General features: G+C 41.7%; 1 protein-coding gene across 2 annotated transcripts; it reads right to left on the reverse strand.

The window, feature by feature from the left end:
- Positions 1-13,575: 13,575 nt before the first annotated feature.
- SLC35B4 (solute carrier family 35 member B4) lies at positions 13,576-50,410 on the reverse strand. Of its 2 annotated transcripts, none has more exons than XM_035021138.1 (10): positions 50,094-50,410; positions 43,484-43,597; positions 29,144-29,246; positions 27,538-27,587; positions 25,026-25,107; positions 24,747-24,807; positions 23,155-23,264; positions 21,749-21,824; positions 19,033-19,108; positions 13,576-18,185 (listed from the first exon to the last, which is right to left on the reverse strand). In XM_035021138.1, exons 1-10 carry the CDS (start codon positions 50,168-50,170, stop codon positions 17,942-17,944), a joined length of 993 nt encoding a protein of 330 aa, XP_034877029.1. In that variant the 5' UTR covers positions 50,171-50,410; the 3' UTR covers positions 13,576-17,941. The 2 variants fall into 2 exon arrangements, with proteins under 2 accessions (XP_034877029.1, XP_034877030.1); XM_035021139.1 differs by lacking the exon at positions 50,094-50,410 and adding an exon at positions 43,920-44,267.
- Between the last annotated feature and the right edge of the window lie 21,679 nt (positions 50,411-72,089).

The raw sequence follows: 72,089 nt of genomic DNA on the forward strand, positions 1-72,089 counted from the left end.
CAACAGTGTAGGAGGGTTCCCCTTTCTCCGCATCCCCACCAACATCTGTCATTTCCTGACTTAATTTTAGCCATTCTGACTGGTGTGAGGTGGTATCTCATTGAGGTTTTGATTTGGATTTCCCTGATGCCAAGCGATGTTGAGCACTTTTTCACGTGTCTGCTGGCCTTTTGGATGTCTTCTTTGGAAAAATGTCTGTTCGTGTCTTCTGCCTATTTCTTGATTGGATCATTTGTTCTTTGGGTGTTGAGTTTGATAAGTTCTTTATAGATTTGAGATACTAGCCCTTTATCTGATATGTCATTTGCAAATATCTTCTCCCATTCTGCCGCTTGTCTTTTGGTTTTGTTGACTGTTTCTTTTGCTGTGCAAAAGCTTTTTATCTTGATGAAGTCCCAATAGTTCATTTTTGCCATTGCTTCCCTTGCCTTTGGCAATGTTTCTAGGAAGAAGTTGCTGCGGCTGAGGTCGAAGAGGTTGCTGCCTGTGTTCTCCTTTAGGATTTTGATAGACTCCTGTCTCACATTGAGGTCTTTCAACAATTTTGAGTCTATTTTTGTGTGTGGTGTAAGGAAATGGTCCAGTTTCATTCTTCTGCATGTGGCTGTCCAATTTTCCCACCACCATTTGTTGAAGAGACTGTCTTGTTTCCATTGGACATTCTTTCCTGCTTTGTCGAAGATTAGTTGACCATAGAGTTAAGGGTCTGTTTCTGGGCTCTCTATTCTGTTCCATTGATCTATATGTCTGTTTTTGCGCCAGTACCATACTGTCTTGATGATGACAGCTTTGTAATAGAGCTTGAAGTCTGGAATTGTGATGCCACCAGCTTTGCTTTTCTTCAACATTCCACTGGCTATTCGGGGTCTTTTCTGGTTCCATACAAATTTTAGGATTATTTGTTCCATTTCTTTGAAACAAGTGGATGGTATTTTGATGGGCATTGCATTGAATGTGTAGATTGCTCTAGGTAGCATTGACATCTTCACAATGTTTGTTCTTCCAATCCATGAGCACGGAACATTTTTCCATTTCTTTGTGTCTTCCTCAATTTCTTTCATGAGTATTTTATAGTTTTCAGAGTACAGATCCTTTGCCTCTTTGGTTAGATTTATTCCCAGGTATCTTATGGTTTCAGGTGCAATTGTAAATGGGATCGACTCCTTAATTTCTCTTTCTTCTATCTTGTTGTTGGTGTATAGGAATGCCACTGATTTCTGTGCATTCATTTTATATCCTGCCACTTTACTGAATTCCTTTTTGAGTTCTAGCAGTTTTGGGGTGGAGTCTTTTGGGTTTTCCACAAAGTATCATATCATCTGCAAAGAGTGAGAGTTTGATTTCTTTGCTGATTTGGATGCCTTTTATTTCTTTTTGTTGTCTGATTGCTGAGGCTAGGACTTCTAGTACTATGTTGAATAGCAGTGGTGATAGTGGACATCCCTGCCGTGTTCCTGACCTTAGGGGGAAAGCTCTGTTTTTCCCCATTGAGAATGATATTCGCTGTGGGTTTTTCATAGATGGCTTTTATGACATTGAGGTATGTACTCTCTATCCCTATACCCTGAAGAGTTTTGATCAAGAAACGATGCTGTACTTTGTCAAATGCTTTTTCTGCATCTATTGAGAGGATCATATGGTTCTTGTTCTTTCTTTTGTTAATGTATTGTATCGCATTGATTGATTTGCGGATGTTGAACCAACCTTGGAGCCCAGGGATAAATCCCACTTGGTAGTGGTGAATAATCCTTTTAAAGTACTGTTGGATCCTATTGGCTAGTATTTTGGTGAGAATTTTTGTATCCATGTTCATCAAGGATATTGGTCTGTAATTCTTTTTGATGGGGTCTTTGTCTGGTTTTGGGATCAAGGTAATGGTGGCCTCATAAAACGAGTTTGGAAGTTTCCCTTCCATTTCTATTTTTTGGAACAGTTTCAGAAGAATAGGTATTAATTCTTCTTTAAATGTTTGGTAGAATTCCCCTGGGAAGCCATCTGGCCCTGGGCATTTGTTTGTTGGGAGATTTTTGATTACTGCTTCAATTTCCTTAGTGGTTATAGGTCTGTTCAGGTTTTCTATTTCTTCCTGGTTCAGTTTTGGTACTTGATACATCTCTAGGAATGCATCCATTTCTTCCAGATTATCTGATTTGCTGGCATAGAGTTGCTCATAATATGTTCTTATAATTATTTGTATTTCTTTGGTGTTGGTTGTGATCTGTCCACTTTCATTCATGATTTTATTTATTTGGGTCCTTTCTCTTTTCTTTTTGATAAGTCTGGCCAGGGGTTTATCAATCTTGTTAATTCTTTCAAAGAACCAGCTCCTAGTTTTGTTGACCTGTTCTACTGTTCTTTTGGTTTCTATTTCATTGATTTCTGCTCTGATCTTTATTATTTCTCTTCTCCTGCTGGGTTTAGGCTTTATTTGCTGTTCTTTCTCCAGCTCCTTTAGGTGTAGGGTTAGGTTGTGTACTTGAGACCTTTCTTGTTTCTTGAGAAAGGACTGTATTGCTATATACTTTCCTCTTAGGACTGCCTTTGCTGCATCCCAAAGATTTTGAACAGTTGTGTTTTCATTTTCATTGGTTTCCATGAATTTTTTAAATTCTTCTTTAATTTCCTGGTTGACCCATTCATTCTTCAGTAGGATGCTCTTTAGCCTCCATGTATTTGAGTTCTTTCTGACTTTCCTCTTGTGATTGAGTTCTAGTTTCAAAGCATTGTGGTCTGAACATATGCAGGGAATGATCCCAATCTTTTGGTACCGGCTGAGACCTGATTTGTGACCTAGGATGTGATCTATTCTGGAGACTGTTCCATGGGGACTAGAGAAGAATGTGTATTCTGTTGCTTTGGGATGGAATGTTCTGAATATATCTGTGAAGTCCATTTGGTCCAGTGTGTCATTTAAAGTCTTTAGTTCTTTGTTGATCTTTTGCTTAGATGATCTATTTCAGTGAGGGGGGTGTTAAAGTCCCCCATTATTATTGTATTGTTCTCGATGTGTTTCTTTGCTTTTGTTATTAATTGGCTTATATAATTGGCTGCTCCCATGTTAGGGGCATAGATATTTACAATTGTTAGATCTTCTTGTTGGATAGGCCCTTTAAGTAGGATATTGTGTCCTTCCTCATCTATTACAGTCTTTGGTTTAAAATCTAATTTGTCTGATATAAGGATTGCCACCCCAGCTTTCTTTTGGTGCCCATTAGCATGGTAAATGGTTTTCCACCCCCTCGCTTTCAATCTGGGCGTGTCTAAAATGAGTCTCTTGCAGACAGCATATCGATGGGTCTTGTTTTTTTATCCAATCTGATACCCTGTATCTTTTGATTGGGGCATTTAGCCCATTTACATTCAGGGTAACTATTGAAAGATACAAATTTAGTGCCATTGTATTGCCTGTAAAGTGACAGTTACTGTATAGTGTCTGTGTTCCTTTCTGGTCTGTATTACTTTTAGGCTCTCTCTTTGCTTAAAGAACACCTGTCAATATTTCTTGTAGGGCTGGTTTCGTGTTTGCAAATTCCTTTCATTTTTGTTTGTCCTGGAAGCTTTTTATCTCTCCTTCTATTTTCAGTGACAGCCTAGCTGGATATAGTATTCTTGGCTGCATATTTTTCTCATTTAGTGCTCTGAATATATCCTGCCAGTCCTTTCTGGCCTGCCAGGTCTCTGTGGATAGGTCTGTTGCCAATCTAATGTTTCTACCATTGTAGGTTACAGATCTCTTCTCCCAAGCCATTTTCAGGATTTTCTCTTTGTCTCTGAGACTCGTTAAGTCTTACTATTAGATGTCAGGGTGTTGACCTATTTTTATTGATTTTGAGAGGGGTTCTCTGTGCCTCCTGGATTTTGATACCTGTTTCCTTCCCCAGATTAGGGAAGTTCTCTGCTATACTTTGCTCCAATATACCTTCTGCCCCTCTCTCTCTTCTTCTGGGATCCCAATTATTCTAATGTTGTTTCGTCTTATGGTATCACTTATCTCTTGAATTCTGCCCTCGTGATCCAGTAGTTATCTCTCTTTTTCTCAGCTTCTTTATTTTCCATCATTTGGTCTTCTATATCACTGATTCTCTCTTCTGCCTCATTTATCCTAGCAGTTAGAGCCTCCATTTTTGATTGCACCTCATTAATAGCCTTTTTGATTTCGACTTGGTTAGATTTTAGTTCTTTTATTTCTCCAGAAAGGGTTTCTCTAATAACTTCCATGCTTTTCTCAAGTCCAGATAGTATCTTTAAAATCATCATTCTGAAGTCTAGTTCCGACATCTTACTAATGTCCGTATTTATTAGGTCACTGGCAGGCAGTACTGCCTCTTGTTCTTTTTGTTGAGGTGATTTTTTCTGTCTTGTCATTTTGTCCAGAGGAGAATAGATGAATGAGAGAACAAAATGCTAACAGGGTAACAACGTCCCCAGAAAATATACACTAAACAAATCAGAAAAGACCTGAAACCAGGGGAAAAAAAAGGGAAAGAAAGGAAAAAGATAAAAACAAAAATGAAACAAAACAAACAATATGATCAAATATGATCAGGCTGGTGCATAGCTGAGTGCCACACACTAGATTTGGGGCGTATTTTGGTCTATTAGAAGAAAGTGCCTCCCAAAATTTTAAAGAAAGAAAAACTTATATATGTACAAAAATAAGGGTTAATACAATGAAGGGATGGAATATGACTGTAAAGATGAAAATTATAAAAGATTTTATAGGGGCACCTGGGTGGCTCAGTCGTTAAGCGTCTGCCTTTGGCTCAGGTCGTGATCTCAGGGTCCTGGGATCAAGCCCCGCATCGGGCTCCTGCTCGGCGGGAAGCCTGCTTCTCCCTCTCCCACTCCCCCTGCTTGTGTTCCCTCTCTGGCTGTCTCTATGTCAAATAAATAAAATCTTAAAAAAAAAAAGATTTTATAAAAGGAATTGATAAGAAGTTGGTTGAAAAAAGAACGAAGAGGATTTAAAAAAAAAAAAAGGGAGAGAATGTGATCAGGCAGGAGACTAAAATAAAGCCATACACTAGAGATTTAGGGTATATTTTGATCTGTTAGAAGAAACTATCCCTTAAAGAGAGAACAACTTATATATATATATACCAAAAATAAGGGTAACTACTATGAAGGGATAGAATATGACTCTAAAAATGAAAAATAAAGATTTTTTTTAAAGGGAATGATAAGATGTTGAAAAAGGGAAAAAGAAAAATTTTTTTAAAAAGTTAAAAAAATTAACTTTGAAAGACTACAGAATCATGGTAAAAAAAAGCCATGAATTCTATGTGCAGTGTTCCCCTAGCGCTGGAGTTCTGCCGTTCTCATTGATCGGTAAACTTGGTCTTGGCTGGCTGTTCTCACTGATCTTCTGGGGGAGGGGCCTGTTGCCATGGTTCCCAAATGTCTTTGCTGGAGGCGGAATTGCCCCGCCCTTGCTGGTCCGGCTAAATAATCTGCTCGGGTTTGCTTTCGGGAGCTTTTGTTCCCTGCAAGCTTTCCGTACAGCTTTGGAGGCGGAGAGTGAAAATGGTGGCCTCCCAATCTCTGCCTTGGAGGAGCCGAGAACTCGGGCCCACTCCTCAGTGAGCCCCCAGAGAAAAGCCACCAGTCACTCCCGTCTCCTTGGTCTCTGGCCACACTCCGTGCTCACCTGGCCTGTGACCGCGTGTTTCTATCTTTGGCACCCAACCCCGTGTGGAGTCTCCAAACCCAGCAGATCCCTGTGGTGTGCTCCCGCACCTCTCCTCCCAGGGCAAGAAGGTGAGTCTCCCCAGATCTGCCGCTTGTTGGGTCCCTGCTGGAGGAGCAGGGGCCCAACTGTGACACGGATCACGGTTTATGGCAACCCCGAGCTGAGAGCCCACGCCTCGGCTCCGTCTGTGCAGCCAGCTTCCCCACTCTGATACCTGGGAGCTCTGCTGCACTCAGGCACCCCCGGTCTTTCTGTGACCCCGAGGGTCCTGAGACCACACTGTCGCAGTGAGGGTTCCACCCCCGCTTAGCCACTGGAGCGACGTCCCTGAGCGGAGCCGACTTCTAAAAGTTCCGATTTTGTGCTCCGCGGCTCTATCACTTGCCAGAAGCGGCCAACAGAGGCCCCCTCCCCTGCCGTCTATCCTCCCGAATATTGCCTCGGATTCACTTCTCCGCACGTCCTACCTTCCAAAAAGTGGTCGCTTTTCTGTTCAGAGAGTTGTTGCTATTCTTTTCTTCGATCTCCTGTTGAGTTCGTAGGTGTTCAGAATGGTTTGATCCCTATCCAGCTAAATTCCTGGGACCAGATGAAATTCAGGTCTCCTACTCCTCTGCTATCTTGCTCCTCCCCCTCCTATGTTTTAAGGAGTTTTACTGCTTTGGGTCTCATAATTAAGGCTCCAAACCATTTTGAGTTTATTTTTGTGTATGGTATAAGAAAGTGGTCCAGTTTAATTCTTTTGTATGTAGCTGTCCAGTTTTCCCAACACCATTTATTAAAGAAACTGTCATTTCCCCATTGTATATCCTTGCCTTCTCTGTTCTAACTGACCATATAAGCATGGGTTTATTTCTGGCCTCTCTATTCTGTTCCAGTGATCTATGGGTCTCCTTTTGTGTCAGTAGCATACTGCTTTGATTACCACAGCTTTGTACTGTATCTTGAAATCTGGGATTGTGATACCACCAGCTTTAGTGTTCTTTCTCAAGATTGCTGTGGCTATTTGGGGTCTTGTGTGGTTCCATACAAATTCTTAGTATTATTTGTTCTAGTTCTGTGAAAAATGCTATTGGTATTTCGATGAGGATTGCATTAAATCAGTATATTGCTTTGGGTAGTATGGATATTTGAACAATATTGGTTCTTCCATTCTATGAGCATGGGATATCTTCCCATTTGTTGCATCATCTTTAATTTTTTTCATCAATATTTTATAGTTCTCAGAATACCAATCTTTCACCTCCTTGGTTAAGTTTAATCCTAGGTATTTTATTCCTTTTGGTACAATTATAAATAGGATTGTTTTCTTAATTTCTCTTTCTGCTATTTCATTATTAATGTACAGAAATGAAAGATTCACATTAATTCTATATCCTGAGACCATTACTGAATTCATTTATCAGTTCTAATAGTTCTTTGGTGGAGTCTTTAGGGTTTTTTAATACAATATTATGTCTTCTGCAAATAGTGAGTTTTACTTCTTCCTTACCAATTTGGATGTCTTTTATGTCTTTTTCTTACCTGACTGCTGTGGCTCGGACTTCCAGTACTATGTTGAGTAAAAGTAGCTAGAGTAGATGAACATCCTTGTCTTGTTTCAGATCTTAGAGGAAAAGCTGTTAACTGAAAGTTTTCCTCATTGAGTATAATGTTAGCTATGTGTTTATCATAATGCCCTTTGTTATGCTGAGATAGGTTTCCTCTAATAAATCTTGTCAAATGCTTTTTAAGCATCTCTGGAGATGGTCATATGCTTTTTATCCTTCTTTTTTTTTTTTTTAAGATTTGAGAGAGAGAGAATCCCCACACACACTCCCTGCTGAGCATGGAGCCCAACACAGTGCTTGATCCCAGGACCCTGACCATGACCTGAGCCAAAATCAAGAGTTGGACACTTAACCGACTGAGCTACCCAGGTGCCCCTAATCTTCATTTTGTTGATGTGATGTATCACGATGATCGATTTGCAGATATTGAACCATACTTGCATCCCTGGAATAAATCCCACATGATAACAAATGATTCTTTTAATGTATTGTTGGATTCAGTTTAATATTTTGTTGAGAATTTTTGAATCTGTGTTTATCAGGGACATTAGCCTGTAGTTTTCTTATACTGTCTTTGTCTGATTTGGGTATGAGGGTAATGCTGGCCTTGTTAAATGAATTTGGAAGCTTTCCTTCCTCTTCTATTTTTTGGAAGAGTTTGAGGAAAACAGGAATTAACTCTTATTTACGTCCCTTAAATCTTCTTTAAATGTCTGGCAGAATTCATCCGTGAAGCCATCAGTTCCTAGACTTCTGAGAACTTTTTGATTACCCATTCAATTTCATTACTGGTAATCAATCTGTTCAGATTTTTTATTTCTTCCTGAATCACTTTTGGAAGACTCTATACTTCCAGGAATTTATCCATTTCTTCTAGATTGCCCAATTTGTTGGCATATATTTTTTGTAGCCTCTTATAATCCTTTGTCATTTTGTGATGTCAGTGGTTACTTCATTTCTGATTTTAATTTCAGTCCTTTTTTTCTTATCAATTATGTTTATCTTTTCAAAGAACCAGCTCTTGGTTTCCTTGATCTTTTGTAATTTTTTTAGTTTGTTTCACTTATTTCCTTCATTCTACTAACTTTGGGCTTTGTTAAAGTTCTTTTTCAAGTTCCTTTACATGTTAAGTTAGATTATTTGAAATTTTTCTCATTTCTTAAGGTAGGCCTCTAATGCTATAAACTTCTTAGAAGTGTTTTCATTGTGTCCCAAAGATTTTTGGACTGTTAGGTTTTCATTTGTCTCCATTTTTTCATTTATTATTTCTTCATTGACCCACTGGTTAGGTAGTAACATGTTTAGGCTCCATGTGCGTATGTGTGTTTTTTTTCCCCCATTCTTGTAATTTCTAGTTTCGTACTATTGTGGTCAAAAAAGATGCTTGATAGGATTTCAGTCTTCTTAAATTAATTGAGACTTGTTTGGTGGCCTAACATGTGATCCATTCTGGAGAATGTTATATGTGTACTTAAAAAGAATGTGTTTCTGTTGTTTTTGGATGGAGTGTTCTATATATATCTGTAAAACCCATCAAAGCCACAGTTTTATTTTCTGTCTGGATGCTCTATCTATTGATCCAAGTGGGATGTTAAATTCCCTTCCTGTTATTGTCAATTTCTCCCTTTGTTAATATTTGCTTTATATATTTAGGTGCTCCAATGGTGGGTGAATATTTATAATTGTTATATCCTCTTGATTGATCCCCATTATCATTATATAATGCCTTTGTTTTAAAGTTTATTTTGTGTAAGTATTGCTACCCAGTTTTTTTTTCTCCCTTTCATTTGCATGAAATCTTTTTTTCCATCCTTTCACTTTCACTCTATAAGTGGTCTGAAGTAAGTCCCTTGTAGGCAGCATATAGATGGGTCTGGTTGTTTTATCCTGTTACCCTATGTCTTTTGTTTTTAGGATTTTATTCATTTATTTGAGAGAGAGAGAGAGAGCGTGCAAGTTGGGGGAGGAGCAGACGGGGAAGGAGAGAGACAAACAGCCTCTGTGTGGACCCCGAGACCATGACCTGAGCTGAAGGCAGTCGTGAAGGCAGATGCTTAAGTGACTCAGCCACCCAGGTGCCCCCTTTTTTAATTCATTTATGAGAGAGAGGGAGAGAGAACCCTATGTCTTTTGATTTGAGCATTTATAATTAAGGTAATTACTAATAAGTATGTATTTAGTGCCATTTTGTTGTTTTCTGGTTATAGTTTTGTTTCCTTGTAATTGAAGACTTTCTTTAGTGTTATCCTTTTTATTTTTGTGTCTCTATTATAGATTTCTGGTTTGTAATTACCATGAGGCTTATATATAAGATCCTAAGTATATAAGTCTGTATTGTTGATTGTTGCTTAAGTTCGAACACATTCTAAAAGAACTTCAATTTTACAGCCCCCTCCATATTTTATGTATATATTTTACATCTTATTTTTTGAGTCCCTATTTAGATATAATTTAACTATTAGATATAATTGATATTACTACCTTTGTCTTTTAATCATTAATTTTATAGTGACTGATATACTACTTTGTATATCTGCTTTTACTTGTGAAATTTTTTCCTTTTCCTAATTTTCTTCTAATTATGGGCTTTTCTTTTCCACTTAAAGAATTCTCTTTGGGGCGCCTGGGTGGCTCAGTCGTTGGGCGTCTGCCTTTGGCTCAGGTCATGATCCCAGGGTCATGGGATCAAGCCCTGCGTCGGGCTCCCTGCTCCGCCAGAGGCCTGCTTCTCCCTCTGCGTCTCTGTCAAATAAATAAAATCTTAAAAAAAAAAAAAAGGAATTCCCTTTAACATTTCTTGTAAGGCCAGTTGAGTGGTGATAAACTCCTTTACCTTAGGTTTGGGAAATTCCTTCTCTCCAATTCTGAATGACCATCTTGCTCAGTAAAGTACTCTTGGTTATAGGTTTTCTTTTCAGCACTTTGAATGTGTCATGCCTCTCCCTTCTGGCCTGCAAAATTTCTGCTGAAAAATCATATAGCCTTGGGTGGTGGTGGGGGGGTTCTTTGTACATACCTAGTTGCTTCTTGCTGGCTCCTTTTAAGATTATCTATCTTTAATCTTTGACATTTTAATTATGTGTCTGTCTTGTTTGGGGCTCTCTGTGCCCCCTAGACCTGGATGTCTCTTTCCTTCCCCCAGGTTAGTTCTCTCTTCTCTCTAGGAGCCCTATAATGTGAATATCCATATGCTTGATGTTGTCCCAGAGATCTCTTAACCTATCAGCATTAAAAATTTCTTTTGCTCTTCAGGTTGGGTGCTTTCCATTAGCCGGTCTTCCAGATCACTGATCCACTCCTCTGCATCCTCTAATTTGCTGTTGATTCTTTCTAGTGTATTTTTCATTTGTTACTGTATTCTTTCCCTCTGATTGGCTCTTTTTTATATTTTCTCTTTGTTGAAGTTCTGAATTCATCTACTCTTACGTCTATCAGGTAGATTGTGGATCTCCATTTCATTTATTTTCCTGAAGTTTTGTGCTTTTGGTTAGAGCACATTCTTCATTTTGTGTTTATTTCTATGAAACAGGTAGAAGAGCTACTTCCTTTCTAAACTTGAGGAAATTGCCTTGTGGAAGGCTGGCTGGTGTAGACTGTGTGCCTGGCCACTGGGCTGGCTGTAGCAGGTGTGTGGACTGGGGATCCCAGGGCTCTGCAGAGAGCACTCCAGCAGGACAGCTGAAGCTGAAGTAGGGACAAGCTGGGGGAACCCGGGGCTTTTTCTGCAAGGTACATAATGGTAAGACTGCTGGAGCCGCAGGAGGCCTGGGTGGAAAGCCCCAGCAATATGTGCAGGGGGGTGCCCAGGCAAGTCATCTGGACTATCCCAAGATGCTTTGCCCCTGTGTCACCTTGGTGATTCAGCTGGATCTGTAGTCTATGCTGTCCGGGTATACCCAGTATCTGCTGGGGCCCTGGGCTCACAGAAGCAGTAGGCCAGCCCGGGAGCCTGGATCCTATTTAAATCTGCATTATCAGGGTGAAGGAGTGTAAACAGGCACATGCTGCAGCCTCTCTGACCGGACAGTGTTCCGGCAGGCCCCCTACTGCTTGGTAGAGAGCTAGTTCCTTAAAAAGCCATGGTTTAAAAAGGCAACTAGAATATTATCTGCATTCCAGGGCAGATAAATCTGTTCAGTCCCTCAATTCCATCCCTCCCCACTGCAGTTTACAGTGTTGGGGTGGGGGTTCCCAGTTGTTACCATGTCGGTCTCTTTTGCTGTTCTCTATGGGAAGCTGTCCAGTCAGCCCTCAGAGAAGGGGAGATCGTTTTCCTACTTCACAAACTTCACCTAAGAATTCAAATTAAATGGATTAAAGCTACCCCAAATAAAAGAAACAACTCTTTATACAAGGAAGATGCTTTCACTAAGAGAAAGGTATGAGGAATGCAAAGACATTTTTGTTGAGGAAAAACTTAGAACAAAATCTGAATGTAAAAAAGGAATTTTATATATGGTCACTAATGGCTAAGATTAGAATAAATTTAAGTTTTAACATTAAATAGTTTTGTTTACAATTTATGCAAAGCAAACCAATAATCTAAGATTCTATGTCTTCATCAGATCTTTGATCATTCAGGAAAACCAAGTCTTCAATATTAAAAGAGCCAACTTTTGCTCACAATTATGTAACCTTGGGTATTTGCCTTTAAAATCTTTTGTCACTTCGGTTAAATATTTCAGAATGATCAGCAATCCTATTTAATAAAATGTTCAAACATTTTGAAGTTTAGAATTTGATTCTGGAAAGTTTGTCAATAAAGTCTTTTCATCACCATCTAACTGAAATATTCCAGAGGGCCCATAGATATTTGGTCTCCTTATAAAAAGATTACACTAATTAGGCTGGTTATGTTAAATGGGAAGCTCTGTCAACTGAGTGATACTGAACTCTCTCAGATTATAATTATATAGAAATGTTATTAAAAACTGTATGAAGCTCTTAGAAATCAGGTATGTCCTAGTATGTTGTTTGAAGTGTTGTGTGTCACAGAAATAACCGAATTTCCTTGTCAACTGCACTGTTATGAACTCTAATCAGATCTCTAGCCATGGCCACTTTTAAGTCTTTTGTTGTTTCCAGACTGTTATACTCAGATGCTTTTACAAGCCCTCCTGCAAATGTGTTTCGTCTGCACTGAGACTCATGGAAAGAAATTGGAGTACAGGTTTCTGATAATATTAAGATCATGCAACTGTACTCGGTAAGAATTTCCAGAACTAATGAAAGAATTAGATTTCTAGAGAAGAATTAAAGCAAAACAATAATAACATGGGACTGAATGGAGGATGATTGTAATTTTTATGACTTTCTTTGGTTGAAACATTGTTTATCCAGATTTAAAGAAATTAAGATAACTTACAGCAATTTGATAAAATATACCTTTGTGAATAAAACATTTATCTTCTCTCTACCTGATCCCTTAGGAATTCAAAAACTCTCAGTATTCTTATATTTTCATAATATATTCATTTGCATAAGTTCAATAAGTAACAGGACACAACTGGAAACCCTGGTTATATTACCAAGGCTTTGACTGGAATGTCATATTTGAGGGAGACCTGCATAAACTCAGATACTACCAGAGAGCTTAAGGAACTAAGGTTGACTATATGGAGCCAATAAAGCCCCCTGGAAAAACAGCCTGATATCTTGCTGACAGGGTTCCTAACAAACTTACCAGTTGAAGAGAGATGGTCACTTCCTGGCAGGAAAAAGAACCTCAGGGTACTTTGGAGACCTTGAGAAAGAATTAATCCAAATCTTACAGGTGAAATCTGTGGCAAGTATTTGGCTTGGCTTCCAACCTTGAGAGGCTGTAAAGTTCAGTCTGGAGAGTCCTTATAAAAAGAGCCTACACAATCAATCGCTATTCTTGCTGCACTTATATAAGGAATCAGACCAAGTTCTAAAAAACTAGACTTATTTTGCAAACCAATTAGTCTCAACTGGGCTATGTCTGGTAAAAATGAGTGTGCTTATAAAGAGAAAAACTGGGGCGCCTGGGTGGCTCAGTTGGTTAAGCGACTGCCTTCGGCTCAGGTCATGATCCTGGAGTCCCGGGATCGAGTCCCGCATCGGGCTCCCTGCTCGGCGGGGAGTCTGCTTCTCCCTCTGACCCTCCTCCCTCTCATGCTGTCTCTCATTCTCTCTCTCTCAAATAAATAAATAAAATCTTTAAAAAAAAATAATAAAGAGAAAAACTTCCAATAACATACCTTTGTGAATACTATAATACACTTCATTATAAACTGGACAAGATCCTGATTTCTTGTGGTTTTCTCCAGTGCCTGGCTACAACTCCCCCAACTAACATTTTTGTTTTTCTTCCCCATCCTTTTTACTTGGCTTGCTAACCAAAAACTGCACTTTTTCCTGAAGCCCTGCAAACTGCATATAAACAACTTAAGCTTCCAAGAAGTGGCACCAGCTCATATGTACACGATCTCCATGCCTGCTGCTCTACGGATGACTCAGAAAGATCACAGAAACTCCAATTACAAACCACAAAAATACATCAGACTGCCACTGCCAGTCATCCAGAAATCCACTCGACTGCTCCCCTCAGAAACTGGTTTATAATTCGATCCAATCATTAACCATTGCTTTTGTTTCCATAGAAATGGCTTACTCATTCCTGATTCGAACCATTGGACTAACTCTGAGAACACATCACCACCTCCTGAAATGAGTTTAACTAAACTGACGTTATCATCAGAACCCAGACTGGTTCATTGAAATGGAACAATCTGGAACTTTTAATGTGTGAAACTTCCAGGGAAATTTTGGTGGAGGGAACTGCAGGGGCCAAGGGCAGGCCCCATAATGTACCACAATGGCATACTCATTATTTTGAATTGAAACTATGCGGGAAACAGCATGTACAAGGACACTCAGACCCTCCTCTATCCTCCTGAAAGTAGAAAATAAGCCTCCCATGTGAAAGGTACCCTCCCTGCACTAAGAAAACTAAAAAAAAAAAAAAAAAAAAATCTTTAAAGCCAAGAAAGCTGCAGAAACAAACCTGGTTATATTTTTACTAATCTACTACCACAGCCCGAATTCCTTACTAAAGCTCTCAAACATCCGTTTTCTTTATCCTGTCAACTCCTGACAGGTTTACTGTCTAAAACGTGTATTTTAAAAATGCCTGCTTTGGTCTTCTATTTAGATTTCAGTTTCCTTATTGGGACTCCAGGTGCACAAAATAAAACTGATTTTTTTTTTCCTCCTGTTAATCTGTATCATGTAAATTTAATTCCTAGTCCAGCAGGAAGAACCTTGGACAGGAAATTTTCTTCCTCCCCTTCACTCTGACATGCCAACTGATCCACCAGCCCACAGCTAATTCACTGGCTCTGAATAATTCCTGAGGTTTTCCACCTCCCCTCTCCCTGGCATTTGGCACTGGTGAGTAAAGTGAGCTCAACGTGGGGTGAAAAGAGCAAACAAGAACATTATTTTCCAAATATAGAAGAACATGGTGGTTAAGATTTTCAGCCCCCATTTCAGGTAACAAAACATATAAACATTTTTACATTTACCCTCATGTTCATACTTATCTATACATATATTCACATATGGGCCAGATCTTCTCACACTCCAAGTATCAATGCTTAAAACAATGTCTAACAAAATACGTGCTACACAGATATAAATACCTTGTAAAAATCCAGAAAAACATCTGAGAGGCCCCAGAGAACAGAGGCATAAACAGATACAAGATTACAGGCATGGAAAACTATACAAATTTTCAGTGGAAAAGTACACAAGTGAACAGGGACTGCAGTGAGGACACTGGAGGTGGGGCTTAGGAGGGAAAAAAATAGGGCAGAAGGGAGGAAAGGTGCTCAAGAAATGACCTCAAGTTATTAGAATGCTTTAAAAATGTCAGGTAATCTTCCCACAAGAGTAAGGTACTGGAGCATTTCATAATTGGATAACTGGGCAGGAAGAAGGAGGAAAAACCAGATTGTGTCTAAATACTTTAAAACTTGATAGACACTTACCAAGTACATTAATGACTGTTTTAGGAAAAAGGAAAATAAAAAGGATCAAGAAAAAAAAAATGAAAAAGAGCATTTATAATGTGACAACAGCATTGTGTAAAATGATGTAGGTATTACATTAATTCAAATATCCACCATTTTCTCCTGTTACTTTATCTATGACAGTGGTCAAGTTGTTAAGTGGGTACCCCAGTATGTATACACATGTACACACACACACACACACACACACACTACTTTCTGGCTAGTACCATCTGCTATTTGATCTTTGCTCTAAGGGTAGAGTTTTGGCTGTCTTAAACACCAATCTCTCTTGTAAACAAACTCTAGCTCTAGGGTACACAGTTACATAGTCTTGACCCAGAGAAGAGGAGAAGCACTGTAATAGACATTTCTCCTTCAGTTGCATGGGTCTGGTCCTCTACAAAATGGTTTATTTGCCTCTTTAATAAAAGTTGAAATTAGTTTCAACCTGGATTGAAAAATCAGTTATCCTACGGAAATAAATGGTCCAAAAAAAGTTGTTAACGGAAGTATTAGTGTCCATTAGACATATTTTCTTACATCCGGCCACTAGAGAGAAAATCAACTCAGAGGGCACTTCAGACATTCTGTTCTTACATATGTTCGTTTTTTTGTTTAAGTGCCATAATCTATCCATATATAACCTCTTGTTAATAAAACCAGCAGAGGTGTTCAGACTAAGAGGGACATGTACTTTCTAAAACCAGAATCTAAAACCTAACAGACCCAGTTAAATGCTGTCTATGTACACCAACACATTTCAATAACTAAAAATTTTCATCAACATAAAAAGGATAACACTAAGTTATGAAAGCCTGTTAAGACTCCAGATACATAGCAACCCAATAGCCCCTAGGGACAGGTTCTTCTATTAAGTGATTTTTTAAAAAGTAGCTTTTATTAATTGTTTTTAAGAGGATATTTAACACATGCTATTTATAGCATCATCAGCCTGAGGAACTCTACATATTTCAAAGAAAATGCCTTTTGATTCCATGAACGGGTTCACACCAAATTTGGCATCTTTTAGGGTAGACCAATTATTAGCTCTGGAAAGTTGTCCTTCAGAACAACAAATTAGTCTGAAAACCCGGTGACTAACATGGAGAAACAATGAGGCAGCTTAAGTTACTTCCCCAGAGCGACCCAATGACCCAACACTTATCTCAGACCCCATCAGAGAACAGCTGCAGATAAGGAAATATCCACACTACAGAATGAGACAAGGAGATCTGGAGAACCACATCACAATGTAAGAACACAGTCTGTGCCCAAAGGAAGGGCTTTGTGTGCAAAAGACGGAAGTGTATGTACTTCTGTGAGGTTAATGAAGGTCCGAGGCTGAGTGAAGAATGAGGAAATAGAAGAAAAGACTTTCATGCTCTTTTCTCCTCCAGTATTATCACAGAACTACACAAATGCTTGTTCTCTCTTACACATGCTCTCCCTTACCCATGCTATACTGACACTGTTCCTCTTTCTCAAAATTATCCCAGGAAGGAAAAACCACACCTCTGAAATGATTAGCCAGAAGGGGCATCATGTTTCTACACAGCAGAACACATTACCTCCCAACCACCTGTAAATAACCACCAAGAACACTGAGATACCTCATAGGAAAGAAAAAAATCCACCTTCATTTTCATTGTGACTGGACCTGATTTACTCACCACGCCCATCATACACTAGTCTACTCCTTAGCCTGACTGCCCATGACTCTATCAGACTGACAGGCAGAGCGGCATCTCTGGTTAAGAAGCCTTTCAAAGAGCTAACGCACCCACTGGGAACCAGCCCTGCGTGTGCCTGGCTGGGCCCAGAGGGGAGTTGGGGCTCTCTGGGTGCCGCCGAGGGGCAGCTGCTCCTGGCCACCCTGGCAGCACCATCTCCATTCTGAGCTAAAGGGCTCCATGTACAAGACGGAGGAAAACATCTCTCCCTCCCGACTCACATAAACCTTTCTTATTAATTCTGTGCCATAGAGATGCGCCGCAGGTCTGTTCTAAGCACAGAAAGCAAAAGACTTGCATAAGAGAAAAAAAAAAAAAAAAAGCAAGACGGAGGAAAGAATTCCCACCGGCCCTGCTCGAGGGTGACAAGGCTCTGCTCACAGGGACAACCGCTTCTTTTCCGGGCCCAATGTCACTGGGGTCTCAATTCACAGGGCCACCCAGCTGTTTCCCAAGGATGAGGCCTGGAGCATCTGACTGGCTGACAGTGTTGCGGGGGTGGCGGGGGGAGGGGAAAGGTGACAGAAAGAAGGGACGAGGCCACAGGAGGATAATGACTGTGTGGCAGAGAATCATCAGAATGGCAACAAGAGATCAACTCGTCTGAGACCACGCATATAAAACTAGTAGCTGTGGGGACTCAGGATTCAATAAACAAGTAACAGTACTAAATATTTTGGTAAACAAAACAAGTAACAAACCGGCTGTTCAATAGCAGAGAACTGTTCTTGTTTCTACTTCATGGTTGAGGGGTGTCCATTTAGAGTCCGCAAACATTGGTCTGTACAGCCTTAAGAAATCTGAGAAGTCCCTCCTTCTGAGGATTCTCTGGTACAAGGCTGGTTCAATACTTCAGCATTAGCGAACGTGAAATGGTGGCCAGACTTTCACCAGACCCTGGCACATTAGGACACTGGTCTCTGCTCCACGCAGACCTCAGTTTTTCTTGTCCTTCTGAGGCTGGCTTTTTGTGGTCCCTAGGTTGTTCCACACTTCTGTGTACATTAGGGTCCCAATAAAGACAAACAAGGTACCCAGCCAGTGCCACAGAGTGAAAGGGTTCTGGAAGTACAAGATGGAAAAGATGAGGCTAACGAACTTGCGTAGAGTCACAACAAGGGTGACGGTAAGGGAGGCGCATTCTGTGGTGAGAATGAAGACGCCCCGGATGCACACGTACCTGGAGTGGTGGGGTTAAGGTGGTTTTCGGTAGACTACAGAGAGAACACCAGGGAGAACATTCTGGCATCGCTCTTGGTTTAAATGTTCATATTCTAAGAACCAGAAAACACGGGGGTGGGTATGGCTGCTCTGAGGCTCTTCCTTAGTAGAACATCCTGCAGAATGAATGTCCTACCATTCATCTGTGGATCCTAACTTGAAACTGCCTGCAGAACTCCCATTATTCTTGTTCCGAATTCTTCACACGGTTTACGGTGAGGGTCCCCCTCCCAAGTAGTGACAGAAGGTAGGTAACACTTTCAATAAAGGGCAGCAAACTTACTTTATAGGACCCGGGCTCCACCTACTCGTCCAAAAAGGAACTCTGCCAGCAAATCTATTAGGTGACATCAGAGGAATGAAACCAATCTCGACCTGTTTCACGGTTTCAAAGCCTTCATGACTTTTATAACATACTTAAAGTTGTTCAAAAGAACCATTGAAAAAATTAGGTTTTAGTTAGTTTGAAATTTGTTGCAGAATTTTGTGGCAGCTTGTGACATATCCTAGGTTACTGAAAAACTCCAGCAGAAATCACAGAGCATTCATGTCATATACTAATACTTAGTTATCCACTGATTTCTACACGTCCACCCAGAGCAATTCCTTTATGGCGCCCAGTGACTTACTGACCTCCTGCAGCACTAACCTCTCTCTGGCCCCCCACGAAGCCACCTCTGTCTCCGGTAGTACAGAACAGATCAAGGCAGAAACTAAACTCATGTCACCACACCGTTAGAAGAATAAACATTCCTCTGTCAAAAGACCATGGAGCAGACCATGTGGCAGAGGAGTGCAAAGGATACTGAGTGATGACATTCATGAGGAGGTAAAACCACATGATGGGCACTGTCACACCAATGACTGGAACTTGATATAATTCTGCAAAGATAAAGAGGAGAGACAGTCATATTTTTGACAGCTTAATGGAGACTGAACATAACAGAGACAGCAACAGTACTTCCCCTGCAAGTAGATTTAGACGGTAGACCACTTTACTTGCCTTGATTCCAGACTACATCGGTCTTAAGAGTCATTACACTGGTTGTTTTTTTTTTTTAAGTATAAATTTTTTTTTTAATTCTTATGTTAATCCCCATACATTACATCATTAGTTTTAGATGTACACTGGTTTCTTAAATTATTTATTTTACCTGTAAAATAAACTCTTCACCATCCACCTGACTACGACCCCACTTTACAAAGAAACACTGTGAGGCACAGAGAAGTTAAAAATGACATGGTCTTAACTGACAATCGACGCACGAGTAAAGACAACCCATAACTAAATGCCATTTGGAAATACTCAATCCTACTAGTAATTGAAGAATTCAAAACTGAACAAGGCTCTACCATTTTATACTCTATTAAAACAGCAATTAAAAACTTACAAAACCCTAATCTGGAAAGGTGGTAGTGGAATTGGCAGCCAACAGTTGGCAGTAGTATCAACTGGGGTGTGTTCTTTAAAAATCAATTTCATAATGCTTATATTAAGGACAATACAAGTTATTTATACTCATTCTTAGGAATTAGTCCTCATGAATTCAAAAGAAGAAGAGAATTCTCCATTGATGGGAGTACTATTTACAATGAGGAGACACTGAATCAATCTCAATGGCTAATCTTAGAGCAATGGCTGTGTAAGCAAAGAACTTCCACTAAATGAGGCAGGACACATCTGATTAAAAAAAGAATCATGAAGATTATATACACTCACATAAAAAAGAAGGCAAGTGAAAAAGCAAGTATAAAATTTATCTACACAGGATGACAACTATGTAAGAATATATGTAAACAGTATCTGGAAAGAAACTGCTAAAATGAAATTAGCTGACATCTAAGGCAATGGAACTGTAACTTTTCTTCCTTTAAATACATTCTTATGTTATGAGGCTTGCATAGTAAATATTTGGGAGGAAATAAAATATGCAAGATCAAAGAGTAAGGACATAGTAATCCTCAAAAGATCCGTTTTTAAAAATTCCTCAGTTGTTTGGGGAGTTGAATTATACAGTATAACCTAGGAAATTCTAATAGTGACAGTGAGGTCTGGTTAGTAAATGAATGTTACTTCTCTTGTGCAAAACATAAAAAGACGTATATATAAAGAAAGGTAATATAACTGTCTAGACTAATCCCCATAGTCTGGTATTCCATTGTCTTTGAAACACTTAGCATGTACTGAAATGAAAATTAACAAGCATTATTACTATTTAATAGCTTCAGAGATCCACTGTATCAATTTGCTGGGTAAGAGGCCATCAGTAGGACTCAAAATATTTAGGTGGATATTCAATTCTCTGAACAAATTCAAGGATAACAGGTTCATCTGAGATAACCTCAAGGCAAGCCAGAGAAAGAAAAAAGCATATACTTAACTCAGGGATGATTTTGAAGATGTTGAAGGCAGACTCTAAAAAAGATTTTACTTTTATACCCATCCCTGTGACTTTTAGAAGCAGCATTCTAGTAACTAAATCAAAATCAATCCCAAGGAATCTGGTAATATGTTTATGTCAGTAGCCCTTCGTTATGTGGGAATTCTCAAGAGACCTTAAAAATCATTGTGTCAAAAATGGCCATGTGTTGATTATATCTTCAGGAAAAAAAAAAGAAAAGAAAAGCCAGAAATGACTGAGTAATTTGGAGCCTTAAAAACTTCCTGACACACTACCTTCATTACACACTTTCGGTGGGTAAATGGGACAGGCAACATTGCAAACTCCAACACGAAGCATTCACAACTTCCCAACGCAGGTTCTGAGGGCAAACAAGTTAACAGGGCACATACTGCCCCTACCACAAAACACACCTGCCATTTTAGATACGAGCAACATAAAGCCTTAATTTTACACGTTTATTTGTTCCTGTGTGTTCATGTGTCTGTGTACACACTATGTCTTTTAGTCGATAGTCACATAAGTAATTCCTTTCAAGTTATAGCTAGTTGATTAAACAGCCCCTTTAACAATAGCTAACTTACCCTGTAGACATGTGAACTAATTTTGCTTATTCCTGCTGCCTACCTACCCTGTATCTTGGAAAAGAGCCCCCTTGTGGTTCTTGTTTCCCCTCGCTCCACAGGAGGTAGGACGGGGTGTGGGAGCGGGTCCGCCTTCACCAGCAGCAAAGGAAGAGGAGGAACACACAGAGCTGGACGGCTGCCCAGTTTCTCACGGGCCCACCTCTGCAGGGGGGTATCGCTATTTTTTTACATTCTCAAAGCATCAAATGTTCCACACATGCAAATGCAAGCACACAAATTCCAAAGCAAAACAGAAAATTTGAAGATACTCTCTTCCATCGTTTGCAAATGACTGAGAAGCACCTGTAAAAGCTTTTGCCGCTGTAGCTGCTGCTGAACAGCACTGTATCCCCAAGAGGTGGAGGGGGGATGGCTCCCAATAGGGCAGTGATTTGGATAAGATCGTGAAAAAAAGCAGTGGTCAAGTCAATAGCAAAACTGAGAGGTGGCCACAGAACCTGTCAGGTAATTCTACCGGATAACATCCCACTCACCAGACTTATTGAACAGAACTGCATGGTCATAAATATCGGAAGCCAGGAAGATGAAGCCAGGAAGTGGAAGGGCATGCTATGGGAAGAAAGATTTCATGTAAATTTAAATACAGACACATGATACAATGTGTAAAGCAGCTTTACAATGACTTACTGCTTGTCAAACAACTCGTGAAACTGCATCAAGAAAAGCAATTCAGACTCGTTAGGTTAAATGTATCCAGGGCTTCGGACCAGGTGACACTGTCCAGCGTGCTACTGACCCCAAACTGCAGTTCTTGCCCTTACGGAATGGAGTCAGATGATCACCACATACTAAACAAAAAAACGGAGCCAGCATCCTTCCTCCAACAAAAGGGAAGTTTGAACTCACAGCCATTCGGCCCATAGGATTTGCTACATTTTGCTACTTTTGAAAACGGCTTAGCCAACAGAAGGACTTAAAAATTATAAAGAAGGCAAAGGTCGATTTCAGGGAGTTTAGGTAACTTGTGGGAAAAAGAGGTTTGAGGACAATACGAGATCAGGGAAAATGAAATGAAGACAAGGATAAAAAGGACGAAGAGGAGCGGAAATGACAGGTAAGCAGAGGTGAACGTGCCTGACAAGAGCCCACCAGCACCACAGTATGGGATCATAGCTAATGTTACGGGCCAGCTGCTCTGTGCCAGGTACTGTTCACAAAGAAAGCTGTGAACCAGATAGACCGTTCCTTATTTTTTAAACTCCCAGCCACATACTCCAGCTCCAGTTAAGTATCTCAACCGGACTGTCTGCAACTTCAGTACAAAAAGCTGGCGGTGAAGGAACATCTGACTCATCTGACTCCACCTGAACACTGAAGCCGAAGGCATCTCTACCACCCGGAACCTTGAGGGGCTGTGTTGTGGATGTTCTCTCCATAGGAGAGAGGCTGGAGGAAGAGCACAGTTAGAGAGGGTAGCTCTGGCTCAGCAGTTTCCAAAAAAGCAGCAGAAGCACACAGAAGTAGGTAATGAACGCTCCCATCGAGTAGAGAGAGCTCCCTGGAGGGACTGCGCTCACCCCTCTTCCCCCCTCTCTCAAATGCCTGCCCACCTGCCTGGCAACGTCCCCTTCGACATGTTGTTTTTGGAACTTATTTTCCTGTTCCAAATTTCCATAGTGGTTTTAACTTGATTTCATCTCCGGAACATGGGGGTGGTGGTGAAGGTTCTCATCCCCAGACTTGTTCCTGGTTAGCAGACACGCTAGGTTCACACTGATCATGATCATCTCATGTAGAGAACTGTGGCTCAGAATACACATTAGTAGCCTATTAAAAATACTTGGTCCTTCAACTACATCAGAAAAATGCATATTTCATTTGAAATAACAGATTACAACTCAGTACTTTTTATCTTCCTCAGGTTCAAGAAATTGCTTACATTATAAAACAAAGCCTCCTTGGAGTGTTTCCCAAATTGTTTGTATAGGGTCTCTTGGAAAATACCCATCCTTGCTGACATCAGAAGTGCAAAAGTCAGTGCCCCAATTCCTAAAAAAAAAAACAAAAATCAGGTTACAAGATACTAGATTTGCTCATTTCCAGATGTTTTCCTCAAGAATACCGACTGTTCTACACTAATTACAAGCCAGTTGTAGAACATGTACAAAATTTTTAAAAGAAATAAAAATCAACCACAGGATCACTACCTACTCCTTGATAGGTTGCGCTCTCTCTCTCTCTATATATATATATTTATGTATATATTTTATGCTAAAACAGGATAATGAACATACAATTGTACATCTTGCTTTCTTCATGATCTTTTTCTTGGATTTTCCTTCAAGTGATTAAAATTTTTTCAACGGTATGAATTCATGGCTCCATGACTCTATCACGTGGAGGGACCATATTAACTGTCTTACAACATGAGAATGATTAGATTACTTCCAATTATTTCACCATTCAAATCAATGTACATCCTTGTACATAAATCTTTAAACAAAATGTTGATGATTTCCCTTAGGATAAACTTTCCTAAATGAAATTACAGAATCAAAAGTTGTAGACATTTTTAAAACTCACTACATAAATTTTTCCAGAAAGGCTGTATCAGTTTCTACCAAAAACAGTTTATACAAAAATGCATCCTCAGCAGCAATGAGAATAATCGTTTATTTTCTTGCCATTTTAACAGGCCAAAAATAAAAAGGTACTACATTTTGGTTTCAATTCGCATCTCTCTGATTCCAAAACTATTGAGGCTGAACCTAATAATCAGATATTAATTTTTCCCTGTGAACTGTATGTTCATATCCTCTGCAAATTTTTCTTATTGGATGAAGTGTTTTCTAACAGCTCTTAAAGATTTTTCTATGTGAAGAGCGACCTGAAGGGATAAAGTTTCGAAGCCAAGCAGCAGGGAGAATCGAGTTCTTTCATTGCTATTTCTCTGCAGCTTAGTCTCGATCTGTTCCTGCTGCTACTGGCTGCACTTGGAAAGAGTTTCCCCTCCTATCCGACAACACGAGGCCAAAGCTCTACAGCTAATTCCACAAAGAGATACTCATTTTTAAAAATTCCCTAGGAGACTCTGATGATCAGTCAGATTTGGGAACACTCATTATGGAAGAGCTAACTTATGAAGAAAATGAATCTAAGATTTAGAAATGAGTCCCCTGGAAATTTACCGCTTCTACTCGGGAGACAGATCATGAAGAAAAGGAGGACACTCGAAGCACTCGCTCCCAGAAAGCGGGACAGGCAACTGACATGCACTTTTCTTTCTATACCAGTGGCAACCAAGGAAATCGTGGATCCACATTGTAGAACACACCACCCTGAACATGGGACATTTTCTTTTTTTCATGTTCTGAACACCAAAGTTCAGAGATAGGTGATCCCAGGTGCCTCTCTCTTCTGTGGCATAATCTGTTTAGCCAAAGCTTCTTACCAAGAAACCTGTTTCTCGGGAGAAAACTCAGCAAACAGAACTGCAGAGGCAATTAGCTTTATTGTAATTATTGTACTTGCCTAGTAGCCACCTTAAAAATGCCTGGAATCCGTCATTCTCACTCGAGCTGGCCTGGGAAGTCTAGGAAGGAAAGAAAAACACCAGGTAGAGAGACCAGAACTACATGCAAGGTGCCTGGGTAGAAAGGAACAATCTGCGTTACCCAGTCCCCTCCACTCTCCTCTTGCAGAGACCCGGATCCTTCTATTGCATAAGCCTGTAAATGTACCGTATCAATAAAAGTACCGGGGCCCCCACGGCAAGCAGTGAATAGAAATGATTTGTGAAGCGATTCTTACCACCTGCTTTGCTGACATGAAAGTGCAAATAAATATCCCCACAGACACCAGGGCAATGGAGGTATATTTGAACATGCTGTATCTGCAAAAACAAGAACAAGGACACCTTAAGAAAAGAAAAGCACCGATACGAATTTCCACATGATGCTCACAGTCAAATGTTGCATAAGAGCACAAATCACCAAAATACAGCTGACAGTATCACACACATGAAGGAAGCAGGGTGCTAATGACTAAACACCCTTTTTTAGTGTTGCTTAAAATAGTTTCTGTTAGTTTGTGGACCGAGAGATGTTTCATCAGAAAACAAAAACAAAAAAAGACATAGACCAGATATGATATTCCATTCTGCTTGAGTCCCAATGAAAGCTGGGCAGATCTTAACTGCCTCCTGTGGCTTTTCTGGTCTTCAGGGGCCCAAACATGAGTGTCAGAGACACACCAGACAAGAGAAAGAACAGAGTATCAGAGACAAATAGCAGGACGCAAGGCTCAAAAAAAAAAATCATTCAACTGTCCACTGTCGGGAGAGGATATTTTTAACACCTTTGAATGACTTAAATGTTTTTAAACGTCAGCACAGTTGGATAAAAGAAGAAATATTACACTAACAGGACTACTAGCAGTAAGAACAGTGGCATTTCATAATAACTAAAACAACATCATTAACATCCCTCTTGGGCTCTTACTGATAAAGCAGAAGGCCTCAGGCAAGAATGAAAAGGAATTAAATTTACAGGATGAACCATCCGAGGTTTTCTAGTCAAACACTTTGCACAGTTCTGATCACATCACCTCATAAAAGGCCAACAGGACTAGCTAAGCAGCAGATCAGGGGCCAAGAGCAACCTGCTAGTGGACAGAGGCAGGATGAGGTAATAGGCCCTGAGGAAGGAGACAGAAAAGTAAGGGAACTCTTCAGTCTGGAAAGATCCAGACAGAGAGAGGTTTGTAACTGAGGCCTAAAAATTAACAAGGGGCAGGTTCAGGTAAGTATAGACTTGGTCTTCAAATCCCAGAATGAGGAACACACTATGAACCTAAGGGGCTCTGCTCAAAATACACAAAAGAAGATAACAACTTACTAATTCCTGATATTAGACGGTCACCTTAGGGAAATTCCTGCTCTCTGGGTGATACACACCAAGGAGAGTCAAAAAGGCTTACTTGGATAGATTCAAGATGACAGACCCAAAACAACTTCTCCAGGGAAACAGAGATGTTTAAGAAAGGCCCCTGACATTTCAGAGCACTATCAGCAGAATACATTCCTTTTATAATATGTTCTTTTGTAGCCCTATTATGAGCAAAATCAAAGGTTGGAAGGCCCGCAGGTCTGTCCCAGTGTCAAGTCTACACTACCAAGAAGCTTAGCAGTCACTTCAATGTAACAAACCCATTACATATGAACACTTAATGTGGAGACCTGGAAAAGAAGTCAACTGCAGTTGTACTCATCTGGGGAATACATAAGCCTCAGAAGATAAAGTGTTCACGATAAGGAGCCTAGCAGGACAGGACGACTGTCCTTCTTAGGACACTGCTCTTATTACTTAAATACTCGGGGTTCCCACACTCTTAATCGGCAGCACTTTCTAAGCTGGTCTAGAGTTCTAACACTCATTCAACCGTCTCTTCAGGGAGCACCCTGTTCTTATTTAGTTCTAACACTGGGGCTAGACACTGAATACAGAGAAAAGCTTGCATGAGCTTGTACCATCGTGATCTTAACAGTGAGGGTGAACTTCCCCTGAGGAATGTTCCAGACTGAATGTGCTGACGCTCCCCAACGTCCTTCCTCCTTGGGAGTAAGGGGTAAGGCTCAGAACGAAGGTGGCAGACAAATACTTTGAGAAAGTATCCCAGGCATTTCTGGTATTTCCCAACCATATGCCAGAGAGAGGCACTGGTGACAGCCACACAGAACAGTCCTGAAAGTTTTCACCCCATCTTCTTGACCATTTGGGTCTTTGTTAGGAACTTTCTTTCTAACATGGGTATCGTCAGTTCATCACATTGTACTGATGAACACCTTCTACGACCGCGTCGTCCAAGAACTTCCGTGAAGTTGAAAATGTCCCATAGCTGGGTTCTCCAAATGGGTGCCACTAGCCACATGTGGCTACTAAGCACTTAAAATGTGAGAAACTACATATTTATTTAATTTTAAATAACTTAAAGTTAAATGTAAATAGTCCCATGCAGCTACCGGAGGCCACATGGGACAGTGAAGTTCTAGATCAGCTGGCTTTGGAGGTTACTATGCTACTGAAGATTCCGTGGTGACAAGAGCTACTTCGTTCTACACAGAGGAAATGCCGCTCCATATATACAGGGGGGCCCCTTACCTGGTCCACTGCCTCAGGACGCACAGCACTGTCACGGAGAGAACAAAGACAAAAGCTGGATGATCAAGAGCAAACTTATCACCACTATGAGAGAAGGAATCCAGCTTATGGATGGGGCTCAGGATATCCTTCCTACACATAAAATATGAAAGTATATTGTTTACCTTTTCTTCAAAATGATAATTCCTAGGATCATGTTGGCAATTAGAGAACCCTGTAAAAGGACAATAGTAACAGTTTTAGTGCACCAGGGAAAGAAAATAATTCAAGATAAATAAGAACACCGACAAGCAGGAAAAAGAGCCAGAAAGGAGGGTTAGAATGAATAATTACTAAGGTTCACTTGTTCTTATAATGGCAAAAAGTATAAACCATACAAATCTATTATGTAAATTAATAAAACCTTCTGAAGATAACAATGAGAATAAAAATGATCAATTCTCTAAATACTGGTCAGAGTTCTGAAACTAAGGCTAGCAGAAATTATACTGTAGACTTAATTTTGTTAAATTTTCCATCTGATATATGAGAGCTTTTGCTAGGCTTCTCCTCACCCCCGGTTTTAATTAATGAAAGTAGGCGTGCAGGGATCTTTCTCTTCTCTAGAAAGCTGTCGCTCAATCAGCAAAGGTTTATTGAAAGTCTATGATGTGCTCCGTACTTTGAAAGTCATCTCTGTAAGTATAATTAGCTCTGAGAAGTCCCTTTGAAGATAGCACCTTTAATCTCCCAGAAATCTCAGACTACACAGAAATGTTATAATTCCAATGGTCACCAATTTTGCATTCTTCTGCAATCCTAACTACATTCCCCTTGAAGTTTTCTTGCTCTTCAGGGAGCACCCTGTTCTTATTTATATACAGATCTCCCACCAAACGTGAGAGGAAGGAAAAAGTCACTGCTGCTCTGGGAGAAACCCCACCTTCATCAAGAATTTCCCTTTATTGGGGCGCCTGGGTGGCTCAGTCAGTTAAGCATCTGGTGGCTCAGGTCATGATCTCAGGGTCCTGGGATTGAGTCCTGCATCGGGTTCCCTTGGTCAGCAGGAAGCCTGCTTCTCCCTCTCCCTTTACTACTCCCCCTCATCTTCTGTCTCTCTCTCAAATAAAAATCTTTAAGAATTTCCCTTTATTTAGAGCACCTGGGTGGCTCAGTCAGTTAAGCCTCCCACTCTTGGTTTTCGACCCAGGTCATGATCTCAGGGTCATGAGATTGAGCCCTGCATCAGGCTGCACACCAGCGGGAAGTCTCCTTGAGATTTTCTCCCTCTGCTCCTCACTGCACCTGTGTGTGGGCACGCTTTCTCTAAAATAAATAGTTTTTAAAAATAAGAATTTCCCTTTACTTAATGGTCTCAAAAGTCTCTTGCTTTAAAAAAAAAAAAATCAAAAAGGGAAGTATCAATTTTATGTACTAGAAGTAAATGTAATTTTATGAAAGAAATCAAAAGTGATGAGAAATAAGTAACATTCATAGCAAGTCTGAATATAAAATCAACCAGATGAGGGAAATGAAACATAAAATCTGCCTCCCAGGGAAATTTTAGCTCCTTTTATTGATCACCTGTTAGACCTCAGAGGGATGACAGTCAACTGTCCACTCTCTGCCTTACTGCACAGATGAAAGCCAGTCTTTGCTCATGCATCTGGGAGACCTATGCTTAGACGCTAGACTCTACTAGTTATAAGACCTTTCTACTTTCGTCAAGTGTTCAATCGACCCACTTAGATTTCCCAGAGCAACATACATAAGTAAGCCGGCAGCACTCACAGATCTAAATATCATATGCAGGGGCATGGCGATGTTGAGATTCAGGGCATAGTTGTTCACCACACTGACAGTGAAGAACATGGCTACCATCACAGCATAGTACCTGAAACGCAGAGATCACAGCACATCACACAAAATCTACTATTTCAAGAAAATCAAGTATAGAAGGAAATAGTTATTTTTGGTTAGAAAAATATCTCGGGGCGCCTGGGTGGCTCAGTTGGTTAAGCGACTGCCTTCGGCTCAGGTCATGATCCCGGAGTCCCGGGATGGAGTCCCGCATCGGGCTCCCTGCTTGGCAGGGAGTCTGCTTCTCCCTCTGACCCTCCCCACTCTCATGTGCTCTCTCTCTCATTCTCTCTCACACAAATAAATAAATAAAATCTTTAAAAAAAAAAAAAGAAAGAAAAATATCTCGTTTTAGTCCCTCTAGATTAAAAGATTGTATCACTACTATAATGTGAAGTCAATACTAAGCACATACAAAAATACAACCAAAGCCAAACTAACATGGAAAAAGTCTGAACTGTAGATATGTTTTGGCTCAGGTCATGATATCAAGGTCCTGGGATCGAGTCCCGCATTGGGTTCCCTGCTCAGCGGGGAGCCTGCTTCTCCCTCTCCCTCTGTTCTTCCCCCACATGCTCTGTCTCTCAAATAAATGAATAAAAGAAACACTATTTTAATCTTTCTCGAGTGTATTCTTAGTATTTTTCAAGCAATTTAAAACTAGCCTTCAAAAAACATTATCTGAGGGGTGCCTGGGTGGCTCAGTTGGTTAAGTGGCTGCCTTCGGCTCAGGTCATGATCCTGGGGTCCTGGGATCGAGCCCCAGGTCGGGCTCCCTGCTCAGCGGGAAGTCTGCTTCTCCCTCTACCCCCCCCCACCCTGCTCATAATCTCTCTTTCTCTCTCACTCATTCTCTCTCTCTCTCTCTCTCGGATAAATAAAATCTTTTAAAAAAAAAGATCAAAAAAATAAATTTAAAAAAAATTTGAAATAATGGCTAAATAAATAAAATCTTAAAAAAAAAGATTAAAAGAAATTATTTTTTTTAAAAAAGTCTTTGAGCATAGATTCCCACCTTTTTCATCTTGGCACATCTGAAGAACGATAGCACTGAGATTCCAGTTATCTTCCTTCACAGGAACCTACCTGATGTTGCTGGTTGGATATGGACCTACATGCCCTAACCATCAGCCAGGCTGGGGCTAAATTAACGGAGTCTGTAAAGTTTGAGGAGCTTCATGATGAATGCAGGACACAGTATTACACACATGCAAAACTACTCCTGTTCAAAAGAAAACCACAGGCCCAAAATGCAAAATGGTGCCTTAACTTAAGGACCCAAGTGAGCAAACCAAGACTTAATTCCTAACCCAACTGCAGTTTCAACCAACCCTCCCCCGCCCCCCAGGAATGTCACCTTTAACCAGTCAACATTGAATTTCCTGGTCAATACTAGGGAATTTACTGATAGACCCCCCTTCTGCTCTCTTTACCAGGCAACCTTACCTAAACAACACATATCTTGCTAATAAATTCCTTTCTTTTTTAAAAATGCCCTCTCTCTGCCTTTAAAAGTCTTTCTCTTATTTACTCAGTGGAGCTCCCCTCTACTTGCTAGATGGAATGCTGCCCATTCATGAACAGTTTAAGAAATCCAATTAAATCTTCAAATTTACTTGGCTGAATTTTTTTTCTAAACACATTTGGTGGCAGCATCAGGATCCAAAGCAAACTTCTGACAGCATTCAGGGACAGGAGAAACATAGGCGTGGTGCCCCAAGAACTCATTTGAGTTCTCGGTCTTTCTCACTGTTTCCAAGGGCCATTGGTAAGTCCCTCTTGGTTTCAGCTCCACTCTTTTTGCATTTAAGCTACCCATCTAATTAGCTTCCTAATCCAGGGTTAACAGGTCTAGACAAACAGGACCCTCTAACAGAGCACCAGTCCTTGGCCCTTGGTTCATTCTGCAATTCCATATTGGCATTCCTTCCCCAGTTCCAGTCCGAACTCCCCATTTACCAGGGTTTGGTGGTTTAATCCTTTACCCATTTCCAGTCCATAGTCTCCCTGAATGGAGTCTGCTGGTTTAGTCCACCCAGTAAATTGCTGGTTTTGCCCATGGTCTTCTCTTGGCTAGTCCACAGGAACAACTCTTACTTACTACTGGTGTGTTAAGGTACACATATTTGTTTTTTTGTGTAAACGAAGGCTTAGTTTGGGGGTCCTTAAATTCTACAGAATCAAGCGTGCCACCTTCTGGCATACCTGCTTATTTTAAGTCTAAAAACTATGGTGCTGGAAGCTGTGAACAGCTACAGAAATAAAGGACTAAAAAGAACCTAGAATTACAATGGTCGTGATGGAGAATGTTCCAATTAGATAAGGTCATTTAAGAAGTGCCCTTGAATACAAGGGTTCCCAAATTAAACAGAACGGGATATCTGTTTTAAATGGCAAGCAGAAGCCTCCAAAAGGTTCAAAATTCCAAAATAGTCTCACTAAAAGACTCACGTAAACAGCTAATGAAAATGAGAAAAAGTACCTAAAACAAGACTGTTAAAACTGATGTAACTGCTACTGTTCCCCTCCGTCTTTTGAGTACTGATCCTAATCAGCCTCTTATGAACTGCCTTTCACTCTAAAGAGACTATTAAACAGTTACTTTTAGAAGAAAACCAGTTGAGGCTATAGGCACTTCACTCCTTGGTCAAAGGCCAAACTAAAGTCCATAGCTGAATAATTTCTCAAACCTGGGGAGAATCCTCAAGAATTTTTGTAAATATATCACTTCCTGAGCCCAGCTGAGAGAGGAATAAAAATTCACATAGTCCCTTCCTTTACAAATAATGGATAGTTGGAAGAAAGGCAGGCAGCAACAAGGCCCACCCCTCACCCCCACCCCAGCCGTAAGAGGAAACTACCTTTAAAAGGATTTTACACCACCCTGGGAGGAGCCCTCCATCCTTTTCCCCTGTGAACAACTACCTGATAGGTAGATGAGCGTGTGGACAAAAACCTGACTGGGTGACAGGTGCATGGAGGATTGATTAATCAGATTAAAACAACCCACCAACATTTTCATAAAAACCCCTAGACTTAGAAACTCTGGCAGCAACCTTCTCAGGCCCACCTCCCTCTTCGGGAGCTTTGTACTATCACTCAATAAACTTTGCTTTGCTGCCCCCCAGTCTTCAGCTGGTCTACCTCTTCATTCTTTGAAGCAGCATGACCAAGAGCCGCGCGCACTGAAGGAAAAGAAATCCTGCATCACAAATCCAGTCCATATATCCTGAGAACTTGGCTTGGCTTTCTGCCTGTCTGGAGTATGCAGGTTGCTGGTTCTTTCTCTGGCTGTCATGGGGAGTGACTCTAAATATTCTGAAGAGGGTATCTTTTATACCCTCTTTGAGGGCACGTCCTGGATCCATGAAGTTATTTAATACTGCCAGAATTATTTACCGTTTGCCCTGACAAAATATTTGAAAGGATTTAATACCTTTATAATCAGGAATTTGGTCAAATTGGAAACTGATACTCAGAGCCTGAGAGGAATTTTTTAAGGACTTTTCTCCTAAGCTATATGAACCCAGAGAGAAAGAAGACTTTTTTTTTTTTAAGTAATCTCTACACCCCACATGGGATTCAAACTCACAATCCCGAGATCAAGAGCTGCACAATCTACCTCCCGACTGAGCCAGCCAGGCACCCAGAAGGAAGACATTTTTATAGGAATTAAAAATAGCTGTCCCTATCTCACAAATCTAGTCTCTACAGGATCAGAGGTGTAGTTCCAAAACAATTCAAAGACTACCAAACCTTTTTGCCAATCCCCTATCTATCTCAAAAGACTTCTAAGTGTAAAAATTCTGACTTTAAGGGAACAAGAGTCCTTCTAGGAGAAGCTTGCATTCTTTCCCTGTGTCTTTAAGATGTAAATGTTCAACACTCTACTGATCTTTTCTAGGAAATCCTTTCTAGTCCATCTCTTTAAAATACAAATTTCAGAGTGGTAATTCTTGTCAAGAAAAAACATAAGGGGCAGAGAGAGGTCATTTGGAACTTGACTTGCCGAGGAGAAATTCAAATCTTAAGTGTCTTCACAAATACTAAAAAAGCTTTGGCCATCTAGACTGATAACCTTATTCCATCTACCAGAAAAACTGAGATCTTTTATAACTATAACTAGTAAATTCTGTACCTACTTCATGGCAGTAATTTAAAACTATAAGGGCTATCTGTCCTATATTCATGTGTGTCTATATTTATGTGTTGTAGCTCTGTGGTATTTTCTACTTCTGGGTGGTATTGCTACAATTAATTTGTAAAAGAGTTCTATTTAGTTGGTTTGAAGGCAAACACTTGTAAGGATTGTGTATTCTAAAACTCTCAAAAAGAAAGAAACTAACTCAAATATTTTTCAAGGTCACATGGTTTGAAAAAATATTTGATATAAAAGCTAGTTTAAGGTGGATGGCTTAATTAAAAAGACATGTCTTTAAAGTTACCAACACTAAATATAAAACTTCTATTCTACTTCAGTTTAGTAGCCTCCAAATAAGTTCATGTTGTCCTTTCCAAGATCTGTCAACAAAAATTAATAGCTTAGGATAATGGCTGACTTTGTCTAATGTTTAATACCATTTTTATAGGTCATCTAAACATAGTTATCAAGAACAAGTAAATTAGATATAAACAAGATAAAAGTTTATAAATGAACTTTTCAAGAATATTTATGTCTATGTAATTTTCCCAATTTTTTTTTTTTTTGGTAACCTAAAACCTTAAAGTTTTGCTGAATTAGGTTAAATGATAAGTTAAATTCATTAAATATCTAGATCATTTCTAGAAGTAGGAGGACCCTAAGCTCACCTCATACTAGATAACTGTCAAATTATCCTAAATATCCCAGAAATTGACCTGAAGACTAGCAGAACAGACTCCACAACTAAAGGCAGAGAAGGGCCACATGGAAGAAGGTAGGAAGTGTGGATGTGTGGTTTGGGAGAGAAACGACTCCAGGAGCTGCTGTTGCAGAGAAGGGCAAGAGACAGACTAACACACGTGGGAGCCATGAAGAAAATAAATCCCCATAGCAAGTGGCTTGGAAAGTGAGAGAGACTGAATTTCCTGAGTTCTTGCAACCAATGGGGCTTAAAGTCTGGAGTTCTGAAGGTCAGTGGGTTTGGTTCAGATAGAGCCCCAAGGCACTGGGGTTGCTTTTGGAGAGAAGGCAGGGCAGACAGTCCAAGGACATACAGCATGGAAACAGTGATTTGAAGAGCGCTTGGGGCACACAGTGAAGAGGTTAGTTGTTCATTTCAGACCTGTTCCAGAGGGGCAGCTCACAGAGAGACCCCTCCGGAACAACAAAGAAACTGGCAGAGACATTTCCCTCCCCCGCTCCTTAGCATAAACACAGAACCACCACCTCCGGGAACTAGCCCAGCACTGACACTAACCAGCTTACACTGCTGGAACTGCCCATTCCAGTCATGCTTTCCTCAAACCCAATGAGGCAGGCCCCCTCCCCCAGAAGACCAGCCCAAACCCCTGCCCACAGCACATCTCCTGAACTGGGAGTTTTGCAGAGGCTCGGTTCCAGCAGCAGTGGTGAGAGGTCTCATTTCACAAGCAGACCAAAGCACAACTTGTTAAAATGTACCACACTCAGGCCAGACACCAAACACTGCCCACAGGAGGCAAAAAAAGGCTCTGTAGACGACTGGCCTGAAGGATAAAGTGGCCAGGACACAACAACAGACCACATGCTGCACACATCAGAGATACTCCCTGAAGTGGCAGGGCCAAATAACAGGGGACACTACACTGCAGAGCACTATAGGACCTCTTCTTCATAAGGCCATTACCCTCAAGAACAGAAGATGTAGCTGACTTTCCTAAGACACAGACACAGGCACAGAGACTTAGACAAAATGAGAAGACAGAGGAATCTGTCCCAAATGACAGAACAGGAAAAGGCCATGGATAGAGATCTAAGTGAAACAGATAAAAGTAACATGCCTGATGAAGAATTTAAAGTAATGATCATAGAGATACTTACTGGATTTGAGGATTTGAGAAAAGAGTGGAAGACATGAGTAAGACCCTTAACAAAGCAATAACAAATAACAAAGCAGAGATAAAGGGCTCAATAAATCAAATGAGAACCATGCTTGATGCAATGAACAGCAGGCTGGAAGAAACAGAGGAATGAATTAATGACCTAGAGGATAGAGTAATGGAAAAGTAATCAAGCTGAACAAAAGAGAAAAAAGAATTATGCAAAATGAGAACAGACTTAGGGAACTCGGTGACTCCATCAAATGTAATAACATTTGCATTATAGGAGTTCCACAAGGAGAGAGAAAAGGGGGCAGAAAATTTATTTGCAGAGATAATAAATGAAAACTTCCCTAATCTGAGGAAGGAAACAGATATCCAGATCCAGGAGGCACAGAAAATCCCCAACAACATCAACAAAAGGAGATCCACACCAACACATATTGTAATTAAAATGGCAAAACATAGTGCTAAAGAAAAAAACTTAAAAGCAGCAAGACAAGAGAGGACAGTTACATACAAGGGAAACCCCATAAGGTTACCAAGGGATTTTTCAGCAGAAATGTTGCGAGCCAGAAAGAAGTGGCATGATATATTCAAAGCACATTCTGAATGGGAAAAATCTGCAGCCAAGAATACTCTATCCAGTAAGGCTATTGCTCAGAATAGAAGGAGAGATAAAGAGTTTCTCAGATGAACAAAAACTAAAGGAGTTTGTGACCACTAAACCAGCCCTGCAAGAAATATTAATGGGGGCTCTAAGTGGAAAGCAAAGACCAAAAGTGGCAATATGAAGGTAGGAAACACAAAAGCAGTAAAAACTAATATTTTTGTAAAATATCAGTCAAGGAACTCACAAAATAAAAGGATGTAAAATATGACACCATATACCTAAAATGTGAGGAGAGGACTAAAGAATAAGTTCAAATTTAAACAACCATCAACTTAATATGGACTGCTATATGCAGAAAATGTTATATATACAAACCTAATGGTAACCACAAATCAAAATCCACTAATAAATATGCAAAGAATAAAGAGAAAGAAATCCAAATTACCACTAAAGAAAACCAGCAAACCATGAAAGACAGACAAGAACGGATCAGAGAAAATCTTCAGAAACAACCAGAAAACAAGTAATAAAATGGCAATAAATACGTATCAATAATTACTTTGAATTTAAATGGACTAAACACTCCACTCAAAAGATACAGGGTGACAAAATGGGTAAAAAAACAGACCCATCTATATGCTGCCTACAAGAGACTCATTTTAGACCTAAAGACATCCACCTTTAGACCTAAAGATTGAAGTGAAGGGAGGGAGAAACATTTATGCAAATGGATGTTAAAAAAAGCTGGAATAGTAATACTTATATTGGACACACTACACTTTAAAACAAAGACTGTAACAAAAGATGAAGGAAGACACTAAATAATAATAATAATAATAATAATAGAGACAATCCAACAAGAAGACATAACAACTGGAAATATTTATGCACCCAACATGGGAGCACCCAAATACATAAAACAGTTGATAGCAAATATAAAGGAACTAATTGATAATAATACAGTAATAGTAGGGGACTTTAACATCCCACTTACATCAATAGATCATCTAAACAGAAAATCAACAAGGAAACAATGGCTTTCAATGACACACTGGAACAGATGGATTTAACAGACGTATCCAGAACATTCCATCCTAAAACAGAAGAATACACATTCTTTTCAAGTGCACACAGAACATTCTCCAGAATAGATCACATATTAGGCCACAAAACAAGCCTCAACAAATTCAAAAAGACTGAAGTCTTATCATGCATCTTTTCTGACCACAAGGCTATGATACTAGAAGTCAACTACAAGAAAAAAAAAATCTGTAAAGATTACAAATACATGGGGGTTAAGTACCATGCTACTAAACAATGAATGGGTCAATCAGGAAATAAGAAAAGAAATTAAAGGGTGCCTGGGTGGCTCAGTTGCTTAAGCGTCTGCCTTTGGCTCAGGTCATTATCTGAGTCCTGGGATTGAGTCCCATGTTAGGCTCCCTGCTCAGCTGGGAGTCTGCTTCTCCCTCTCCCTCTGCGCCCTCCCTGCTCGTGCTCTCTCTATTGTGCTCTCTTTCTCTCTCTCTCAAATAAATAAAATCTTTAAAAAGAAAAAAAGGAGAACAGAACTCAAATATATGTAATTAAAAGCTACTAAAAATAAGGAAAACATCTCTGTTGGCAGGAAAGTAGGATGTGTTTTCAGGAGAAAAAGGTGTGAGAAATGGAGATGGTGTAGCCGGGGCCCAGGGGCGCAAGAGCACCTGGCTCCGGGGGTCCCAAACAGACCAGGTTTGGCCACTGGCCGCTCACAAAATCCAAGGGCAGAGAAAGGGTGGTGGTGAAATAGGAATTTATTTCAGTGAGGCCAACACCCACAAGACAGGGGACTAGCATCTGAGAGACTATCTCCAAAGTGCCGAAAATACTTCCAGGTTTATATATAAGAAAATGTGGAGCAAAGGTGGGTGGATATGTACAGGGGGGCAGTGAAAGTCAAATTAACCACTGTCTTGAAGTGAAACACGGTGGGACCTCGTTAGCTTAGGGCAGTACCTATTGCTCGAGGGGGTAGTTTCGGTTCCCATCGTGGGATGCTTTGCCCACAGGGTCTTCAGCCTGAGCCAAGAGACAAGCTGGAAAGAACCCAACTAGAAAGTTTGAGGTCAAAATGGAGGCAGCCAAAGTCCTCTTTCAATACATTTTTTGTGAAGGGGAGAAAAAGTAATTTTGTCCTAAAATGAGGCTGTTTAAAGGGAAAAAAACATAAGACAAAATTGGAATATAGGGGGGAAAAAGTTGCAGGAGGTTTGTGGAAAAATAATCTTTAGACAGGAACTTTCATGTGTGGTCGACCTGGTTAAGATTAAAATAAATTTATTTTTAAAAATGGGTTTTAATATCAAAAGCAAGCTGGTACAAAATTAGAATTTGGTTTTCTATTAAAAGGAAAAAGTTTTCTTGGGCTTTTGGTGTCATTTGGGTAAGACTAATATTCTCTTTACCTTTTAAGTATTAGATTTTGTAGTAATCTGTGATCCTATTTAGGCAAGTGCTTTAAAACCTTTTCTAAAAATATTTTTGATTGGGGTGCCTGGGTGGCTCAGTCACTGCCTTCGGCTCAAGCCCTGATCCTAGGGTCCTGGGATGGAGCCCCTCATCAGACTCCCTGTGCAGCGGGGAGTCTGCTTCTCCCTCTCTCTCTGCCCTTCCCTCTGCTTGTCCTCTCTCTTCAAGCATGCTCTCTCTCTCAAATAAATAACATCTTTTAAAAAAATATTTTTGACTAACTTCCTAAAACCAAATTCTAAGTGAAGTCTTTTTGACCTAAACTTTTCCAAAGGACTTGTTAAATGAATTAGGCTTATCTGATATGTAAATTACATGGAAAGCAACTGTCAAAAAAAATAACACTAAGCCTTTACATTTGTAAGACTGTGGCACATGTGGATAAAGTCCATTCTGTTTCTGCAAAAATAGCCCCTCACTGCCAGACTTTTGTCATCCTAATGTCCTTGTAACAGGGCAACCTCTGAAATTTAAACAACTTTTTATTTCAGGACAGAAAAAAATCTAACTGTGCTCCTAACTTTTCACAGACAAAATAAGACATCTCATTGGTCGACTCCCCTAAATTTATGTTGGTGAGTTAAAAAGGGCCTACCAGGGGCGCCTGGGTGGCTCAGTCAGTTGAGCCAAGTTGAACTCTTGATTTCAGCTCAGGTCATGATCTCAGGTTCTGAGATTGAGTCCCACATCAGGCTCCACACTCAGTGGGGAGTTTGCTTGAGATTCTCTCTATCCCTCTTCCTCTGCAAATCTCCTAAAATAAATAATTTTTTTTTTAAAAGATTTTTATTTATTTCTTTAAGAGAGAGAGAGTGAGAAACAGCATGAGAGGGGAGAGGGTCAGAGGAAGAAGCAGGCTCCCTGCTGAGCAGGGAGCCCAATGTGGGGCTTGATCCCAGGACTCCAGGATCATGACCTGAGCAAAAGGCAGTCGCTCAACCGACTGAGCCACCCAGGTGTCCAATAATTTTTTTTTTTTTTTTAAAGGGCCTACTGGAAGACATTCATGATTCACAATTCACTCCTTCTGACAGGTCTCTATTTCCCTGATTAGGGATAAATGTAAATGAGGCTAGGCTCAAGAACTGCTCCTTAATTCTTAAAATTACTGCAAAACCTGTTAAAGCAATAGCAGCCCAACAAATACCCTTAAACTCTCTAGCCAAAGTTGTCCTTGGTAATGGAACACCTCTTAACTATTGGCTGACGAAGGTGGTGTCTGTGGGGTCAACACCACCTGCTGAGCCTGTACCTGACCCTTGTCGACGCTGAAACTCAGGTAAGATCAAAGAACAAGTCGCTTGGCTTAAGAAGGTGACTCCTTCCACAGCGTCTTTCTTTGGCTTATTTGATTTTGATTGGTTTGGGTCTTGGGGACCATGGCTCTAAACTGCACTCCAAATATTGGGATTTATCCTACTTATGTAATGATAATAATCTCCCTAGTGCATTGTATTCTTTCAAAAGCTTGAGATACATGGAACATCTAAGGAACAAAGAAAATAACCCACTTAAAGGAGTGTGAATCTGAGACTGTGACCTATGAATATCAGAGGTTAAGCAAAAAGGTCATGACTATGGATACCACACAAAGGAACAACAAAAACTTAGAGCAGTAACAGAGTGGTGCTAAGGCCTTAAATGTTTATCACATCTCTCAGTTAAGCTGAGAGTCTGATCAAAAAGGGGTAATTGCTCAAAAGAAAACCACTAGCCCAAAATGGTGCCACTAAGGTTAAGGACCCAGGTCAGTAAACCAAGACTTAATTCCTTACCCAAGTGCAATTTCAACCAATCCCCCCTCCCTGGAATGTCACCTTTATCCAGTCAACATAGAATTCCCTGGTCAATACTAGGGAATTTTCTGATAGACCCCCCCTTTGCTCTCCTTTTGAGGCAACCTCGCCTAAACAATGCATATCTTGCTAATAAATTCCTTTCTGCTTTTTTTAATGCCCTCTGCCTTTAAAAGCCTTTCCCTTCTTTAGCTCAATGGAGCTCCCCTCTTCTTGCTAGATGAAATACTGCCTGATTTATGAATCATTTAATAAAACCAATTAGATCTTCAAATTTACTAAGCTGAATTTTTTTTTTAACACTGAGAACAGCTATTTCACAGTTTCTAAAATACTATTGGTGACTTCACAAGATTTCTTGCCAAATTTTCTTAGTCTTATCTTGAAACAATGCCATTTGGAGACAGAGTTCATCAAGGCCTTTCAGAAAGATAATGAATTCCAAGTATTCCACATTGCTGTCTACACAGCATGGCCTAAAAATTGCTCCTGGGGATGAATGGTATCCCCATGATGTCAAGATTTTGACTGCAGCTTCACAGACAGAAAATAAAACAGCCAGTTTTATAGGGCACACATGGAGGTACGATTGTTAGGGCAAGATCCTGGGGAGCCTCAAAGGCCAGGTTAGGGAGCTGGGCTTCCCTCTGAACCTACTGGTGACACCTGAGTGCCTGTGAGGGGGGTGTCACAATACAATGGTAGGAAGTGGAAATACAGGGACGGAGGGGTGGGAGGCAAGAGGCCAGCCAGCTAGGACACCATTAAAAAAGTTAATGGCGAGAGTGAATGCATTCCTGAACTGCTAGTGGCAGCCTGAATGGAAAGAGATAATGGCGGGGGGTGGGGGGGGCGCGGAGAGTCAGAGGAATAAAAAATGTGGGGGATCCTTGTTCTCACCATACTGTCTTGATGACCACAGTTTTGTAATATAGCTTGAAATCTGGAATTGTGATGCCTCCAGTTTTGTTTCTCTTTTTCAGGATTGCTTGGGCTATTTGGGGCACACAGATTAACGGAACAGAATAGAGAACCCAGAAATGGACCCACAACTGTATGGTCAACTAATATGCAACAAAGCAGGAAAAAATATCCAATGGAAAAAAGACAGTCTCTTCAACAAATGGTGTTGGGAAAACTGGACAGCATCATGCAGAAGAATGAAACTGGACCACTTTCTTACACCATACACAAAAATAAATTCAAAGTGGATGCAAGACCTAAATGTGACACAGGAAGCCATCAAAATCTAGAGGAGAACACAGGCAGCAACCTCTCTGACCTTGGCCACAGCAACTTCAACAAAAGCAAAAATGAGATATTGGGACTTCATCAAGATAAAAACCTTCCACACAGCAAAGGAAACATTCAACAAAACTAAAAGGCAGCCTACAGAATGGGAGAAGATATTTGCAAGTGACATATCTGATAAAGGCTTAGTATCCCAAATCTATAAAGAACTTATCAAACTCAATGCACAAAAAAACCCAAATATTCTTAAGAAATGGGCAGAAGACATGAATAGACACTTTTCTAAAGAAGACATCCAGATGGCTAACAGACACAACATCACTCATCAGGAAAATACCAATCAAAACCACGATGAGACACCATCTCACACCTGTCAGAATGGCTAAAATTAATGCAAGAAGAACAGGTTTTGGTGAGGATGTGGAGAAAGGGAAGCCTCTTGCATTGTTGGTGGAAATGCAAACTGGTGTAGCTACTCTGGAGAACAGTATGGAGGTTCCTCAAAAACTCAAAAATAGAACTACCCTACTATCCAGCAATTGCACTAAAGGTATCTACCCAAAGGATTAAAAAATACAGATTTGAAGGGGTACATGCACCCTGATGTTTACAGCAGCATTATCAACAATAGCCAAACTATGGAGAAAGCCCAAATGTCCATCAACTTATGAATGAATAAAGAAGATGTGGCATATATATACAAGGGAATATTACTCAGCCATTAAAAAAAAAAAGAAATCTTACCATGTGCAACCACATGGATGGAGCTAGTGTATTATACTAAGTGAAATAAGTCAGTCAAAGAAATATAAATACCATATGATCTCACTCATATATGGGATTTAAGAAACAAAACAGATGAACATATGGGAAAGGGGGGAAAAAGGAGAGAGGGAAACAAACCATAGGAGACTCTTAACAGTAGAGAACTGAGGGGTGATGGAGGGAGGTTGGTAGGGGATGGGTAGATGGGTCATGGGCATTAAGGAGGGCACTTGCGATGAGTACTGGGTGTCTCATATAAGTGATGAATCATTGAATCTACTCCTGAAACCAATATTGCACTGTATGTTAACTAAACTTTAAATAAAAATTTGAAAATAGGATAAACAATAGAGTGATTTTTAAAAAAAATGTGGGGGCTCCTACCATGATGTAAATGCTGGTCTAGAGAATGGAAAGTTTTATGTAAATATTAAAGCCAATGAAGAAACAAACTACCCAGAATACTTAGCATCACGTTGGGAAATTCAAAAGCACAATATTAATAACAAAATTCAACCACATTTTCTATAGGAGGCTACTCGGAAATGTTGTAAAAGAACACCAACCACCGTGGTTGGTCTTAACCGGTCCTTGGATATATTCACACCAGGAAAATCCCTATCAACAGGATTACGTGTCCTGATCTCTACACACTCACAACTGGATGCATTACACTTTTATTTCCAGTCCCTCTCAGCAAGAATGTAGAATTTTCAATACACTGTTTATTAGAAGAACTGTCTTGTTTTCTATTTGGCCCCCTGAGTACAGTTATGCAAATCTGGACTAATGGGTGGAGGTCTGGAATCAACAATTTTGCCTTAGCTTGCCATTCACTTCCTTTTAATTGAGAGGAAATGCACGTAACATAAAATCAACCGTTTTAAAGTGAACAATTCAATGGCATTTAGTATATCACGAGGCTGAATAAGCACCACTTCTGTTTATTCCCCAAGCCCATTCATTTTTAAAAAGGACCAGTAATACCACTCTTAGTGTATTTCATAACTTTACCAACATGAGGCTAGCATACAAAACTATTAAAAAACATTGTGGTCACACTAAGCCTTTTACCAACCATATATTACACACATACACACATTGTAGTCTCCGTCATAATTATTTTGTATTGCAGTGGGAATTTTATTCTAAAAACAGGCTCCCTGGAGTCTCACAATATATTAAATTCAGAAAATGAATTACCATTATTATTCTACTAATATCTTTGACACAGATCTTATAAAAGGATATCTCATACCCTATCTAGTTACCAGAAAAGTCCTGAACGTCTTTAAAAAAAAAACAAAGGCTAAAAGAGACTTCAATGTGCCATACCTTATTGGGATAGCTGGCCGCTTCCTTCCCAAATCAGCTTCAAAGAGGAAGCCTTCCACAGCAATAAATAAAAATTGTGCAAATGTCACAATGTTCCCGCATCCTGGATGCTTCCTGTGTAGTAAAAAACAAAGAGGCAAATAATGTACAAAAAGTTGAGATAAAGGGCACCAAGACTTGTTATATTGATAGTTTCAAGTAACAGGGAGGACCGATTTCTATTACCCACTGTCCTTTATCTCAGATTTCATATCCCATGGATCACACACATCTATCAATAGAGCTCACAGAGAAGAATGTCAAGCTTGCTTATTTCACTCTTCCCTAGGTGTAACAGGCCATGAGTAAGAATTGTGCTAACACTCATTCTCAGAACTACCATACAACTTTTCTAGTAAACTGTGGGAAATTGGTCGTATGTACTTGGGATACTCACTTCATCGAATTGGCTTTAGTCAGAATCCTAGTCAGCCTCAGCAGCAAAGCCCAAGCACAGAAATATGCTCAGGTCTCCTGGAATGTTTACATAGCCTCCTGACCAGGAACCACCAAGACTACTGTCAACAGAAGACATGCACCCATTGTTGGTGACTGGGACATCACCTTAGAGAAAGTCCCCCTGGGGGCAATGATTGGTTCTTGGGGTGGGGAGATTCATACTCTTTTTTTGAAGTATCAAGCATTCTTTTTTGAAGTATCAAGTATATATAAATACAGCACATGAACCAGTATATATCGTATCTCTGGGGGGGTGATTAGAAAAAAATGTCTACAGACAAAGGGTCTTTGGCAGGGGTAAGGAGAGATAAGGAGAAAAGGCTGAAGAACACTACTATCATCTACTGTTCCCCACAGCCCTGAACACAAGTATATTAGGTACTCCACAAACGGTGGAATTGAATCGAACCTCTTCAGTGATCCACGTAAGGGCTGAAGAGTCTTCCACAGTATCTGTTAGGAACATATTTACAAGGCAGAAAAAGTCCTTCTGACCTCACTCTTGAGACACTCTGCGAAAAGCCGGTTACTTAAAATGTTTGTGGTTTGGAGTTTGTCCTCCATCAGCTTCTGCTCAGTCACTGGAAGTACAAAGTGACCAGTTGTCTCTGTTTCCCTGAAGCTTCCAGGTTTCTCAGGCTTCATATTCTGTTTTCTCATCTTATCAAGGACATTTATTTACCAGAGGCTAGTGATGAGATGATTACTGTATTATAAATGTACTATTACATCTAATATAATGTTATTTATAAAAACAACCTCGTTCTCTACTGGTGTTTTTTTTTTTTTTTAAAGATTTTATTTATTTGAGAGCGAGCGAGCGAGAGAAACAGCATGAGAAGGGAGAGGGTCAGAAGGAGAAGCAGGCTCCCCGCTGAGCCAGGAGCCCGATGCGGGGCTCGATCCCAGGACTCCGGGATCACGACCTGAGCCGAAGGCAGTCACTTAACCAACTGAGCCACCCAGGCGCCCACTCTACTGGTGATATTATTATTAAATAGCAATGTCAAGTATACAGGTTCTTAAATACACCCATCAGGCATAAAATAGATAACCCTGAACATAAGCCACTCTTGTGTGGAGCTATGCTTACCATCTACAACAACTGCGGCTACTCTTTAGGCTCTATGAGGGTGTTCTTGAAAACTACTGCTTTATATTCAACCATTTCTTTTAGCATTTATGTTCAGGGGATACAGGGTAAACATTGCAAGAAGCCATAAACAATCACGTAAGACACTGACCTCATTCAAAGAGCTAATTAAAACCATTAGCCTAATTATGAGTGACAGGAGAAGGTACTTTAGCTCTACCTAGTTCCTGGCACAGTGCTTTTCAGCTCTGGTTAGGCTGCTCTTTATTTATTTTTTTTTAAGATTTTTATTTATTTATTTGACAGAGAGAGACACAGCGAGAGAGGGAACACAAGCAGGGGAAGTGGGAGAGGGAGAAGCAGGCTTCCCGCCGAGCAGGGAGCCCGATGCGGGGCTCGATCCCAGGACCCCGGGATCATGACCTGAGCCGAAGGCAGACGCTTAACCGACTGAGCCACACAGGCGCCCCAGGCTGCTCTTTAGAAACCCACGTGCCTGGGGGCGCCTGGGTGGCTCAGTCGGTTAAGCGGCTGCCTTCAGCTCGGGTCATGATCCCAGAGTCCTGGGATCGAGCCCCGCATCGGGCTCCCTGCTCGGCGGGGAGCCTGCCTCTCTGCCTACTTGTTCTATCTCTCTGTCAAAATAAATAAATAAATAAAATCTTTAAAAAGAAAAAAAAGAAACCCACGTGCCTGAGGAGCACCCTCCCCCCCCCCCCCAGTTCTGCTCAGACTGCTGTGGGGTAGGGCCCTGGAACCTGTACTTTTCAAAGCTCTCTGCTTAATTCTGAGGTGCAGCCAGAGCTGAAAACCACTAGTGTAGGTCTGGGGAAAGTGCTGGAAGATGTGTGTGGGACTGTGTGTATGCACCTACGTAAGATGTGCAGGTGATTCCCATATGCTATCACAGGGCTGAGAACCACCCAAGGTGGTTAAAATTACACAATGACAGGCAGGATCCAGTTCTCTAGAGTGGAAGTTAATTACCCTAAGTCTTGTTTCCTTATCTTTAAAATGCGAACAGTATTAATGCCTATCTCACTGGTTTATGGTAGAATAAACAAGCCAGTCCCTGAAAAGCACTTAATAGTGTGCCACAGAGGGAAAAAGGCAAAGACTAACATTAGGATCTTGCACCCTGGAAGGTCTTCAATTAAATAAAGACATTTATCTTGACCAATTTTTCTCACCTATAAAGTGCAAGTGATAGATTTTTAATTTTGTAATGAGGATTCCATGAGAAAATGTAAATTGCCAACACAAGACTTAGCCCAAATGGGGTTCATCAAGCTTCCCTGCTTCCCACCCATTTTTTTCTTTACCAAAAGATGAGGCCAATTCAATTAAAGAACAATTGAGGAGAACATACCACATGTAAAGTTAGGTGCTAGGGAGCTCCCAATGTGACGGAGACCTGAGCCCTTAAGGAGATGACAATGTAATGAATGAGGCAAACATGAGAGTATGAAACAGATAAGAACCCAGTGCCACACAGGGAAGGTGAGGACCAACGGTGTCCAATTCATCTTCATGCCCCGCTCTCTGGGCCCAGTATCTGGCCTTCACTCAAGCGGCTGAATGAATGTGAGGGTGACCTAAAATATTGTATGAAAGATAAAAAAATCATTTATTTCTAAAACTGACTCACTTTACAAGTGTATACCTCCCACGATTTTTTTAAAAGGCATAATAAATTTTACCTTTATTTTACAGAGGTAGTTGTAATTATGCCCATTTCATTGCTGAAGACACTGAGGGCCACATGGCACTGACTCGGGGAAGTCTCACAGGGCCACAGGGCAAATAAGTGATGTTTGCAGACTCCATTATATTACTGTTTACAATTCAGTGTTTTTTACTATGGAGTTGTGCGGCCATTACCATTTTAGGATACCTCCCAAAGAAATCTCATACCCATTAGGGTCCCTCTCCATTGCCCCCTCCCCCATCCCTTGACAACCCTATTTTTTTTTTTTTTGGTCATTATATGTATTTTTATTTTTAAATTTACATTCAGTACAATTCATTTTTTGGGGGGGGTATACAGTACTAAGAGCCTTGACAAATGCTTAGGGTTATGTAATCGCCAACATAATCAAGATAGGGTTCTACCAGACAAACAAGTTGACAACCCTATTCTACTTTATGTCTATTTCCACAGTATTTTAAAATATCCCTAATGTACTCACATAATTAAATTTTTTAAAAAAATCAACTTAGCTTTTCGGGAAACATACTGTTGTATGGCTATCAATGGAACTATCTGTTTTAACTTTAGTAATTCATTTTTAAAACTTCAATGTAAAAACTTGGATCCTTTTCCCTAAATCACCTGTTTTCTTGAACTTTACTCCTTAGAAATTATAATCACCAACTGCAAAGTTTCTCTTACTTTGAATTCTCTTTGGCAAGCATTCAAATTTTTACTTCAAAGACAAGCAACTTTGAAGAGAAAGAAGTTTATGCCTTTCATATTTCTTCTTTCAGATTTAGGAAACTTCCTACTTGAGTCAAAATGATGCACTTGATTGTAAAATAAGATAGGAAAAAGAAAATGTTTCAGATTGTGATGTGTGTGCATCCTGTTTCTAAGCTCTTTCAGGAGGGAGATCAAGGCATCCATTCATGACTTCATGTCTGTTTTGTACACTGCGTGGTGCTTTTTATTATAGATCCCAATTATAGATATAAAAATCAAAAAGAAAAAAACTAGATTTGTTTTCCAATTTGGGGAAAATGGAGAAAAATGTTTCCTTCTCCCTATAAGTCACTCTAGCATTTCCATTTATACTTAGTGTTCTACTTGGCACTTACTAGGGCACATAATGGTTCCAAGGAAGCCATATAAGAGCACAGTTCCTGCTCTATAAAAATTTATGAGCTTTCCACTGAGATGTCCCAAGATAAAGTAAAAAATTATGAGGCCCAATCTACAAAGGACCTTAAAGACCATCTGGTCCAACCTGCTCTTATTTTATTGATCTTTAACAGAGTAAGTTGTGAGCTGCCCAAGCCAATCAGGAAAAAGCTGCTATTCAGTCTGATGTACACCACTCACTGAATATATAAATGTACCCCTCACCGCTTTATGAAAACCCATTGCTGTATCCAAAAAGTCAGATTTACAAAAAAGATAAATGAGGAAGGTTTATATATAAATTCTTCTAAGCGTTCTAAATAGAAGCTCCTATAAACCACCAAAACATTCTGTAAAGTTAGATTTATCCACAACTTTTCAGGAGTAGCTTATAAAACAAGGTTTACCCTTACTGAAACCGAAGTTGTTAGAGACAAGAGGAAGTCAGTTTGGGGCACCTGGGTCCTGGGATAGAGCCCCGTGTCCAGCTCACTGCTCGGCAGGGTCCTACTTCTCCCTCTCCCACTCCCTCCCCCCACCCCGCTTGCGTTCCCTCTCTTGCTGTCTCTCTGCGCCAAATAAATAAATTAAAAATCTTAAAAAAAAAAAAAAGTCAGTATGCTTCAGGTGCTTTGCACGTGCACTTCATGAACCCTTCGAAACCCTGTGAGGCTGGGAGAGCCACCACTGGCCTTTCACAATTCAAAGAACAGACTCAGGAGATCAAGTAATTTAGCCAAGAGCTCACACTTAGTAACGAGGGCCTTCAGGTGCTAGCATATTATGACGTCATACAGCCTCTGGCAGGATTTAATTTAATGGCATATTCAAAACAAGTATTATAGTTATATATATATTCATAATATATTATTCTGTGACCTTCATTTCCATGGCCGGCCTGATTTTCTCACTTTTTAAATATTTTTAAATCAATTTCCCAAATGACCTTCCTTTGAAGTATACCAGACTGACAAGCGGATACATTTTTAATTTTTTTTATTTTTAAACCTCTCTCCAACTATGCCCCAAATAAGTGGCAGATCTTTATCAACACTTTCTGCGTAAGATTTCAAGCTCTGTAATAGCAAAAACTAACCCACACCTTAAGTAAACTGATTGCTTCAGAATGACTAATCAATGGTATCATGAAAACAGAATAAATACACTTGTAGTAGGCTCCAGGTGAAGCACTGACCAAAATTCTGTGGGCTGCTCAAGTTCAAAAATAACAGGGAGGTTGCAAAAGGTACTGGACTAGGGTGTAGGTATCTTGGATTCTAGTTCTGGCCCTGCCACCTACAAGTAGTAAAAGACCATCTAACTTCTTGGGACCTGTTTCACTTTCAGTAAAAGAGATTATACCTCCTGACCTATTCGGAACACAAGACTGTTCTGATGGCCAGGGGAGATGTGCAGATTCAGCTAAAGGAGGACCCAACCAAGACTTGAGATTCAGTCTGAGCCTTTCCTCGTCTACCTGTTGTGTTTCTATAACAACAGCTCCACTGAACTTTGCACATTACTCAACTGAGTGCCACCTCAACAAAGCTAACCCAGCTTCCCTTTGGGAAAGTGTCATAATCATTCTTAATTTATAAAGTTACGCCTCGAAATGCATGTTTCTCAACCCAGAGACTGCAATATCTCAAAAGCTGGAATTCTCTCTGGTCAAGTGGACGGGCCTTGTGAATAAGTTAAGAATCCATTCGACTACATCATCGGGATGTATGTTTGGGTCAAGCACTCATAACCATCTCTAAGGCCAATAAAACAAATGCGTTAGGGGCCACCTTAATGAAACTCACTGCTGCGAGTACAAAATCAGACTGCGTTAGACGTCAAAGAGCTTTGCTCAAGTCAAACGTGTGGCATTAACAGGATCGCGAAAAGAGCTGGAGGAGCCCTGGGTTCTGCCACGAGCTCCCTGCCGACCTTGGACCCGTCACGAGAAAAACTCTGCAGCCTTCCATCCCCCAGGGTGTGGAGAGCGGGTGAGGACAGCAGCACCCCCGGCGCTCCCCTCCGAGGATGCGGACAAACTGGTGGGCAGGATAGCGGCCAGCGCGCAGCACCACGGAGCAACCGCCTCCGCCGGGTCCCAGGCCGTCCCGCCCCCGCCCCCGCGCGCTGCGAGGGGGGTCCGGCCCGCGAAGGTCACTCACCGGGCCAGGAGCTCTAGGAAGATCACATTACTGCAGCAGCCTGCGAACACCAGGCCCACCGCGAAGGCCGGGCGCATGGCCGGAGCGGTGAGAGGAGAGCGAGCGCGTAGATGAGGCGCCCGCTTATACCGCCACCCCAGGAAGCCGGGCTGCTGCGTCCGCCGCGGCACAGAACATCCCCACAGTGCCGCAACGCTGCTCTCCTTCGGCGCCGCCGCCGGCTCCCCTTCCCCCGCGGCCGCCACCAACGTAGCCGGCCGAGGAGCTGTAGTTCGCAGCCAGCCTGGGCCCCATTCATCCGAGGGGGCGTCCCGGTCCCAGCTGGACTACACATCCCAGGATGCTGCGCGCCCTCACGTCAGGCTGTGTGGCGTCCCGCCTCAAGGTTCTTCCGCTAGAGAGGAGCGTGGGCCGAGGTGCCCGTCATGCCTAGCGCGGAAGGAGGCCGCTGGGCTTGCTGGGAAGTGAAGTTCCAATGCTGTCAACGTGGTCTCTTGCGAGGCCGCCGAGGGCTCAGAAAGGGATTCGTCCCTCGCTGTAACACCAAACTCACAGCTGACGGCACTAGAACTACAGACCTGATGGATTGTCGGAGGTGTTATCATCTGAAACAATTCTCCTGAATTGAGTGAAAGTAGAAATCCCTGTGAACTCGCTTGTCTACCTCTTGAAAAGAACATTAGACTAGAATCTTGGCTCAATCCCTAATCAGCTCCACTATGTCAGTCAACTTCTTTGAGCCTGAGTCTCATCCTAGGTAAAGATAGAAACAGTAATGCCTATCTTACCTGGTTCTGTGGATCTTGTTTAAATGCAGGTTATGATTCACTAGAACTGTGGTGTGTCCTGAGATTTGGCGTTTCTGGCATGTTCTCCCGTGACGCTGATGCTACTGGTCTGTGGACCACACTTTGAAGAGCAGATGCCTATAAAACAGATGACTCGAGAGACCTCTCTATCCCACCCCTCCTACTGGTTCGGGGACTTTGTGCCAGCCAACCTGTCCTTAGTCTCTTCCCTCCTCATAGCCTATGATCCTGCTCAAACAAACTTACTTTAGTTTTTCATTTGGCCACCAAGTATCTTTAAAGAGCAATCTAAATTCATAGTCTTTGCTTTTTACTCTGATCAAAGCCCAATTATGGAAAGCAGTCTCATTCAGACTCCTAATGACCTCTTAATGGTCAAAACCTTATGCCACGTGCTCACCTTACTTGATCTTGCAGTGGCTTTTGACAATGAAAGCTCCATCTTCTTGACATTCTCTTTCCATCTGCTTATAAGACATGAGTCTCCTGTTTCTCTTTCTACCTCTCTGACTTTTTTTTTTTTTTTTCAGTTTTGTTTGCGGGCTTTTGTACCTCTGCCCCAAGTCTACCAAATTTCCATTATTTGTCCCTCTTCTTACTGCCCTAAACCCTTCCTATTGGTGATCTCATCTCTGTAACTTCAACCATCATTATATGTAACTGTGAGCCTATGTGTGTATAAATGTACATGTACAACCCCAATTTCCTGTGTGCCTTAAATAAAACTTTCCAACAGCTTATTTGACTTCTTCAGCAATATATCCTGTAAACCCTTCAGCTTAAGCATATACGCAGCTCATCTACCCTTCCATATAGGCTCTTATTTCTTTCTTTTTTTTTTTTTTTAGATTTTATTTATTTATTTGAGAGAGAAAGCACGAGCAGGGGTTGGGGCAGACAGAGAGGGAGAAGCAGACTCCCCGCTGACCTGGGAGCCCAACGAGGGGATCGATCCCAGGACCCTGGGATCATGACCTGAGCCCAAGGAAGACGCTCAACCAACTGAGCCACCCAGGTGCCCCGATAGGCCCTAATTTCTATTAAGGACATTATCTACCACCTATTCTTTTTGGGCAGAAACCTGAAAGATTTTCACAGTCTTCCTCTCCTTCCCACCACAAGTTATTTGATCTCTACATCCTGTCAAGTATGCCTCACAAGTATATCTAGATTCCAGCCTCTCTATCCACTTATCTTCCTGTGAAAGCCTCTGAACATGTCTTGGTATCTTCAACCTCTGTCTTCCTCAAACCATCCTCCATGCCATCTCCAGACTGTGTTTCCAAAAACTCAAACTATGTCACGCTGCTATTCCAAAATGTCTGTTCCAGTTGTCTAAAGCTGCATAATAGACCACCCTGAAGTGTAGTGATTCAAAATATAGTGTAGATCCAAAAAAGAAAAATTCTTTCTTACAGTTCTTTATGTTATACACATTCAACACACAGCAAGTCTATTCTCCATTGGAGTTTCTGATGCAGTTGTGGTCAGATGTCAGGTGAGGTTGGAGTCACCTGAAAGCTTGACTGGGCTGAGGAACAGCCCTCTCCACACGGTCTCTCTTAGGCTGTACTTCTTCACAATACTGTGGACTCAGGCTAGCTGGACTTCTTATATGATAACTGACACCCCTAGAACAAGTTTTTCAAGAAATCAAAGCAGAAGCCGCAGTGGCCTCAGAAATCACACAGTGTCACTTGTACCAAGTTCTATTGGTTTCATTGGCCTCACCAAATTCACTGTGGGAGAGGACTAACAAAGGCATCAGTTGGGTGTGGGGCGGGAGGGCATCTCTGAAGACTAGCCACACAGCACTTCTTGGCACCTTGTGTAAAATTTACCCTTGTAGAAGATGTACAAGCATGTCACAATCAAGCCTCAGTTTACCTCTGTAGTTTCATCTCCTGCCATTCTTCCCAGTGTTACCCAGACCCCAGACTCTTGCCACATTAAACACTCTCTGTTTTCTGAGTTTACAATGACTTTCAAAATTCACATCTCTGCACATGCCGTTCTGCCTGCTCAGAATACCCCCCTTTCTCCTTGGTCACCTCCTACTCATCCTTTTATGGCAGTAGAGGACGGTGGAGCAAGTAGATACTTCTGCACTGTGCAGAGGAAAGGTCCCCTCTCAGACACCACCTTTCTGTGTGTAGGCTTTCAATGCACCATTCCTGGCTCCTCTTCTATCTGTAGCACTCCATCCATACCACCTGAACAAAGCCATGAAGCATGTTGTATTGTAGTTGTCATATTCATGTCTGTCTCCCCTGTAGGCCATGCCCCTTGGTGGACAAAACCAAGAATAACTAATTCATCTCTTGATCCTTAGCATCATATACAGTGATTGATACATACTATGTACATATGCTTTTTTGTTGAATGAATGAGCTTTGCTTTATTATTTGAGTCAAATAATTTGTACCTCATAAATTCAATAAATATGTACATTTTATTAAATATTTTTATTAGATATTACATATTTTCAGCATAACTAATTTTTAAACATCAAAAATGCCAACATCAAAAATGCACTGCTCAATTAATTTGCACAAACGTTGATCTATATAACCAAGACCCTGGCCAAGAAACAGAACATTACCAGCATCCCAGAAGCTCCTTGTTTCCCCTCCCAATCACTAATCCCCCCTAGGAATAACCACTTTTCTCTTTCTAGCACCAGAATTTGTTTTGCCTGTTTTGGGACTTCCCATAAATGGAATCATACAGCATATTTTCTTTTGTTTCTGCTTCTTTCACTCAACATTCTGTTTCTGTTTGTTTGTGTTGTGTTGTTGCATGTATTTGTAGTTCATTTATTTTCATCGCTCTCCAACATTTCTTTCCATGAATATACCACAAATTATTTCTCTCTTCTGCTGGCAATGGGCATTTTGGCTATTATAAATAGTGCTACTATGGAATTTGTTGTACATAGCTTCTAGTGAACTTTTAAGCACATGTTTCTGTTGGATATGAGTATATTCATCAAGGTCTAGTCAAGAAACAGAAATCACGCAGTAATGAATGGGGAAAGTTTTTATAAAGAGTTACAGACTAGTAACAGAGAATTCATTACTATAAGGAGTTAAGAAACCCCCAAGATGATACAAATAACAGATACGAGGCGCAGCTATTACTTAGGACCAAGGCAGACAACCCAAGGAAGGAACAAATTTGGAAGAGGGCCTTCTTGAGAGCCAAACTGAGATTCACTCACTGAAAAGAGTGTGATTATGGCCCTCTGGCTAGCAGAGAAGTTCAGTGAGCTGCTGATCAAACTCGCTGTGAGCGACCCCCTCTGGGGTCTAGCTGGGTCACTGGCCAACTCATCAGGAAGCTTCCTGGGGGTATTGTACTTTCTAGGTAGCTGGCTGGGGTCTGGCAGAACTCTCTAGTCACCCTCTGTAAGGGTACTGATGAACTCACTGAGGTGAGGGCCACAGGGTACCTTTGGGGCTGCAGGAACAAGAAGAGAGGGACAGCACCAGAACCCACAAGACAAACCACCTCCTCCTGCTCTGCTCCCATAGCACCCATTGGGTCACCTGGCAGAGGAAAGACACCCATAGCATCCAGCTCCAGCCCCACATGCAAAGCCATGAAGAGTGAATTTGGAGCTGAGAGGCTGCAAATCAACAACTGGGACACCCCAGGGGATTTTTAGCGGTCATTTCAACTTTAAGATTTTCTTTGTTTTGGGGTGCCTGGGTGGCTCAGTTGGTTAAGCCACTGCCTTCGGCTCAGGTCATGATCCCAGAGTCCCGGAATTGAATCCCGTCAGGCTCCCTGCTCAGCGGGGGAGTCTGCTTCTCCCTCTGACTCCCCCATCTCGTGCTCGCTCTCTCACAAATAAATAAAAAAATCTTTAAAAAATATATTTTCATTGTTTCATCGTAAAACCAAAGTTATGCAGTATAGGCAAGACTTCATCTCCCAGACTTTTTCTTCTTTTTCCCCTGAGTTCAAAATTCTAGCATCCTTGAATGAATAGAATTTCTTAGACAGCAGCCGGGCTCAAGGAGTTCAACCTTCATACACCCCTCTTCCCTGGTGAAGAAGGACCTATCACTTTGGGCACGTTCATCATCTCTGCCTCCTTGTTTGTCAGCAGGAAACGCTGGTTTTTAAATGGTTTTTAAAAACCATTTTTGCTTCTAGTGCCAGCCACTCAGACATATTTTGAATCATTTATAAAATCCACTTAACCAAGTTGTTGACAAAAAAATTAAGTAAGATGACTCCTGTGGAATAGTGCTTGACAAGTGTCCTCAAGTTGATAATCCTACAGAGATTTGTCACTTAATTTTTTTTTTAACCTATTTTCCAGATGTACCACATGAGGATGATTTTCTTCTCTCTATATCACATAAATCTTGAGGTGCTTGGAGCTGTGTCCTGGAAAGACACACTATAAATATACTTAAGATATTATTTATAAAGTCAAAATATTTCTGTTGCTTGTTTCAGAGGTCAGATTCAAGCAATGCCCCAGCGTATTGATAGATGTATGCACTCTAGCTTCTTCAAGGACATTATTCAAGGACAGATTTCCTTTTTCAGAGCACTACATTAAGACACATAGTTTTGGAGTTTGGGCTAGGAAGGCAATCTTCCCGACCAGAATGTTAGTGGCAAAGGTCGAGGACTTTGTCTTATTAGCCACAGTATCTTCTACATCTAGATATGTCTGGCTTAGAGCAGATGTTCAGTTAGTAATGATTGGATGGTAGGAAGGAAGGAAGACAGGAGGAAAGAAAAAAAGGAATGGAGGGATGGAGGGACAGACAGAGGAACAAGTGGAGGGAGGGAGGGTGGAAGGGAGAAGGAAGGATCTTCAGTAAAACCAGCTCCTTTTTAGGGAACACTTTTTTAAAATTTTTTTTAAATTAGAGAGAGAGAGAGCTCAAGCAGGGGGAGAAGCAGGCTCCCTGAGGCGCAGTCCCAGGACCCTGGGATCATGACCTGAGCTGAAGGCCGTCTTAACCAACAGCCACCCAGCCGTCCCTTTAGGGAACTTTTATACACAAACAGGAAAGGGGTTGAAAGTGCCACCTGCCATGGGAGATACGACTAACAATCATTACCTGAAGCGCCTAAGTGCCACCAAGCGCCAGTCCTTAGTACCTGGGGCTGTAAGCCAGCTCTGGAATGGCAGGAATCTTGTCTCCTTGATGACCTATGTGCCTTGCAGTTTCCTCCTTCATTTCTGTTTAAACTGATATTTGTTAAATTGTATTATTGAATTGAGGCGGAAAATCTAACTATGAGGAAAAGACAGTTACACTACTTCTAGTAAAAATGATAGCAGAGAACCAAGTTTTCTACATGGTGTGACATGTCTCAGAGTTACTTACTGCATTTCCCCTCTCCCCGCCCAACCCCGAATGACTGAGAAGATTTTAGGGGGGAAAAAAAAAACCAGACCCATGGGATCATTTAATTTCAATTTCCCTACACTGGTTCTGTCACCTTTTGCCCAACTCAGGTATTAAGTGCGTGTGAAGCTGTCACTAACCCTTGTCCTGAAACATGCTTTGATCTGTTCCGGGGTGGGGGGCTGGGGGGAAAGCGGTACATCACAATGTCTGACAATTTCAGCTTATGAAAGCTTCCGCACATACCTCATCAACCCCTCCATCAATTATGTAAGGTAGATAGGGATTATTATTCCTGGGAGGAAATCTGAGGGTTAAGAAGGTTAAATGCATTTTCTAAGGCTCACAAATTTCAATGCATGTGGGGCCAGGCAGGTCAGGTACATGTGCCAAACTGATTTTTCAGGTAAAGGTGTGAAACTGGCTGCAAAACATAAGAATTTCGTCGAGGAATTGGAAAGTCTGTCTGGATACATTCAAATTCACATTAGGGACGCCTGGGTGGCTCAGTCGGTTAAGCGTCTGCCTTCGGCTCAGGTCGTGATCCTGGAGTCCCGGGATCGAGTCCCGCATCGGGCTCCCTGCTCAGCGGGGAGTCTGCTTCTCCCTCTGACCCTCCTCCCTCTCATGCTCTCTGTCTCTCATTCTCTCTGTCTCAAATAAATAAAATCTTAAATAAATAAATAAATAAATAAATAAATAAATAAATAAATAAAAAATAAAATAAAAATTTTAATTTTTTAACATACATATAACATAAAATTTACCATTTTAATCCTTTTTAAGTGTACAGTTCAGTGGTATTAAATACATTTATACAGTTGTACAACCATCACCACCATCCATTCCCAGAGCTCTTTCATCTTGCAAAACTGAAACTCAGTACCCACTGAACAATAACTCCCTATTCTTCTCTCCCCCAGCCCTTAGCAACCATCCTAATTTTTTGGCTCTATAAATTTGACTAGTTAGGTACTTCATTTAAGTAGAATCATACAGTACTTGTCTTTTTGTGACTGGCTTATTTCACTTAGCATAATGTCCTCCAGGTTCATCCCTGTTGTAGTATATGTCAGAATTTCCCTCCTTTTTAAGGCTGGATAATATTCCATTGTATGTATCTACCACATTTTGTTTATCCACTTATCCACTGATGGACATTTGGATTGCTCTCACCTTCTGGTTATTGGGAATCATGCTGTTATGAACCTGGGTGTACAAATATCTCTTTGAGCCTCTGTTTTTAATACTTTTGGGTACGTACCCAGAAGTGGAATTGCTAGATCATTTCACTGGATCATGGTAATTCTATATTTAGTTTTTTGAGGAATATCATACTGTTTCCACAGCAACCCACACCATTTTATATTTCCGGCAACAGTACACAAGAGTTCCTTTTCTCCATTTATCTCCCCAACTCTTGTTATTTTCTGGGGTTTTGTTTGTTTGTTTGATAGTAGAAATCATAATGGATGTAAGGCAGTATCTCATTGTGGTTTTGATTTGCATTTCCCTAATGATTAGGGATGTGGAGTATCTTTTCATGCGTTTATTAGTCACTTGTATGTCTTCTTTAGAGAAATGTGTACTCAAAGTCCTTTGTATCCACATTTTTAAATCATGGAGCACAGCCATCTTTGAGACAGATTCTCTCTGCAGACTGCTGGCTCATGACCGCTGATCATACCCCAAATGACAGTGCCAGGACGAGGAGGAGGCAGCCCTCCCTTGACCCCTGCTCAGTTCGTACCACCATCTTGCCCCAACACGTTCCCTTTGGGATTGGAGATACTTTTTTTTTTTTTTTACTTTTTCTTCATTTAAAATTTTATTTGCAGATTTGTTTTTGAATTTGTAATACATGAAAATTTACCAGTGTAAAATAATTTTCCTTCCTCTCCTAAACCCCAGTCACCCAGCACCCCTAATTTGAGACTCCCATTGTCACTAATGTTTTGTGCATCCTCCCATTTATTACAAAATAGTTTTTTTTTTTTTAAAGTTTAGATGCTATTTTTTTTCCTTAACTATATCTTGGAGAATGTTCCACATTAGCACAATCTTGTTCTTTTTTTAATGACTGCATAATAGTCCATTTATGGATCTGCCATCTTTTATTTAACCAGTCGTCCGTTGTTGGGTTTTTAGATTGTTCTCCATCTTTTGCTCTGGCAAACAGCATTGCATTGAATATCAACGGCATGTATTTCTGAGTAAACCAAACAGGTGGACAGCTGGCCATTACTTAGTTATGAATCATAGTCAAGTTAACTGATTCAAAATTGTACCAAGGACCAAGCTTGGTAGTACCAAGCTTTCACAAGACTCCTGTGGTTAAGAATGCTTCTTCCTAAACCATCTCCCTATAACCAGATAGTTTAAAAAAAAAAGACCAAAGTAGATATTTACTTTAATACTTATGTACAATACAAAATATTATATAGTATACCTCATACATTGTCTGAAAACCACAGCCTAACAATAATTCCTCAGAGATCTACTGTCACCGGGGAAATAAATTTAGTGTCACAAGGGCAAGATTTCAACCTGGTAATTAAGCCAAAATGTCCAGATAATGTGAACTTCAGGACTGAAAGCGAACCGAAAATTGTACTGAAATAATTTTGAATGGATGTCTTCATGTAATTCCCCACCTTATCAAATGTAACACAGTGAACATTGGTTATCCTCATCTTGTGCACCCAGCATCGTGGTTTTGAGCAGTCATTATTGCAGTGTGGGATTCTTACTGAGTCACTGGATGAACCATGGCCTGAGTGCCCTGATACTAAATGGCCCCCCATTTCCTCCAGGAAATGGTCCCGGGTGGCCCAAGACTGATCGGTGCTCCTCCAGCACCTTCTGCTGTCCAGTACTCACCCTAGCCTAGAGCTTAACACGCTATTGAGATGGATCCCTTGCCCGTCTCCTCGCCGCACGCTGTAAGCCCTGTGAGGGCAAGGATAATGTTCTTGGTACTTTTGTGTACCCAGCTCCCAACAACAGTGCCTCGCTTACAATAGTCACTCATAAATATTTGTTAGGTGAATGAGTTATTGAATAAATAAGGAGTGAGTGAATAGTTCGAATTCTCTCCTCATTTTAGTTTTAATTTTGTCTTTGGTACTGTTGCTCTCTGTACATTCAGCGTGTTGGCCTCTGGCAAATGTCCCTTCCAACCCTCTGTAACCTCAGAAACCTGACTGACTGAGCATATGATTGGGTTTAAAAGCGTGTAAGGAAGGAAGAGCTCTCCGTGATTCAAGTTTATAGCTTTAGTGCATAATCTTTCTGACAGGTGTTTTGGGAATTCAAAGACATATTTTATTTTCTTTCTGGTTCTTGGGTTCTGCATAGAGTTATCAGTCAGCTGATTGCTAGGTTAGAAAGTTATTGCTGTCTTGTAAGGCTATAAAAATTAATTAAGAGTCGAGTTATGTGCTCAACACACACGTGGGAAGTATGGGATTATATATCACAAAGCTTGCAAAGGTAAGAGCTTAATATGTATTATTTGTTGATTGATAAAGGAAAAGTGCAGAGAATGGTTCTGCTGCCCTCGATAATAATAGCTAACATATGGAGCACTTCATGCCGGGCACTTTACTAAAATTATCTCATTTAATCTTCATAAAAATCCAGTGGGATAGGCTCTATTACAATCTCCATTTTACAGAGGAGGAAATTGGGGCTTAGAGAGATTAAGAGACCTTTTCAAAGTGATATAAAGTTGTGAACTTGACTAACACCCAGATCCATCTGATTCTAGAGACCAGAGTCATAACTGCTCTGCTCCACTGACCCAAGAGAGTTTCAGTTTCATCAGAGAGATACGATAAACACACATGAAACTACCAGCACTTTTCAAAACACTCCAGCTTATGACCCAGCCCTTGGTACTTCTCTTCCACTCACCCATTGCTCTTCCCTGTGAACCTGCTCTCCAACCACACTGAGTTCCTTGCTGTTCCTGCAGTATGCTGAGCACATTCCTGCCCCAGGGCCTTTGCACTTGCTGTTCCTCTTGCTTGGAACACTCTTCCTCCAGCTTTATCTGTGGCAATCTCCTTCATTTCATTAACTTCTGTGCTTAAATTACTTCCTCGGAGAGATCCTTCCGTCTCTGAAATAACATCCTCTGACATTCTTTCTGGATGTATCCTGCTTTATTTTCTTTATTTTACCATTACCTAACATGATATTGGCTATCTTTTTATAGATTTACTTTTAACTTCTGTGTCCTCCACTAGATAGTAGACTCCAGAAAGCCAGGGGCTTTGTATGTTCCTCCAGCAACTTCAACAGTGCCTGGCACATAGCAGTGCTCAATATGTACTAGCCAAATGAATAAATTACTTTATTACATGGCAATTATCTTTAAGATAATTGCTAAGTATTGAACAACAGCTCTGCACCAGGCATTTTGCCAGATGTTTTACATTACACCATCTCATATGTTACTTTGTCACACCCTGATGAGAGAAGCATATCATCTTCTCCTCATTTTACAGACACAGAAAGGAAAACCAAAGTTCAGAGAAATGGAACCAGGTGCTCCTGGGCTCCTTGGCTGAGCCGGGATCTGGATGTGCTCTTTCCTGCTATGGAGAGAGTTCATTGTCCCAGGGCTTCCTTGCAGACTACAGGCCGTATCTGCAAAGCTTATATAGCAGACAATAGTCTCTCCTTTGTTTTGCTCTGATGGTATTTCAACAAGTTCGAACAGGACAGAGAAGAAGAATGGATCAGGGGCTTTTCAAGCTCCGGCCTAACACCCACACACAACCGCACAAGGGTCAGGTCACCGGGCAGCTGTTTATCCAGGACCCGATTTCCTCCAGGATGCTTCAGATCCCCCAGCTTTTTTTCAGCCACGACAGATGGCTCAGAAAGAACAAATAACTCTGCAGTTACAAGGAGAGTGGTCAGAGCAACTCCATGGCAGAGAAGGTTTGGTGTCGCTGCCCACCCCTCTGACACAAGGAAGGCTTATCCCTGTGCAGAAGGCTTTCCAAAGTTTTCAATGATGTAGCAACAGGTGTTTTTGTTTTTTCCAAGTGTGGTTTTTACAAGCAGCCTGACCGGCTCGGCTCTGATTGCTGGACGTTGCGTCATGCCCTGGGAAAGCGGAGAGTCAGTCCCTGATCTCCTGCTGGAGAATAATCATACTTTGAATGTGGACCTGGAAGATTCCACCTTTAACAAGCCTACCCCATTCACTTGAGCTTGTATTTGGGGGAAGGGGTAAGGGCAGGCAGTACTTTCATTAATACCAACTTTGTTTCCCATGAGGCACCAATGTGGCGGCCTGGGTTTTTGTTACCAAGAAAAGTTTTGGCATTTCTTTATTAACAAAACTTCTAACGATCTGGATGCTTTTTGTCGTTCCAGAGTCAGCTTTGGTTTCCTCCTCTACACCCCCAACACCCATAATTTCGTGGAACAGCATAGGGGTGTTGGGGGTAGTGGTGGGGGTGGATTTGAAAAGAAGTTCCAGATGGCTCAGCATCAAGCTTGTGGCAGTGACAGCTGAGAAGGGGGAAGCTGCACCACACCCCGAGACGCCACGTGGTGATGGGGCAGCGGGGGTGGGGGGGCGGGGGGAGGCCAGGCAGCTCCTCTGGTGCAGGAAAGTTTCCCCACCTTCACGCAGACCTGTGCGGGGTGGGATGCTCATTATCCACGCTTCGCATTTCCCCAAACATGCAATAGAAGTTCAGATAGGTTGATAGTTAACTCAGGGTCACACCTAAGATCCGCTTCTCTGCTTACGAGTCTTCATTGATTCCCTATCTCTTTACAGGAAAAACCCCAAACTTCCTTCCAGAGCCCTCCACACCCCGTCTTCCCAGCCTCATCTCACACCCACCACCACCTGCACCAAAACCTGGGTTATGAGAACCGCCTGGGACTCCCTGAGCACGAGCATGACGACCTTAGTCGCTTTGCGTCTGCCGAGGTCTCTGGTGCCTTTAGGGCCGCCTGGCAAATGTCTGCTCATGGCTTCAGGTCTGCTCAGGTGTGGCCTCCTCTTCTGTGATGCTCCACCCCACCCTCATCCTGAGTTGGGGCTCCATCTTAAGAGCACCTTGTGTTTCATCCTGCACACGCTGCAATCTGCCAGGAACACAACTCTGACCATGGGTCATTTCCAGACTAACATTCTTCAGTGGCTTCCCATTACCCATCAAATATGGTCCAACTGATGGCCCTCTTGCTGTGAACCACTACCTAACCCAACCTTTTCTTCTAGAACTGCATTGTCCATCCAACTTGGTAGCTACTAGCCCCATGTGGCAATTTAAATTTAAAATTTAAAATTAAATAAAATGATAGGGCACCTGGGTGGCTCAGTCGGTTAAGCATCTGCCTTCGGCTCAGGTCATGATCCCAGGGTCCTAGGATCAAGCCCCACATCGGGCTCCCTGCTCCACAGAGAGCCTCTTTCTCCTTCTCCCTCTGCTGCTCCCCCTGCTTGTACTCTCTTGCTCACTTGCTCTCTCTCAAATAAATAAATAAAATCTTTTTAAAAAATTAAATTAAATTAAATACTCAGTTCTTCAGTCAGATTAGCCACTCAACAGAAACATGTGGGTATGGCTGCCATTTTGGATAGATTTATAGAACATTTCCATCGTCACAGAAAGTTCTGTTTGACAACACTGTTCTAGAGCCATCTACCACCACTTTTTGCATCATTTTGCTTGTGCTGGTCATTCTGCTTGGACTGACCTTGCCATCCTTATTCTTCTGCATAAATTTTGTGTATCTCCCAATAGAAGTTCAGGCATTATATCCTCCAGGAAGCTTTCCATTAATCCTGACTGGGGTAAGTGCCCCTTTTGGGTCCTTATAGCTTCCTCTGCTTACCTGGCTCATAACACTAACTCTCTTGGGTACTCAATGAATCTGAATTGGGGAGACCTCAAGGTCAAGGACCCTGTGCCTTATTCATCTATTTCTGGTGTCTCCATATAAGCAGGGCTGTGCTAATCTTTTTCAGCACCAGCAACCTAGTGCTTAGCATCCTAGTTGGTTCATAGTAGCTGCTCAATAAACACTTGTGAAATGAATGAGCGAATGAATTAGTAACTCTGTGTAGGTGGCAGTAACACATTCTTGGGAGAGCCTGGAACTGTAAACCTTGACATTTTTCTGAACAATAAAGTGTGTTATTAAAATAGATCTCCCTTTTCTTTCTTCTTTTTTCTTTATTTTTTGGGGTGTTTTTTCCTGTTTACCATAGAGTAAAAGGAAAACACAGAAAGTTATCAAGAAGAAAAATCACCCAGAGATCACAACCTTCCAGCATCTTCTTTTTAAATAGTGTTATTAACTCTCCCTTGGTATTCATTGATCCAGTATGTGTTGTTCAGTTTTTACTTGGTTTCACATTTGCACTCAGCTGATGGGACACAGGGCAACTGTACATAAAGAGCTTTTTCCAACAAATCTGGAGAGGCAACTGCAAGGTTATTCTCCAAAAGGAGCTACGTTCTGTAGGACACTACTAGTTTGTTCAGAAAGTACCCTTTTCTAGTTTCTTGGCCCAAAAAGATATGAGGAAAAGGAAGTTTAGAAGAATACTGGTGGTTTCATGGAAACTAGTCAGCATCTCAGTGGAAGAGCAGTGCTTAACTTTATCATAGAAAACCATGATGGTCATTCTCCATTATCCTTCCAGGTCTCTTTCCCACCCTTCTCTGTCCTGCTTTGAGCCCTGGGAACTATGCTCAACTGGAACACATCACCCAGGCTCCCTTACTCACTGGTTTCCAGTTGAGTTTGACAAATAGAAGGCCAGGAGATCAGAGGGCAGGAAGAGAGAGAGGTTGGGTCTTTATTCCTCCTTCCCCTCGTCCCTTGGGCCATGGTTCAAGCAAGGGCTCCATCTTTCTACCTAGAGCCACAATCCCTGACAGGGGGCTCCTTTCCCATGAACATCGCTCATGCCATGTTCCAGTAATAATGTTCTTCCCTTTGTCCCTTTAGGCCTAGGGTTGATAATGTCTTCCCAGTGTTGCTGGTCCCTGGATATTTCACCATCCTTCATTGGTTCTCTTATCTCTGTACACACTTCTGTGGGAACACCTGTCATAAAACTCTATTAAATTAACTCTTTGAGTGTGTTATCTATTTCCCTCTGGGATCCTGAAAGAGATAACATCAAATTCTGCTCTATCTTCTTTGGAGTCTACCTGCCCCCCAAATTAATGTAGCCATTGGTTTTGTTGGCAAGACCAAGAATTGGCAAATTCCAGATGGCGGAGGCAATGCAGAGCCCTCCACTGCCTGTTTTTGTCAATAAAGTTTTATTGGACCTCGGCCATGCTGCAACAGCAAAGTTGAGTAGTTATGACAAAGCCTAAAATATATTAACTATATGGCTCTTTACAGACTGTTATATAATACCTCTTCTAGACTTATCCCATATTGGAATTTCTGTTTGTATTCAGACTCATGTATAAAAGCCACACGGCCTTGGCACATGCTGACCCTGTTCCTGACTCCAGTGCTGTTTAGCAAACATTTCTCTGAGTACCTCCGAGTGCGTAGCTCTGATCACAGATGATGATGGCATCAGACAGACCTGGATTCAAGTCTCAGCTCGGACATCTACTGGGTGACCTTGAACAAGTTTTTAGAATGCTCTAAACTGACCTCAGTTTCTTAATCTATAAAAAGGGACTAATTATACTATCTTTTTCTCTCCTAGACTTGTAATGAGAAACAGGTAAGATGATATGACGTAAAATGCCTAACACAGGGCCTTGGTGCTCAGTGAAGGCTTCAAAACTGTTGGCCACTGGGCACCAGGCTCTGCGCTAAGAAATGTAGGAAAAATAAAGACATGAAAGACATACTCTTGCGCTTCAAGGAGCTACAGATACAATGAGGGAGAGGGTTGGCTTCGCTGCAGAGATTTTTTCATGTTCAACATGAGACATGAGCACAGCCTGAACAGCCTTCCTCCCTAGCCCCGGGTCCTTTTCAAACTCCCAAGTCTGCCCTTTCTAGTCCTAGCTGGGAAACCTGCAGAGCCTCATGCCTGGGAGAACAGTTTTCATTATTGCCACAGCCCTGTTTTCATCCCATCAGGTGGTAGAGGGGCCCTGCTCTATTAAAGGTGATTTATGCTCTATTTGGAAGTGATTATTTCAAGGCCACCAACATCCATTGGCTCCAGTGGAAAGACACAGTGACTGTGGAATGTTTCTTACTTTCTGTTGACCTGGGACCCCATGATTCATCTGCAGCGGCAGCTTCCAGACCACAACATCATCAAAAAAGATCTCAGCATACTTACTGGCATTCCATAGGAGTCTTAGTGACAATACAGAGCTGATGGAAGGGTCTTATGCATCATGAATATGAATATCATCATTCAAATTACTCTGGTGGATGTCGAAGATAAAAGGAAATGTTTTATTTTGTGTTCATTAAGCACTAGAGGGTATGTTTCCCCTGGATGCCAACTCATTATATCTGTAACGGCTAATGGGAGTTAAATTCCAACATCACATCAAGGGGGAAAAATGATCCCCCAAGTATTTGGAAACTCCTTCCTCTAAATTGCAGATCAAAGCTAGGTTATGAACTTCTAGGCTGTCTTGCTAATGGATTTGACTAACAGTATTCTTTGAATTTTTTTTCTTCCAAACACTAACTTTCCCTAAGTAGAGATAATTACAGAAATTTTGTAAGCATGAGATATCATGAGCTCTACCAGAGCAAGCCCCCCATTATAGGTTTCCCTCCCAGGGAAGAAACATTAACGTTGAATAAATGCCTGTTAAGTAAACATCAGGAGCCTTCCTTATGCCCCCTCCCTTCCATTTCACAAACCCCCAGTGAGATGCTTCTGTCTTACATATGAGGAAACCGAGGACCAGGTTGATTAGGTTGCCCACTCAAAAGTATACAGCTGACAGGAGAATGAGGCCACAGGCCCAATGCAGTCCAGTTTAAAAACACATTCTGGGGTGCCTGGGTGGCTCAGTTAGTTACACATTGGACACCTGATTTCAGTTCAGGTCATGACCTCAGGGTCATGAGATTGAGTCCCACGTTGGGCTTCATGCTCAGTGGGGGTTCTGCTTGAGATTCTCTTTCTCCCTCTCCCTCTGGCCCCCCTCCCCACTCACACATGCATGCATGCTCTCTCTCTCTAAAAAACAACCAGCCACCACCAACAACAAAAACGTGTTCTAATCCACTGCTTGGGGCCATCTCCCCAGTCCCTGTCAGATTCCTACTCTATGATACGTGTTCTCCAGGACTGGGGTGTGCAAACAAGATGAGGGAAAACTGAGCTGACCAAATTGCCAGAAATGTGTGACTGACTCATATGAGCTCATGCAAGCTCTCTGCGCATGCGGTTTTCTCTCCTTCCCTAAACCTAAACCTGCTGATGAAAAAATGCATCTGTCCCAGGTCACAGTCTGAGAGCTCCTAGGAAACTGCCCTGTGACTGGGAAGAGGAAGTGGCATGGGGAGAAGGGAAAGAGTGTGGAGAAGAGAGAGGAGGAGCATGCTGAGTTGTGACCTCAGCAGCCTCCTGGGACGGGATGCTCCTCCTTGTGGCTCATCTCACTTGAGAGGAAACTTCTAGTGACTTCTGGAAGGAGAGAAACCACAGAAAGCTCAGCCCTGTGCAGGTTTTAATAATGTTTAAGACAAAATGTCTCCGCTGTGGAGCAAAACCTGCTCTCTCGTTACTGAAGATGAAGGAGAAAATGAATCCCCACTCTCTTTATACCATCTTCCTGGGACTGCTTCTGGGATCTAAACAGAACAGGGCCCAGCTTTGTAATCTTCCTCCCAGGACCCATTTCCTAGGTCAGGGTAATATTTGTGTTGTTCTCCTTTGTGCTTCCTTTGTATTATCCTGTCTGGGGTGAAATGTGGGGCCCAGGAGGAGATGGAGATGGATCGGCTAAGCAACACTTGGAGTAACAGACGACCCTGCTGAGACCCCACCTGGAAAGCTGTGCTCAGCTCTGAGCCTCTAATTGCCAGACAGGTACAGACAAATGGGGTGAATATTGGGGGAAAATCAACAGATGTGATGGAGGAGGACAGCTGGATTTATGAAGAAAGATTAAAAGAACTGAATAGGAAGAGCTCCAGAAATGATGTTCTGGGGAGAACTTGGGGACCATCTACTTATATCTGAAGGTTGTAAACAGTCAGCCGAGCAAGAATTATTTTGGTAAGACCTAAGAAAAATAACAAAGAGTAATGCAAAGAAATATATAATAATAATGGACTGTAATTTTATACCCATTCCCATCCCAGGAAACCTCAAAACATTTATGGCTTAGGATAATATACACACTACAGTGGGGTGTATTCAGACTGCAAAGTGGCTTGCAATTTCACTAAAGCCCTTACAAAAATAATATTTAGTGAGAGGGTAATGGGCACTTGGTGGGTAAAGAGTGGGAGCCTGGCTTGGCTCGGCTGGCTGCCCCCTCCCAGGCGTGGTGGAGGTGGGGACGAGTCCTGCTTTGTGTAAGTCAGGTCACTTACAAAGCCTCCTGCTGCCATGCTCAGGAGCACTCACAATTCAACCCCCATTAAAAAAAAAAAAAAAAAAAGTAGAAGGATCTTCACAGTCAGAGAAAGATGGGTCTCAGAAAACCGTGGAAGGCTGTTCCAGATGACATCTTAACACAGTCGTGGGTTGTCAGCTCCTTGATGGAGTCCCCCGGACTGCAACCAGACCTCCCACGTCTTTACCTGCTCCTACCCAGACTGCGAGAGCCTGTGGATTCTGCGGGGTCTCCGCCTCTCCCTGGAGCTCACCTGCTCAGCCTCTACCTGAAGAGGCAAATCTTTGTCTCTTTTCTGACTGTGATACTGAGCAATGGGTGAGCTTTTGCATTCCACGCACACACACACCCCCACCCCCGGCTTAGAGTGTTCCTTTCTCAAATGTCCGAGGTGCTCGCATTCATTCAGGTTTCTGCTTAAATGCCAAATTGTGAGAGAGACTCTATCTGGCCACCCTAAGATAGTACCCTCCCCACCGCATCCCCCTCCAGCCCCTTACTCTTTATTTTTAAAACATGCTTATCAGTACCTGAAATTATTACATTACGTTACATTATATTATAGTTTATTTTCTGTCTCCTCTGACTAAGCATGTATGCTTCTTAAGGACAGGGACTTAGCTGTTCTGCTCACTCCTGAATCATTAGCAGCACCCAGATCACTTCCTGGCCCCCCACAGCAGAGGCTCAGTACATGTTACCTAAGTGAGTTTACTTGATGTGCCTCGGTTGTCTCGGAATCAGGGAACCTTATAAATTGCATGTGTGCTTTATGTCTGCAGCGTGTTTTTAATCTCTTAAAATTCTCATCCTTTCAACAGTCCTGTGGGATCCACTAGTGGTTTTCTCCTCGGTTTACAGATGGGGAAACTGAGGCACAACACTGCAACCTGAGACACCTTCACACTACAGGAGGCCAATTTAAACCCGGAGCTCCCGAGTTTTCAGACCGTTCTTGGGGGCCCTTGAGTATCTCCTGCCAGAGTCCAAGTTTTATGTCTATAAGCTCCTTGCCTCCTGCATTGCATAAACTTTTGGGAAATCATGAAGAGATTACATGAAGAGATTATATATTAGAAACTCTACACGCGGAATTGGATAAGTGTAGAAAGTAATGATCTCATTATAGGGAAATCTATAAATCTGGGCCAACTCCCCTCTGCCGCTAATTACAGGTACCTGAAGTCTCTGGCACGCGTTGTTTGCACAATATATAATTCAACTGGTTGTGCGCTTCGCCGTTCCAAGTCGCTGAGAGGGTGGAAGAGGTTCTTCGCTGCTGTGCTTTTCCTGCCTCCCATCTGGTTAGGATTCTTAATGGCCATGTACGTGGCTGGTAATGTGTTTTCCAACCCAAGTTTTCAAAGAGTGCCCTCAACTTGCAATTGCTGATGCATCAGGAGGATTCAGAGGTCTCTCCCCTCCAGCTCCTTGGTTGGCAGGCGTGAGCAGCCTTTTTATTTTTGTCATTAGTATAGAGTCATCGACGCACCAGATAGCAATATGGGGGCCGGGAGGGGGCAGACCCAGTCCCTGGTAGAGCTACACAGGAGAGTTTCCCAGGAGCTTTCAAGTGACAACCATTGTCGTCTTGGGGAACGAGGCCATCCTGTGCTAGTCACTGTGTGGGAAGCCGCTGAGACCACGTTTGCCCCGGCAAGGATCTCAGGGATGACCGCCTGGCCAGGGGCAATCCGGGGTGGACGGGCCACAGACACAAGACTTGCAGGGACATACTGTGAGGCTGTGTGACAGAGAGAACCCTCGGGCTTGGCTTTTCCTCTCCCATCTCCTCGTGTATTCAAAAGGGTTCATGTCTTTCTTCATTTCTGCAGGTTTCTCTCTGCCCAGCTGCTCAGCAAGTCAGGTCAGACCTCTCAGTCCTACTTCTGAGGCACAGAGAAATGATAAAAGAACAAAGATTCTGGAGCCCATTGACTTCCCTTAATTCTTCTCTTTGAGACACCACACCCCATCTCCTTAGAGACCCAGATGTCGTTTGGGAAGGTCAAATCAGATATGTAAGAACAAAAAAGTCAGGTGCCAGTTGAGAAGTACTTTTTTCTTTTTTTTTTTTTTAGGGAAAGTGTTAATAGAGCCACCTCAGACACTCATCAGACTTTCCAGACTAGGTGGGTAATGATTAAATGACTCCTCTTCTTTTTTTTTTAATCAAAGATTTTTTTTCCCCTTCTTTTTGGTCTTTCACCTGGCAGTGAGGAGAGTTCATTAACTGGGTGAACAAAGGGAGCCCATCTGGGCAATGTGCTTTTGAAGGGAAGGAATTAGATTCATTTGCTATTTGACTCTACATTTTGTGGGGAAAAAAAAATTACACAGATTTATTTCGGCTCCTGAAATGGTGAATGGCAGCACGGAATGCCTAATTGTTCAGTGTGATTTGGGTAAGCCGACTGTCTCAGCAAATAATCTTAACCACTCCAGCCTGTGTCGGGCTGAGACCTGGACCCTAATATTCTCAAAAAGAGAATTTCCTCCTCCATTTGCGGAGAAATCCTATCATGTCAGATGTCATGGTCATTTGTCCATTCTGAACATGCCCAGGAAATAAGTAAATCCAGGGATGGAAATAGCACAGTACCTGCAGTGTTTTGAGTCATAGATGGATTGATGATTTTAACTGAGCGCAGCATGCGTGATTTGTTGCTGTGAAAACGATTCTTTGGAGGGTCTCTTCATCGAGCTCTCATTTGCGAAGGTGTAAGTTGATCTATAAGAGTTAACGGCTTTCATTTTAAGGTAAAACACTGAAGGAAGGGAACCTGTGTGGAGTGACAGGAAAAGTAGCTATTTTGGAATCAGATGCATCTGGCGTCAAATCCTAACTCTGCTTCTTATTAGGTGATGTGACCTCATGCAAGTTGTTCAAAACCCTGCAGCTTCAGTTTTTCATCTATAAAAGGGAATAAAATCCCATAGGTAAAGCTCATGGAATGTACTCAGTGAATTTCAGTCTCTCTTTACCCTCCATCCGCCTTAAAATGCATCAGCTTAAATGCAGAGCCAAGGTTAATGGAGAAGGCTCTGCTAATGCATGAGAGAGCTGCTGCTAAGTGTGTCTCCAGATACCCACTGTCACAGTGGCCGGGTCACGCCCAGAGCCACGTGAGGCTTTGGGGCCCCATGAGGAGCTTTGGGCAGCTGCTTACTGCACACCAACTTTGCTCTGAATCCAGATCCTTTAATGCTTTGTTCCTCTTTGGAGATAGGGTGTGACCTTGGGGAAGTCAGCTCAGCCTGGGAGTGTGGAGCTGGATGACCAGTGGCACCAGCAAACACGTGTCTCTTCCGTGCTTTCTTCCTAGGTGGGGTATGTGCACATTCTCCTGGGTTCCCGGGGAGGGATGCGGGGTGCTCCACTGCATTCTCGAAGATTCTGCAGAATGCCCTGCTCTCGCAGTGATGGTGGGGAGGACGCAGAGGTTCTCCGGAGCCTGTGAAATGCGTGCCACTCACATCTCACCGTGATTGGTGACCCTGCTTTCCTCCCACGGTGAACAGATAGTTATTCCCTCCATGCTTTGGAAGGGCAAGTGCCCGTTCTGCCTTGCAAAGCAGGGGAAAACCTTTGCCTTCCACCTTTTCCTGCTTTCTCCTCCATCCTTTCAGATTCTCCTGGAGATCTTGTGTTTAAAATCCAGTTTTGTTTAACACAAGTGGGAAAAATCACTTCCCTCGAGCTAACGGCTTGCACAGTCCTTAGAGATGCTGATAAATGCCTGGCATGGCTTGAAACCAACTCAGAATGCTCCAGGAGGAGGTTTCCTGGTGGCAAGAAGGTGGAATGGGGGGAGAGCATGAGACCCAGGAGGCTGGGAGAACATGAGGAGGATTATGGAAAGTAGAGAGGTGGGGTCATGGATGAGAGGTGGGATTTGGGGGAGAGGTATAACGATCCTTGCTGGGGAGCCCAGCTCTCCCTCAGTTGTATAACGCAGTTCTCTCTGCCTCCTTGAGACACTTTCAGGGAAGGCTTATATTACCTTTCAAAACCTTCTGTGGGAGAATTTGTATTTCTTTTGAATATAGCCCCGGGCTGAGACATGCCTTCAATCAAACAGCCCAGCTAAATTCAGGGGCTGGGAGTAGTCCTTACATGTTTGATGGGCTCTGCACATGGTCACACTGGTTGAACATTTCACATTCATTTGCTCACCTAACCCTTGCAGTAATCTTACATTTAGCACCATTTCACAGAGTAAGAAACCAAGTCTTAGTAGGATTTTTTAAAAG

The sequence above is a fragment of the Mirounga leonina genome, unplaced genomic scaffold, assembly GCF_011800145.1.
Source record: "Mirounga leonina isolate KUSES-001 unplaced genomic scaffold, KU_Mleo_1.0 Mir_174, whole genome shotgun sequence".
Taxonomy (NCBI): domain Eukaryota; kingdom Metazoa; phylum Chordata; class Mammalia; order Carnivora; family Phocidae; genus Mirounga; species Mirounga leonina.

Coding starts and splice junctions, on each gene's coding strand:
- SLC35B4 (XM_035021138.1), bottom strand. CDS start 50,170: ATGCGCCCGGCCTTCGCGGTGGGCCTGGTGTTCGCAGGCTGCTGCAGT. Junction 29,247..43,483: donor CGGCCAGCTATCCCAATAAG/GTATGGCACATT, acceptor TCTGCGTTTCAG/GTACTATGCTGTGATGGTAG. Junction 25,108..27,537: donor ATTATCATTTTGAAGAAAAG/GTAAACAATATA, acceptor TTGTTTTTGCAG/ATACAGCATGTTCAAATATA.